Raw genomic sequence first — 69,734 nt, 5'->3', positions numbered from 1 at the left:
TGAGACACAACACAGGTAACAGTACTGCGCTCGGCAGAGCAATGGCAGTCCTACATTCTGACACTGCCTCATGACTCTGACGATGTATGACTGATGCTCCTGCCTGCCTGACTGTAAGGTATGACTGACCCTGACTTATGACTGACTCTGATGTGATGTATGATCGAAACGGTTGCCTGACTGTAATTTAAGGGCTCATGCACACGACCGTATGTATTTTGCGGTCTGCAAAAAACGGATCCGCAAAAAATACGGATGACGTTCGCGTGCATTCCGTATTTTTTGCAGAACAGCTGGCCACTAATAGAACAGTACTATCCTTGTCCGTAATGCGGACAATAATAGGAGTATCTTCTGTTTTTTTGCGGACCCATTGAAATGAATGGTTTTGCATACGGTCCGCAAAAAAACCCAGATTGAACACGGAAAGAAAATACTTTTGTGTGCATGAGCCCTAAGATGGACTCTGCCATATGACTGACAGTGTTTGATGGAAACTGCTGCATGACTCCTACTTTCACATCTGCGTTTTTAATTCAGGTTTTGACATCCGGCAGAGGATCTCAAAACCTGAATTACGCTACTTTCACACCAGCGTTTTTACTGGATCCGGCAGGGTTCAGCAAAAACGCTTCCGTTACTGATAATACAACCATCTGCATCCGTTATGAACGGATCCAGTTGTATTATCCGTAACATTGCCAAGACGGATCCGTCATGAACTCCACTTGAATGGGGTCCACGATCCGTCGGTTCCGCAAAAAGATAGAACAAGTTCTATATTTTTGGGGAACGGAAGCACGAAATACCATGGAAGCACTCCGTCGTGCCTCTGTGGGGTTCCGTTCCGCACCGCACCTCCGGATTTGCGGACCCATTCAAGTGAATGCACACGGCCGGTGCTGCATGTATTGCGGGACCGCCATATACGGCCCGCAATACAGCCACGGGAGCACTACGGCCGTGTGAAAGAGGCCTAAGTCTAATGTATAAATGACACTGACATTTGACTGACATTGCTTTATGACTGAATCTGATGTTTGAATGGCACTGCCTTGCAGCTGACTCTGACTTATATTATTGTATGACTGACATTGCTATAATACTGCCCCTGCTGTTGACTGACATTGCTATAATACTGCCCCTGCTGTTGACTGACATTGCTATAATACTGCCCCTGCTGTTGACTGACATTGCTATAATACTGCCCCTGCTGTTGACTGACATTGCTATAATACTGCCCCTGCTGTTGACTGACATTGCTATAATACTGCCCCTGCTGTTGACTGACATTGCTATAATACTGCCCCTGCTGTTGACTGACATTCTTATAATACTGCCCCTGCTGTTGACCGTTATTCCTATAATACTGCCCCTGCTGTTGACTGACATTCTTATAATACTGCCCCTGCTGTTGACTGATATTCCTGTAATACTGTCCCTGGTGTTGACTGACATTCCTGTAATACTGCCCCTGCTGTTGACTGACATTCTTATAATACTGCCCCTGCTGTTGACCGATATTCCTATAATACTGCCCCTGCTGTTGACTGACATTCTTATAATACTGCCCCTGCTGTTGACCGACAATCCTATAATACTGCCCCTGCTGTTGACCGATATTCCTATAATACTGCCCCTGCTGTTGACCGATATTCCTATAATACTGCCCCTGCTGTTGACCGATATTCCTATAATACTGCCCCTGCTGTTGACTGATATTCCTATAATACTGCCCCTGCTGTTGACTGACATTCCTATAATACTGCCCCTGCTGTTGACTGACATTCCTATAATACTGCCCCTGCTGTTGACTGACAATCCTATAATACTGCCCCTGCTGTTGACTGACATTGCTATAATACTGCCCCTGCTGTTGACCGATATTCCTATAATACTGCCCCTGCTGTTGACTGACATTGCTATAATACTGCCCCTGCTGTTGACTGACATTGCTATAATACTGCCCCTGCTGTTGACTGACATTGCTATAATACTGCCCCTGCTGTTGACTGACATTGCTATAATACTGCCCCTGCTGTTGACTGACATTGCTATAATACTGCCCCTGCTGTTGACTGACATTCTTATAATACTGCCCCTGCTGTTGACCGATATTCCTATAATACTGCCCCTGCTGTTGACTGACATTCCTATAATACTGCCCCTGCTGTTGACTGACATTCCTATAATACTGCCCCTGCTGTTGACTGACAATCCTATAATACTGCCCCTGCTGTTGACCGATATTCCTATAATACTGCCCCTGCTGTTGACTGACATTGCTATAATACTGCCCCTGCTGTTGACCGATATTCCTATAATACTGCCCCTGCTGTTGACTGACATTCCTATAATACTGCCCCTGCTGTTGACCGATATTCCTATAATACTGCCCCTGCTGTTGACTGACATTCCTATAATACTGCCCCTGCTGTTGACTGACATTCCTATAATACTGCCCCTGCTGTTGACTGACAATCCTATAATACTGCCCCTGCTGTTGACTGACATTGCTATAATACTGCCCCTGCTGTTGACCGATATTCCTATAATACTGCCCCTGCTGTTGACTGACATTGCTATAATACTGCCCCTGCTGTTGACTGACATTGCTATAATACTGCCCCTGCTGTTGACCGATATTCCTATAATACTGCCCCTGCTGTTGACTGACATTCTTATAATACTGCCCCTGCTGTTGACTGACATTCTTATAATACTGCCCCTGCTGTTGACTGACATTGCTGTAATACTGCCCCTGCTGTTGACTAACATTCTTATAATACTGCCCCTGCTGTTGACTGACATTCCTATAATACTGCCCCTGCTGTTGACTAACATTCTTATAATACTGCCCCTGCTGTTGACTTATATTCCTATAATACTGCCCCTGCTGTTGACTGACATTCCTATAATACTGCCCCTGCTGTTGACTGACATTCCTATAATACTGCCCCTGCTGTTGACCGATATTCCTATAATACTGTCCCTGCTGTTGACGGACATTCCTATAATACTGCCCCTGCTGTTGACTGACATTCCTATAATACTGCCCCTGCTGTTGACTGACATTCCTATAATACTGTCCCTGCTGTTGACTGACCGTGCTTTGGTATACTGCTTTGCCCTTTAGTAACAATGCACATCATCATTTTAGTTTATTTCCCATTCTCACAGAAATTGTTCTGCAGCCTCCTTCTATCGGTTGCAACAGTGACTGGTGCAGTATGGCGTCTGCCCTGCTCGCCCTCCTAGGAACCTGTGAGTACAGCCATGTGGTGGTGGGGTAGAGGGATTCTGTATGGCACTATAAATAAAGTTAATTAAAGAGAACAGATTGCCCTCAGGAACCAATCAGAGTTCAGCTGTCATTTGTTCAACTGCTCTGAAAAAATGGAAACCGCTCTGTGATTGGTTACTATGGGCAACAGGGCCTGGCTTGATTAAAGGAGGACATCACAACCCGAAAAGGAGGAAATCGTACCGGGGACAGTGGCGCACAATAGTTCAATACTACATTATACAGATACTATTGTGAACAGAATGTAAACATTCTACCAGCATGCTCTATATCACTATATACAAGAAGATGTATAACTTATACCAGCTGTACATATATAATTAGATACAGGAGATACACAGGTTATACCAGCATGGTCCATATCACTATATACAAGAAGATGTATAACTTATACCAGCTGTACATATATAAGTATATACAGGAGATACCCAGGTTATACCAGCATGCTCCATATTACTATATACAAGATGATGTATAACTTATACCAGCTGTACATATATAATTATATACAGGAGATGCCCAGGTTATACCGGCATGCTCCATATTACTATATACAAGAAGATGTATAACTTATACCAGCTGTACATATATAATTATATACAGGAGATGCCCAGGTTATACCAGCATGGTCCATATATCACTATATACAAGAAGATGTATAACTTATACCAGCTGTACATATATAATTATATACAGGAGATACCCAGGTTATACCAGCATGCTCCATATTACTATATACAAGAAGATGTATAACTTATACCAGCTGTACATATATAATTATATACAGGAGATGCCCAGGTTATACCAGCATGGTCCATATATCACTATATACAAGAAGATGTATAACTTATACCAGCTGTACATATATAATTATATACAGGAGATACCCAGGTTATACCAGCATGCTCTATATCACTATATACAAGAAGATGTATAACTTATACCAGCTGTACATATATAATTAGATACAGGAGATACACAGGTTATACCAGCATGGTCCATATCACTATATACAAGAAGATGTATAACTTATACCAGCTGTACATATATAAGTATATACAGGAGATACCCAGGTTATACCAGCATGCTCCATATTACTATATACAAGATGATGTATAACTTATACCAGCTGTACATATATAATTATATACAGGAGATGCCCAGGTTATACCGGCATGCTCCATATTACTATATACAAGAAGATGTATAACTTATACCAGCTGTACATATATAATTATATACAGGAGATGCCCAGGTTATACCAGCATGGTCCATATATCACTATATACAAGAAGATGTATAACTTATACCAGCTGTACATATATAATTATATACAGGAGATACCCAGGTTATACCAGCATGCTCCATATTACTATATACAAGAAGATGTATAACTTATACCAGCTGTACATATATAATTATATACAGGAGATGCCCAGGTTATACCAGCATGGTCCATATATCACTATATACAAGAAGATGTATAACTTATACCAGCTGTACATATATAATCATATACAGGAGATGCCCAGGTTATACCAGCATGGTCCATATCACTATATACAAGAAGATGTATAACTTATACCAGCTGTACATATATAATTATATACAGGAGATACCCAGGTTATACTAGCATGGTCCATATCTCTGTATACAAGAAGATGTATAACTTATACCAGCTGTACATATATAAGTATATACAGGAGATGCCCAGGTTATACCAGCATGCTCCATATTACTATATACAAGAAGATGTATAACTTATACCAGCTGTACATATATAATTATATACAGGAGATGCCCAGGTTATACCGGCATGCTCCATATTACTATATACAAGAAGATGTATAACTTATACCAGCTGTACATATATAATTATATACAGGAGATGCCCAGGTTATACCAGCATGGTCCATATCACTATATACAAGAAGATGTATAACTTATACCAGCTGTACATATATAATTATATACAGGAGATACCCAGGTTATACCAGCATGCTCCATATCACTATATACAATAAGATGTATAACTTATACCAGCTGCACATATATAATTATATACAGGAGATGCCCAGGTTATACCAGCATGCTCCATATCACTATACACAAGAAGATGTATAACTTATACCAGCTGTACATAGTGATATGGAGCATGCTGGTATAACCTGGGTATCTCCTGTATATAATTATATATGTACAGCTGGTATAAGTTATACATCTTCCTGTATATAGTGATATGAAGCATGCTGGTATAACCTGGGTAGAGATGGCCCGAATAGTTCGCCGGCAAATAGTTCCTGGCGAACATAGCTTGTTCGCGTTCGCCGCGGCGGGCGAACATATGCGATGTTCAGTCCGCCCCCTATACATCATCATTGAGTAAACTTTGACCCTGTACCTCACAGTCAGCAGACACATTCCAGCCAATCAGCAGCAGACCCTCCCTCCCAGACCCTCCCACCTCCTGGAGAGCATCCATTTTAGATTCATTCGGAATCTGCTTTCACAGAGAGAGGAGGGACAGTGCTGCTGCTGCTGCTGATTCAATAGGGAAAGCGTTAGCTAGGGCAGTGTTCTGTGTCCACAGACTCATCTGCTGTAAGGACAGCGTCCTGACAGCACCCCAAAAAGCCCTTTTCAGGGCTGGTACATCAGTCTGCTTTTTTTAATATATATATATTGCAGTTGCCTGCCCGTGTGTGAGAGGCTGCAGGCTCACAGACAGTACTGTGTGCACACCATTCATACAGGGTGTGACAGAAAATCCATTGCAGATAAAAAAAAATTCTATTTAATATTTTTCTGTGATCTAATCCCATTTGCAAGCCCGTGTGTGTCAGGCCCACACAGACTGTATTGTGTCCGCTGGCTAGTGGCTGGTTCTGCCTCCACTTATACCGTTACAGGGTGTCATTCACTCAAATACATTTCAGAAAAAAAAATTATATTTAAAATTTAACTGTAATCTAATCACAGTTGCAAGCCAGTGTGTGTCAGCCAGGCTTACACAGACTGTACTGTGCCCACTGCCCACCACTTATATAGGGTGGCACAGTACCTTGCACGCATAGTAACACTTATCTAATAAAAAATGACAGGCAGAGGCAGGCCACGCCGCAGGGGCCGTCCTGTTCGTGGTGCTGTGATTTCCACTGGCCCTGGAATAATGCCCAGTGTTCAGAGGCCACGTACCCTGAACCCCAAAAATTCTGAGAAAATAGTTGACTGGCTTACACAGGACACCCAAACTTCAACAGCTTCCGCTAAGAACCTTGACGCACCATCCTCCTCCAGCTCAGCTTTGGTCACCTGCTCTCAAGTTACCACTCTCCCGCCCGCCGCCACCACCACCACATCCACCACAGCCGCTTCACTTGATCCCTCAGAGGAGTTATTTACACATCAGTTGGATGAAATTAGTGATGCGCAACCATTATTGCCAGAGGATGGAGATAACAGGGATATGTCTCAGTCAGGCAGCATTACGCACATGGACGTACGGTGTGATGATGATGATGTTGTACCCGCTGCTGCTTCCTTTGCTGAGGTGTCAGATACAAGTGCAGCGGTTGATGATGACGATGTGTCCGTGGATGCCACGTGGGTGCCCGCTCGAAGAGAAGAAGAAGAGGGGGAAAGTTCAGAAGGGGAGACAGAGAGAAGGAGGAGACGAGTTGGAAGCAGGGGGAGGTTGTTGCAAGGAGCTAGTGGCACAGTCAGACAGCATGCATCGGCACCCGGGGTCAGGTGATTTATGCCCTTTATGGATTAAAATCCAACTCTGCGTCAACTACATAATTTTCCATGGGAGTTTTGCCATGGATCCCCCTCCGGCATGCCACAGTCCAGGTGTTAGTCCCCTTGAAACAACTTTTCCATCACTACTGTGGCTAGAAAGAGTCCCTGTGGGTTTTAAAATTCGCCTGCCTATTGAAGTCTATGGCGGTTCGCCCGTTCGCGAACATTTGCAGAAATTCGCGTTCGGCGTTCGCGAACGGAAAATTTTATGTTCGCGACATCACTAAACCTGGGTATCTCCTGTAGATAATTTGTACAGCTGGTATAAGTTATACATCTTCTGGTACCAGAAGAGGACAGATGTATAACTTATACCAGCTCATATACAGAAGATACTAAGGCCAGATGGTAATAACTAGTAGTAATACATGGGCCTAATTCCTAGTGGACTGGCTGTGTGGGTTGGCTGCTGTTCTGGCTCAGGCTGAATCGACTTGCTGAAAGCAGGCAGAGGGCTGGAGGCAGGCCGGGCTCAGTGTGGGCTGGAGGCAGGCCGGGCTCAGTGTGGGCTGGAGGCAGGCCGGGCTCAGTGTGGGCTGGAGGCAGGCCGGGCTCAGTGTGGGCTGGAGGCAGGCCGGGCTCAGTGTGGGCTGGAGGCAGGCCGGGCTCAGTGTGGGCTGGAGGCAGGCCGGGCTCAGTGTGGGCTGGAGGCAGGCCGGGCTCAGTGTGGGCTGGAGGCAGGCCGGGCTCAGTGTGGGCTGGAGGCAGGCCGGGCTCAGTGTGGGCTGGAGGCAGGCTGAGCTGAGTGCCTGGACCTGGCTGGCTAGCGAGGGTGGTTTCAGCAGTCGGGTGAGTGTCTGAGAGTGACTGAGTGTGTACACTGTACTGTAGTCTGTACAGACTTTGTAGATAGAGACTGGGCAAGTGGGCAGTGGCGGCACCCGCGGTCTCTCCACATCCCGCGCTCCTCTGTTCCCGCCTGTAAAAAAACTGAATTGGCCGGTGCTGCGTGCAGCAGCTGCAGCGCTGATGACGTCACGATACAACGTACTGTGATCTGGACGCACTGCCAGGCCTTGCCTCCTGTCAGGGATACTTAAAGTGACCATGTCTGAGCCGGAGGCCACTGGCTGTCAGCTTAACCACAAAAAAGGAGGACTTCTGTCCGTCTGTCCTGGCCTTGCGCCAGACAAGGTCCAGAAGTATGAAAACCGGATGTCTGGCAACCCTAGTGTATATCCATGGTGAAACAATTTTCAAGAAACTTTATTTAGAATGTTATGTTCACATTTAAAAGAAATCTGTCACCAGAAACCTCCTTATCTTACTGTTTGCATAGACACATCTCTGTGGTTCACCTGAGTTGCTCTTGTTGCACCCAAGCACCCCTCCTTTTTGTAGTCAGCTCCTCCCTCGTTGCTCTGCCACGGTCTGTCCCTGTCATTCAAAGCAGCCACGGAGGGGCTGGCGCCAGAAATAAGTGGAGCTTGGGTGCAACAAGAGCAACGGTTTAAATCAGAGCAATGGTGACACCCTCATTGCACCAAAGGTCTAATTTGTATATTAAGACTAGAGATTAGCAAAGTCTGCAAAAATTTGATTTGTTCCCTTCACCGAAGTTCACAAAGTAATTTGATTTGTGATTATTTACTTTGTCACGAATCGCATTCCATTGTATGTAGCGGGCGCAATGACAGGGAACGGAATCACGCTGCCCCCCCCCCCCCCCGTCTTTGAACCCCTTAGATGCCGCAATCAGTGTTGAATGAGGCATCTAACAATCACATTAAGGCCTTTAGGGGTTAATAAAAAAGAAAAATACATACTCACGTCATCCATTTGCTCGTGCAGAGGCCGTCGTGGCCATCTTGATTGAAGAAAACGCTCCAAATCTCACGCGCGCTGACGTGATGATGTCACTATGTCATCACTCTGGGAGGAGACGGTGACGTCATTACTGATTTGGAGCGTTTTCTTCAATCAAGATGGCTGCAACGGCCTCTCCATGAGCAAATGGATGAGGGGAGTACATATTTTTTTGTTTTTTATTGCCACATCAGGAAAAATTTATTTGTTTACCATGGAGCGCAAGGAAATTCGGCTTTGTGACAAATTAAATTTTTCCTGAAATTTGTATTGAAGTCAATTCATTTAACTTTCATTCGCTCAACACTAATTAAGACAAAGTATCATAACTCGGAAATGGAGCTTCGGATCAACAAAAGAAAAACAGTGTTTTAATCAGGTGAACCACAGCTATGAGTCTATGGAAACAGTAAGATAATGAGGTCGGGTCCGCGATATACGGGCCACGGACGTTTTTGCATCGCATCACGTGTGCGCTCATTCACTTTAGGGGCCCCGTTTAAAGATAAGTGCGAGCCCCAGAGGTGGGACCTGTACCTATCAGACTTTGGTGCCATATCCTGGCAATATGATAACAAAGTGCCAGGTAGGCTCATGCACACGACCAGGGTTGGCCCAAGAAATAAGCAGTGTGCCGACCGCAGCTTCCCTGACATCACTGCAGCATAGTTATTGATGATACAGTCCAATTGTATCTGATCGTGGTGCTATTGCATCATGACATCATCATGTGAGTACACGGCAATAGCCGCTCGATCAGTTAAAGACTGGCTGTATCGTCAATAACTATGATAGTCATTTTGGGTCCGGGAAGCCGCTTTTGGCCAAGGAGTTGCAGCCGACACACGATTCCTAAATCTAAAGATGGAGTTACATGGGACGATTACATGTTCTACCCAACAGTCGGCTGCTCATTCAATGATCTCCTTCACAGTATGAGGACGAACGGCTTGCATATGCTATTCAGGAATCTGGGGAAGTTAGTTGACAAACAATATGGCCTCTATTACTGCTCTAAAAGTGGTTGTCAGCCAGCTCTCTAGGACTTTGTTGTCTGGGTCTGACCCCGCTGTCTCTCTCTCTCTCTCTCATGTCTAGTCGTGATGATGTTGGGAACAGAAGCCGGTGTCCTAGAGTTTGCACAGATGGTGAAATACACGACCAATAGGCCTCCTCTGAAGTTCTACGCCTTCTACGGATGCTATTGTGGGCTCGGAGGGTACGGTTGGCCAGTAGACGAGATTGACTGGTGAGTTTCATCGCCGATGAGAGTTGTCAGCGACAGATCACACCTTGTATTCTCTGGCTTTAGTCATGCATCATCTTATTCTACCAGAAACTGAAAGTTTAGGAAAAGGAGCATAGGAGCTGGGTTGCCAGACAGCGCCCTGGGCCATAGCGGTGACCTACAGGCCATACAGAGTATAGCGGTGTCTATATGAGCCTTTATATCTCATACAGGATGCCTGGTAATGTCTGACAACTGAAAGGCACTGACCACAGAGACAACAGCTGCAGCCTTCCCTCTGTGTAACATATGGTATATGGGATGATCTGTACAGGCTGCTGCTGTTGGCCACGTTGTTATCAAGTTACCAAGTAAACTCCACATCCTGGAGTCTTCACAGCGCAGCCGCAGGTGGCGGCAGATCACACAGGGGTTGTTTACTTTATAAGGCAAATCAGGAGGAAATTAATCTCAGGGAGTAAAGAGGAAGGTTTATAGTGATACCCGCGTCCTGGTCAATCTGTATGATCTAATATGGTACAGCTCAGCAGACAGTATCACACATGACAGGCTGAGATACATGGCTCAGCAGATGGTATCGCACATGACAGGCTGAGATACATGGCTCAGCAGACGGTATCGCACATGACAGGCTGAGATACATGGCTCAGCAGACGGTATCGCACATGACAGGCTGAGATACATGGCTCAGCAGACGGTATCGCACATGACAGGCTGAGATACATGGCTCAGCAGACGGTATCGCACATGACAGGCTGAGATACATGGCTCAGCAGACGGTATCCCACATGACAGGCTGAGATACAACCTACTGAGCCATGTATCACACATGAATGGCTGAGATACATGGCTCAGCAGGTTGTATCACACATGACAGGCTGAGATTCATGTGTGATGCAACCTGCTGAGCCATGTATCTCAGCCTGTCATGTGTGATACAACCTGCTGAGCCATGTATCTCAGCCATTCATGTGTGATGCAACCTGCTTAGCCATGAATGGCTGAGATACATGGCTCAGCAGGTTGTATCACACATGAATGGCTGAGATGCACCGGCCAGAATAAACAACATGATAGGATTAGATAGAGCGGCTGAGCAGAGTATATCATACAAGTGAGGCTTAGATACATTGGCTAGTAGATAGTAGCAGATATAATAAGCTTAGATACAGAAGTTCAGCAGACAATATCACATGATAGTTTTAGATACACAAGCTCAGCCGATGGTTTCACACATGATGAGCTTAGATACAGCAGCTCAGCAGACAGTATCACACAAGATAGGCTTGGATACAGCAGCTCTGCAGGCAGTATCACATATTATAAGCTTAGGCTAGGGCTACACGACAAAAAGGGTCCAACTACACGGCAACTTCTGTTGTGCAACATTTACTGTAATGATAGTCAATGGTGTCGCACTGCAACTGTGACATGGATGAATTTTTTGCGACTGTCGTGTCACAGGGCAACACCATTGACTATCATTATAAAAAATGTCGCCGTGTAGCCCTAGCCTTGGATACATAGCCGAGCACAGTATCACACGACATATCGTGTGACAAGGTCTCTCGACATTTTATGTAATTTTTGTCAAAGGTGTCACAATGGGATTTTTTGCAACTACGACCAGGGGTGCACCTAACCTTTCTGCTGCTGCCTGAAGCGAAAACCGAAATGCCCCCCCTCCCTCAAATGCCAATTTCTTAACCTAACCCCCCTCTGCCACAATGAAAGTGCCGATAGCCCTTCCGCTGCCCCCACCTGGTGCTGCCTGAGGCAATCGCCTCACTGGTGGTGCACCCCTGACTACGACATGGATTTTGCGTCCTCTGTCGTGCACAGCTTTTCCTCCATTGACTTTAATGGAAATCAGACGCAACTTCCTTTTCACAGCCAAATGACAAGTTACCCTCAAAGCGCAGGGATAGTGGTGGCTGGGGCGACTCCCTGAAAAGTCAATGGCTGTCATATAGGCGCTAAACCCCAACACACACTAGGTTCAATTTTGTAGGAAGCCAATGTGCCTGCGGCCGGTTTCAGACGAGCAAGTGTCACGCTGTGGACTCGCAGCACAGCCGGGGTCACAAAGTATTATATTGATTTCTGATGCTACATAACCCTTACAGTTCTGGAATGTATTGGATAACACTGACAGCAGTATGTCAGTGTTATACAATACTATCCAGACCTCTAGGGTTTACATAGCATCATAAATCAATGTAAGAAGGCTACGCGACCCCGGTCAGTGCTGGAAGTTCAGGACGGGAGCTGTTCTGCGAGTCCGGAGTGGGACACCAGCCTATATGTATATTTCTGGAGTACCCGGAGATAACCCCACACAAACTCCATGCAGATGTTGTGCTTGGTCGGATTCAAACCTAGGCGAGATTATTTTATTTGCAGAAGCACTTCGTTCCTTTGTGTCAGTGACAGTCTTCTTCACTTGCAGGTGCTGTCAGATGCACGATTGCTGTTACAGCCGCTTGCTCAGGATGAAGTGCTATCCTCTGACTCAGCCTTATGAATTCTCCCTCTTCAATGGGACCATTACGTGTGGTAATACTGATCGCTACCCCTCTATCATATGATCTGTGCCAAAGAGCTTACAATCAGGACTATGGACAGGATGCTGAATGCTCATTACAGGGTGTAGTTCCGACTGTTCTGCCAATTTAGGCTACTTTCACACTAGCGTTCGGGGCTCCACTTGTGAGCTCTGTTTGAAGGCTCTCACAAGCGGCCCCGAACGCATCCGTCCAGCCCTAATGCATTCTGAGTGGATGCGGATCCGCTCAGAATGCATCAGTCTGGCAGCGTTCAGCCTCCGTTCAGCTCAGCAAGCGGACACCTGAACACTGCTTGCAGCGTTCGGGTGTCCGCCTGGCCGTGCGGAGGCGAGCGGATCCGTCCAGACTTACAATGCAAGTTAATGGGGACGGATCCGTTTGAAGTTGACACAAACGGATCCGTCCCCCATTGACTTTCAATGTAAAGTCTGGACGGATCCGTCTGAAGCTACTTTCACACTTAGAATTTTTTCTAAGCTATAATGCAGACAGATCCGTTCTGAACGGATCCAAACGTCTGCATTATAGGAGCGGATCCGTCTGTGCAGACACCAGACGGACCCGCTCCGAACGCAGGTGTGAAAGTAGCCTTATGTGTCGCTCTCTTCTGTAGTTCTAGAATTCTATCCATGAAGCGGAAAGCTCAGGATGAACAGGAAACTCACTGACCCATTGTTTTTGCATACCCGTCTGCCATTTAGTTACGTTACACCCCCCCCCCCCCCCCCGCTTTGTGTCAGTCTTCACTGTAGTTCTGGGGTCACCGACCTCTAGCTGTGGTGAAACTACGAATGCCAGGATGCACACTTGCTTAACTGTTCTCAGAATTCCCTTAGAAGCGAATGGAGCATGCTGGGAGGTGTAGTTTCACAACAGCTGGATTGTTGCTGGAGGTTGCTTGTTCCTGGCATTCTGTTAATGAACCAGGGAGACAAAGGCCGAACGTAGCTACAGCTAGATAGGTCCAATTATAAGGCATGGAATAACCACGATCATAAATTCATTAAAATTTAATCAGTAAGGAAATAGATTGTCAGCTCTGGAGCCCTGGGAGCAGATCCTTGTATAGTAACCACCATTATTTCTCACACAGATGATGAGGATTTTTACGGGTGCGCAAGGCAGAGCTGCGAGTGTGACCGGGCGGCCGCCGAATGCTTCGAGAACTTCAATGACCAATATTCCATAAAAAACAGCTACAACCTCCTTAGGTTAAACTGTTTGAGGATCCAGCTGCCGTGTTAGAGCTGAAGCTGCGCGGACCCCGAAAATGTACACTCTGTATAATAAACATTCGTGATACTGGATCTAATGGAGAGGGGAGATTAATGGGACCCTGCAGTACACTATCCACATGGGAGGGCTTTATTGATCAAAGAGAGTCACCAAAGTGGACAAGCCCTTTAAATGTTTCCAGATTTCTGCTTGCAGTCAGTGAATAAAAAAATAAAAAAACCTTGTTTATCATTCCTGGTCATGTGATGGGCACACGGTTTCTTCTAATGTGATGGGCACATAGTTGTCTTCTAATGTGCCCTGCACCTGTGTGAGCATCACAGAACCAGGACAAATCTCTGGGTATCTACTGGATGTGAACAAGGCTCCTACTAAATGACAGCAAGCAGAGATCTTGAAAACAGTGATGAATCGATACAGAAAGTATATTGGAAAATGGTATAACTTTTCATTAAACTGAGGGAATGTCCCCAATCTTTTTTTCTGTCAATGAGCTAATTATGGGAGGAGCCCTACTGTTACGGAACCGTTCCTCGCCCCCCCCCCCCCCCCCCCCTACATGAGGAAAAGCCGCCATACATGGCTCTATGTCCTCCAGGCACCAGCATGTGGTTAATAAGGTGCCCCTCAAATGCAACTGAGAGAATTTGCATAGTTGCTTTATTTAAAAAAAACTGTGCCTGCTGTCACTCCCAATGACTGCTTCTCCCCATGTTTTTCAGACTATGACACGCACCTAAGAGTAAGCTGAGGAAAGTAAGAAAAAAAAATTGGAATTAGACTTACCGGTAATTCTGTTTCCAGAGAGCCCCTCATGACAGCACAACAGGAGGCTGTTTCCCTTTGACCTTCTTCAGACAGGAATCAGAGATTAAAAGGTCCCTCACACCTCCACCCACCAGTGTTTTTCCAGATTACTACACCAGGATGGATGCAACAGATTTATTAAAATCATAAGAAAATCTTATATGCAATATTTAGATAGTACTTAGTAAGGGAGGGAATGTACGGGTGCTGTCATGAGGGACTCTCCGGAAACCGAATTACCGGTAAGTCTAATTCCTATTTTCCAGATCATCCCTTATGACAGCACAACATGGAGACGTACCAAAATATAATAGATCGTGAATAGGCACTTTAGGCTACTCCACTCACCAAATGGTATTAGAGTGCATAGACACTTTTATGTGTCAGGGCCACCAGCACAGAGGCAGGCGCCAGCAGGGCCACCAGCACAGAGGCAGGCACAGAAACAACAAACTAGGCACAGAAGCTATGAGGCGGCACTCCGGGCACCGAGGCCATAAGGCGGCACGTCAGGCTAGTATGAATTTCTCCTAGATAAGGGAACAAGTCAGACATACGGTAATTAAGCCAGATTCCTAAACCTGATAGATTCAATGCAGCCTGAAATTTTTAATCCAGTTCAGTCCTCATTAAAACAAAAAACAGGTGATTCTATTATCGCTGAGATCACATTCAGATCCACACACAGATTCTCAATTAAAGTAATTAGAACTGTTGAGGCAATCCAGCTGGTTAAACACAAGCCTGGTTTACTTACCTGACAAATAGTTTGCATGGTTTACTTACCAATCTGGAGTATGTGCTGCCAAAGCAAGCACCAATAATGTCATGCAGCTTCTGCCAACACTTGCATATGGAGCGTTGGTAAGAAGAGGAGAAAAGGCCCCCTTCTAGCTGCTGACTGTTTTAGGCGAACTGAGACGCGATCCTGCTGAACTCCATTAAAGAACAGCAGATCTAAGCTTCCCCCCAGCAGCCTTTTAGGACAGGTCGCACATTTCCCAGTTTTCTTTTGTGTATCCTGGGGGGAAAGGGAGATTCCTATAGTCCGCACTATCTTGCTGGACAAACAGGGCAGGGAGTGTAACTTACATAACCCTGGACGGGGAAATCTGTACCGGCCTCCTGCTTTCCAGATACCTGGACCTCCATGATGTACAACTGACCACCTCAGCCAACATCATATAAATGGACTTACCCCATTTGGTCCACCCCCGCACTGCTCCTGCTCCTCTTCCTGGGGGACTCATTCCAAGGAAGAGTCGACCCCCATGTGAGGCCTCCGAATACCAAGGCCTACAGTATGCGATGATGTGCGCCAGAAGATCTTCTTCCGGCTCACACATCAGGATGCGCGTCTAGAGGAGCGTAGGAGCTGCAGCCGAGCCCAGAGCTCCCACAGGAGAAGCGGCATCGGCTTCCCCGATACCGCAGCGATGCATGCTGTACCAGCGCTTTCACAGAAGGGGCTCCAGCCCTCTAAGGTACTGGGGAAGAGCTAGGGGACCCCTTCCCAGAGAGGTGCTAGCCTGGGCTACCGGAGGCTGAGAGAAGAGGCATAACCCCCCCGACCCAGCCTCAGCCCTTCCTAATCTTTCTTCAAGCTTCATCCCTGAGCAGGGACTCTCTCTGCTCCCTATCCCCATAGGAAAAGGAAGAACACTGGTGGGTGGAGGTGGAAGGGACCTTTTAACCTCTCGGCTTCCTGTCCCAAGAAGGTCAAAGGGGAACGTCCTCCATGTTGTGCTGTCATGAGGGATGAACTGGAAATATATTTTTTCATCAGATCCCAGATCAGACGTCCAAGCTCAATCAGCCTCACATCAGTCCCCTTCCTTCTCCAGCCTCAGATCAGCATCCCCCCCACCAGACATAAAAAGAATAAATAAACTTACCTCGCTTGCCACGGACAGCGCTGCCACTCTGCAGATTCAGAGCTCACCGCTCCCTGGTCTTCCTCCAGCCATAGGGCACTACGTCCGGACACTGTACAGAGCAGTGCCCGGAAGAAGAACAGGGAGGGCGAGTACAGTCGGGGCAGCGTTCCCTCACCTCCAGCATAGTGGAAGCAGTCATTAGCATTCAGACTGTAAAATTCACTGCCATTTTTCCCCTCACTTTTGGAAGAAAAAAGTGCGTCTTAGAAAAATACAGTATATTGAGTAAATTTGAATGACTGGAATCAAAAAAAATATCAAATGAAACCGTTATATTCCTCATTTACTCGTCTGTTAGCGGGTTAAACGTCTTTATGGAAATGTGTTTCAAATAAAGAAATCCAGAATATAAATTTACAAAGAAAACATAATAATAATAATAATTAATTGCATATGGGGGACGCATCTCTGGGGGTGTCTGGAGCATAACATCAGTCACTCAGCATTGTAAGTGGACTAAACTGATGTTTTGAACAGAAAGTACAACTTGACATTGACATTACACTGCATTCTACAGCAGACAGACTGTGGTGTACTGTCCCTTTAAGAAGGTTTTGCATAGATCAGTAAACCTGGGAGAAATCCTTCAATTCTCATAGATTTAAAAACAGAATCACTTACTCACTCCCTGGCTCCCCCTACAGTCAGTCGAGTAGTCCAGCACCTGGCACCACATGCTGGGACTCTTAGTTTCCTCACGTCGTCTAACCAATGCTCTAGATAACCGGATTTGGTGCCAGCTCCCATTACGCACCACAAACACTGCCCATCGCCCGGAGAGCAGAGACAAGGCACCGCCGGGGGAGGGGGTGAGAGGTCTCTTTGGGTGTGGATGCAACTGGTATGATAAGCAGGAGGGAAGAGCATCAGATGTTGAGAGTGGAGAGCGTCTTCACAATGGTCACGCTGGAGGCATCCTCCTGCCGGTTATTATCTGTGGTATTGCTCCGCTGCTCCTGCACCTTCTGCCGGTGTCTGTCCTCCTGCCGTTTCTTCTTCTCCAGCCGCTGCTGCTCTTTCCTCTGCTTATTGCTGACCTGGAAAATTCCAGCAAAAAAATAAAACATAATGGTGCATAAAAAGAAGACTTCCCCTTTAAGATAAAATTATAATTTTACATTTTCTATAAAGTTTCTGCAGTATCACTCAGCTTTCCCAGACCTCTGAATATCCAATCTGCACAGTTACACAGTCATCCCAGGGCCGGGTATCCCTGCATGACTAGGGAGCTTTTCTGTTCAGGATTCTTAGAAACCCAAGTGATGACCCCCCTAAGGAAACTGTAAGGATGGCAGCAGATATGACCACCATTTCAGCCCCCAAGAGGGTCATCAGCATGCGGGGGTTGAAAATAAAAATTAGAAGGGACGTTCAGCTATCACTAGCAGCTGCATACAGAATAAAAGGAGGAACTGGACCCCTGTTCTGGGGATTGATGGGGGTCCCAGGGGTTGGACCCCCACTAATCGGGTTAGGGCTCATTCAGAAGGCCGTATGCGGTCTGCAAAAATGTGGATCCTTTTTTTTGCGTACAGTTCAGCATGTCCGCAAAAAAACTGATTGCATTCCGTTTTTTTGCTGATCCATAGACTTCAATAGGGCCATGTCCTGATTTTCACTGACAAGTATAGGACATGTTTCATTTTTTTGCTGAGCCGTGCAATGGAAGAAAAGGGCCCCATAGAAGTGAATGGGAGAGCATCTAATCCGCAAAAAAAAGGATCCGCATGTTTGCGGACAGCATACGGCCGTCTGAATGAGCCCTTATCCTGTAGTAACAGGAATAGCCCTTCAAATGGCCGTGCAGGGATACATTCCTGGCTCATATAGGACCGCAGGTTTGTTATTCAGAAATCAATCCAGCTTTCCACAATCTCAGAATGTCAAGTACATGTGTGTTCCAGCTTTGCCTGTGCGAGTGTCGCTGCGCTTTTCCTGGATCAGATGCCTTGGCTGCCGGATTGTGGCGTGCTGTGGATTCTACAGCAGTTTTAACCCCATCAATCACCTATATTGACAAGCTGTGGATTTTAAATCCTCACCACAGGTCGAGTTCTACGCAAATTCGGCTGCAAAAACTTTCTGCAACGTGTAGTTTAAAAAAAAAAAAAAAGGTCACTCTTCACTTCTAGAAATATCCTGCAGATTTTCCACATGAAAAAAAAAAAAAAAAACAACTGACGTCCATTTTTGAGACCAGTGGCCACAAATGGCTTCTTTGTGAATGGGGCTATATCCACATCAGCGACACGTACAAATGCAAAGGCTCAGACTCGGATTTCTTCCATGCAGTCCTGCAGAGTACCGGCCTGCTGTACAGTATATAGCCGGAAAACCCCTTTACCTTCTGGCTGCTGTTTTTCTTATTCTGCTCCTGTGTGTCCTCCTTGGGCCTGAGCGGTCGGCTCTGCTTCCTGTGCTCAGTGGATTCTTGCTGCGGGGTCTGGGTTTTTTTTTGAGGGTCTACTCCTTCGCAGTCACTTGGCTCCCAGGTTGCTGATGAGTACGAGCAGTCGCTTCCCTCTGCATAGTCGGCATCACCGTCACCTAAAGACATGAAGAGGAACGTGACAGGGCTCTCGGACCCAAAAGTCCATGTTCTCCCTTGTGGAGGGGCCCATGCTAAGTCTTTACCTGCACTGATACACTGTAACAACCTACCAAGTCTGCCCAATCATCTGAGCGCCTGTGACCGGCTTTACTTTTAGTCCTTCTTTGAGTCATGTTTGATCTTTAGGGTTTGTCGTAGGGGCGTACTCACCGATATGCTTCAGCTCCTCGATCTGAAGAACGACTTGAATCGTTGACTCGATGTCGTAGTTCTCAGCTTCTAAACTCTGCAGGATGAGGCGGACGTCCGAAAAAAGGAACAGTGTGAGGTAGGACATGAGAAAGAACAGGAAAGCATGGGGAGGGGGGGGTTCACTAATTAAAGGCCCAGTATCATTTAAATAGGACACGCCTAGTGTCCTTCAACTTCCATTTCCAGTATAAAAAGCCACGATACTTTGGGGGCAATTCATCAATCACCCTTTGGCTTATTTTGTTTTCGGGTCCTCTCAGACATTGGCAGTATATCGCGAGGCTATGCCACCAATGTCAGATAGGTGCAGGTCCCACATCTATCTCTAGAACAGGGCCCCCAAAGTGAACGAGAGCACACCACACTCCATTCACTTTGGGGGCCTGTTCTAGAGACAGGTGTAGGACCCAGAGGTGGGATTCACACCTGTCTGACATTGGTGCCAAATCTAGCAACATGCCAGCATTGTGTGATGAGCCAACTTCTTCTTCTTCTTGCAACTGGCATTTTACATCGCCCTCGCCAGGAGTACGAATAAGGGGTGTGGTGCGGGCGGGCCTTTTGGCCCTGTCACATTCATTATTTAAGCCAAAAACTGGCATTAATAATAACTGAAATCTACAGCGGTTCTGAGCTGCTGTAAAGTTTATTTTGGCACATGGACTGTCGGAGGAGACCTGCGCCTTCACAAATTACATGCCTCCTCAAGCATCGCAGGCCCTATCGAGACCGCCGGCTCAGCGCCATTCATGACGCTCATACTGTATAACCTTACCGCACAGCCGGTGGCATTCCGGACTTTCTGCACCGCGTCCCCTTGCTGCTCTGCCTGCTCGTCGGATACCTTAGACTTCAATTTACCCGTCCGGTTGGAGACGTCTTTGGAAAGCATCTGCACACAGATCACAAGCAGGGATCAGAGGACAGCAGAATGCTCCCAGATTGCTGCCATGGATTATTAATCTGGTCTCTAGGGTCTACAAATGTAAAGTGCAGCATCTGGGAAGTGTAGAGAGAAGGATTTGTTGGTGTCCGGAAACCATGAGCAAGTAGGTCAAGCAATGCTGACTTTGAACTTCTGTAATCCTTTAAGGGGTTGTCCTAATTACACAACCTCTTTTTGAACGCCACACTATGTCATATGGAGTCCAGCTTGTGACCTTTTATCAGGAAAGGAGAGGTGCGAGTGCGCCGTTTATGCCCCAAAATTTAAAGGGCCTGCTCCGATGACCGATCCTACAAAATGTATATAGGTATATTAATATATTATACATAGCCTGCATATAAAGCTGCACTGCTTCTAACTTTCTCATATGGATTTGTTTGTGAAATGTCAGTCTTGACTGTCATTCTGGCATTCAATTCATGAACCAAGTGCGCAGGATGAGGGGGATGCAGTGCAGGTAAAGGGCATGATGTGTGTTTTGAGGGGAGGGGGGGGTAACATTTAGGATGAGATTTGGATACACTTCATACAATGTTATTAGTTACTGTCTCTGATGATACATTGTTCTCCTTGGGCCGGTCACCTCTGTCTGCAGTTGGGCCGGAGCCTCCGTGTTGTCGTGGATGGAGCGGACGCTGTCGTAGTGTTCTCCATAGCGGTAGGCAATGTGCAGCTCTCGGGCATTGGCCTTGTCGGAGCCTCGGATCTGTGTGGAGAGGAGAACCCTCAGCGCCGCGCACTTGGCACTTCCCCTGTAATCCCTGTGTTTGCTTGCTTTGGCAGAACATTCAAAGCCAAGAGGGCAAAGAGTTGCGCAGTGCGCCAAACGGGAGACACAAACCGCTCTGGTCAATTATTAACCTGGCACCATTAGCAGCTTCTGTCTGAGCATCATCTGCCGAAACGTCACCTTCATATATAAAAGTCGTTCTGTCAGGTGATCACTAAGCTGGGTAACAACAAACATGGCCGCCATTGCAAGTCTCATAGGGGTGGTCACTCAGCTTTCTTATAGCTCTGAAAAGCAAATTAAACACACTTGCCATGCAGTAAAGCTGCGTGACAACCACTCTGTGTCAGCTGTAAACAAAGTTATATTGGTTGTCACCCCGCTTTTCCAGAACAAATACACACAGATGATGGGTTATCTATTTTTGTTAAAGCGGTTCGACCATCTCGGACATTGATAGCATATCATAGATTAAGCCATCATCGTCAGACAGGTGGGTCCCACCTCTAGGACCTACTCTAATCTACAGAATGGGCCCCCGAAGTGAAGGAGAGTGCACCATGCCTAAGCAGCATGGTCTTCATGCAACACTATGGGAGCTCCGAAAATAGCTGAGCGAGTCCACTCCAGCTATTTTTGGGAGTTCCAAAGCAGTGAATGAAGAGCGCAGCCAGCCACCTCTCTATTCAGCCCTATGGGACTCCCAAAAACGGCCGGGTGCACTCGCTCAGCTATTTTTGGAGAACATGCCGCTTATGCCTGGTGTGCGCTCCTACACTTCAGGAGTCCTGTTCTGTAGATTAGAGCAGGTCCCAGTTGTGGGACCCACACCTATCTGACATATCCTAGTCATATGCCATCAATATCCAAGATGGGAATATCCCTTTAATCCAGCACGACAATCATTACAGGGAAGCTGTCGCACAGCTTTCCCGCAATCCTGAATGGCAAATCTGCCGACCAGCAGAGGTAAATGTGGCAGTTGGGTCTCTAAGAAAGTTGACTCACAAGCCCCGAGGAATAGCCATAATGGTCGTCACCCAGCCGTCCACAAACAGATGTTATTGTAGTTATTCGTGTATTTTTAGCAACGCTCCTGGATAGACCGTATATTCTATTCTGAGCAGAGTAGACATTCGTTACCTGCCAGAGAGGATTGTTCAGCTGGTGAATCACTACATCCACTTGGTTGTTGCGCGCAAATGACACGATCGCATCGTTACCGGCAAAGGTTCCCGGTTGTGCCAGGTTCTCAACTAGAGGAACAGAAACAAGATTTTATTGCCAGAGCAACCAACAATGAGGAGGAGACGGGTCAACGGGAAAGACGACGGGAGGGAGGAGACGGGTCAACGGGAAAGACGACGGGAGGGAGGAGACGGGTCAACGGGAAAGACGACGGGAGGGAGGAGACGGGTCAACGGGAAAGACGACGGGAGGGAGGAGACGGGTCAACGGGAAAGACGACGGGAGGGAGGAGACGGGTCAACGGGAAAGACGACGGGAGGGAGGAGACGGGTCAACGGGAAAGACGACGGGAGGGAGGAGACGGGTCAACGGGAAAGACGACGGGAGGGAGGAGACGGGTCAACGGGAAAGACGACGGGAGGGAGGAGACGGGTCAACGGGAAAGACGACGGGAGGGAGGAGACGGGTCAACGGGAAAGACGACGGGAGGGAGGAGACGGGTCAACGGGAAAGACGACGGGAGGGAGGAGACGGGTCAACGGGAAAGACGACGGGAGGGAGGAGACGGGTCAACGGGAAAGACGACGGGAGGGAGGAGACGGGTCAACGGGAAAGACGACGGGAGGGAGGAGACGGGTCAACGGGAAAGACGACGGGAGGGAGGAGACGGGTCAACGAGAAAACGATGATGAGGAGGAAGAGGTACAATGAGAAAGAAGAGGAGGAGGCAGTGCAATGAGAAAGGAAATGAAAAGGATGCAAAGAGAAAGAAGATAAGAAAAACAGACGAGGAGAAGGAGGCAACAAGACAGAAGACAAGAAAAGATGACAAGAAGGAGGCCTGAAAACAAAAAAGACAAAGGGGAGACAGAGCAACTATAATGAAGACAAAGTAGGAGGTGGAGCAATTAAAAAAAAAAAAAAAGGCAAAGAGGCGGAATCTGCGTAACAAAGAAGATGAATAGGAAGAGGTGGAGCAATAATGCCAAGAGAGAAATGAAACAGTGGATGGCACTCCAAGGCACATACATGGCGACATGTACGAGGACGAGGCTCCTACCATGTCTGTCAAACGGAATGTCATCCTCTACAAAGGGCTCAAAATCGTTGCGGTGCTTCACCATGTAGTCCACGGTCTCCTGCCGATGCTTCAGGTGATTCCGGGAATGTCCTTCTAGCTGATCCCCCAGAGCACGGAACAGACAATTACTACAGGGAGCAGGAGAAAAGAATGTGAGAACCAAGACAGTATCGGGGCTGATGTTCTAAATCAGGGGTGCGCAACCTTCGGCCCATGGGCTGCACGCAGCTCCAGTCCTACTGGACAGAAACACAGCAGATTGTCTGCCTGTACAGTCAGCTGTGTTTCTCAGCGCAGCACCACTGGGCACTGGATTCAGACTCCGGCAGGTCGGGTCCCTGGCTGTCTTCAGTGCTTAGCACTAGGCTGTCTCGGGGGCAGAGCAGAAGGCTCTTAGTAGACCCTGATCAGCTCTGCCTGTGTACAATGCCCCCATACGGAGCTGTTTTTTCCTGTAATTGGTTCTTTTTGGATGCCCCAGTTTCAGGCCTCATGCACACGGCCGTTGGGTGGCCATTCCGTGCATTGGGGACCGCAATTATCCGTGCGGCGGCCTGGACGGATCAAGACTTATTCAACTTGAATGGTTCCGTGATCTGTCCGCACCGCAAAAAAAATAGAACATGTTCTATTTTTTTTGCAGTGCGGAGGCACGGACAGAAACACTCCATAGCGCTTCCGTGGGGTTCCGTGCTCCAGATTGCAGACCCATTCAAGTGATACGGCCACGGCCGGGCAACGGTCGTGTGCATGAGGCCTCAGTGGAAAAGTGCAGACTAAAAAAAAAAAAAAAAAAAAAAGTGTCAGTAACCTCCAGAGGTTTTTATAATGACCTCTTGAAGGACATGTAATGCACCAAAAATTCTAAAATAAGTAAAATAATACAAAAAAAACAAAAACTAAAAACAAACATTCCTTAAAGGGGTATTCCCATCTCAGACAATGGGGGCATATCTCTAGGATATTCCCCCATTGTCTGATAGGTGCGGGACCCGCACCTACAACTAGAACTGAACAGGGAGAGCTGTGGCTCCACCACCAGGCGCAGCTGCCCGCCTCGCCCATTGAAGTGAACGGGAGCGCACCGCGCATGCGCGACCACTGCTCCCATTCATTTCTATGGGGCAGACGGAAATAGTCGAGCCAGCGCACGGCTATTTTTGGCAGCCCCATAGAAATGAATGGAGGGCGGCTGCGCATGCGCAGTGCGCCCTCCATTCATTTCCCCGCTCCGTTCTCATTGTAGGTGCAGGTCCCGCACCTATCAGACAATGGGGGCATATGCCCCCACTGCCTGAGATGGGAAAACTCCTTTAACCCCTTCCAGACATCCGCCGTACAAAGATGGCAACCGCTTCGGAGTGAAGCGAGCGCTATAGCTGCCTGTCATTTCATACAGTAAAAACCCGCAGCTATTGTCTGCGATTGGGGGTAATGCTGGCATCGAACATTTAACCCCCAAGATGCGGTGGTCACATTTGAGAAGGCTAAAACCTGGAAGCTTGCTTACGGTTAAGGTACATTTTCCCCCAGCAGAGATCGGGGAAAGTGCCCTGTTTTTATAACAAGCCAGAGCCTGTACTAGGCTTCCATGCTCATTATTAGTATATCACAGTTCAGGCCACTAGATGGCAGCACTGAACTGTGATATAGTGAGCCACCACAAGTCTCCATATTCATAACGATCAAAAAGTTATGGGGGTCAGAATATTTTGATAAGAAGAATATATATATATTTCCAGTTTTTTCCCCCAGCATTAAAACGCAATAAAAACTATACATGTGCCATTGCCGTATTCGTACTGAGCTGGAAAATGAAGAGCACAAGTCAGTTTTACCGCATAGTGGCTGTTGTAAAACTTTTTCAATTCCACCCCATTTGTAATGTTTCCTGCTTCTCATTATATCATATGCAATATTAAATGGTGGCATTAGAAAGTGCAAAAAACAAGCCCTCATATGGCTATGTGAACAGAAAAATAAAAAAGTTATGGCTCTGGGAAGGCAGGGAGCAAAACATGTTAAACCACCACGTGTGCTAAATCACCGAAACAAGTGTCTGGTCATTAAAGGGGTTGTCTCACTTCTCACGTAGAGAAAGTTAATACCAGGCACTTACTAATGTATTGGAATGGTCCACGTTGCCTCCTTTGCTGGCTGGATTCATTTTTCCATCACATTATACACGGCTCGTATGGAGGGGTTACGACCACTGCTGCAGAGCAGATACAAGGTGGCCGGGAGCTGCAGCGCATGCGTACCTAAGTGCGCCCCCCCACCCCCCGGTACCAGCCACCAGAGAGGCTGACGCTTTTTCCTATAGTGTGCAAGCAGGACCACCAGTGATGGATCGCAGGGTGCTCGTAACCATGGAAACGAGCAGTGTAGAATGTGATGGAAAAATGAATCCAGCCAAAGGAGGCAATATGGATAATAACAATACATTAGTAAGTGCCTTGCATTAACTTTCTCTACATGATCACTGTAGGACAGGAGGCGGTAATACCCAACCCAGTGAGCGCCGCCCTCTGCTGTGAAGGAAAGGATGGGGAGAAAGGTCACCTACTACACCAATTACTGGGAACAAGTCTTCATAACAGCGCTTGTCCTATCTCCTCATAGATTGTAAGCTCTTGCGTGCAGGGCCCTCATGCCTATTGTTTTACTTGACGCGTTTGCTGCTGTTATTTAGGACTCTGTACTTGAGCCCTCTGACTGTAAAGCGCTGTGGAATAGGTTGGCACTATATGAAGATTATTATTACGATCGCCTAGCTTGGTTGTCGGCTGATTGGCATGTGCCATCAGGATGAAAGCCGCACCGTTACCAGCAGCACATCCCCCTGTGTAATCAGCAGAACTGAATGAGGGGGGGAGCCGCTGCGGGGGTCTCATTCCTCCCACACTCACCTTACGTCAGCCTCTGAAATAGGCCGATGCAAACGAGCACCAATAAAATTAAAAAAAAATTGTGGCTCCTTGAACTAGAACAGCATGTCAATGTGGTCCCCAGACCAAAAGAGACTGTGCAATCCTGTTCTAGAGGTCACTGCTAATTTATCAACACAGTTCTAGTTGTTGCCTGGATAGTCTGGAGCACCAACATGGTGGTATCCAGACCTCAGGTTCTAGGTGCTGTTACCATCCCTGTGGGTATCTAGATTATTTTTGACATTTTCAAGTTGAAAAGACAGGGACCGTTACTTCATGTTCTAGGTGTTTCTAGTATTGGCTGCCATCAATGCTTCATGTTCTAGGTGTTTCTAGTATTGGACGCCATCATTTCATGTTCTATGTGTTTCTAGTATTGGACGCCATCATTGCTTCATGTTCTAGGTGTTTCTAGTATTGGACGCCATCATTGCTTCATGTTCTAGGTGTTTCTAGTATTGGACGCCATCATTGCTTCATGTTCTAGGTGTTTCTAGTATTGGACGCCATCATTGCTTCATGTTCTAGGTGTTTCTAGTATTGGACGCCATCATTGCTTCATGTTCTAGGTGTTTCTAGTATTGGACGCCATCATTGCTTCATGTTCTAGGTGTTTCTAGTATTGGATGCCATCATTGCTTCATGTTCTAGGTGTTTCTAGTATTGGACGCCATCATTGCTTCATGTTCTAGGTGTTTCTAGTATTGGACGCCATCATTGCTTCATGTTCTAGGTGTTTCTAGTATTGGACGCCATCATTGCTTCATGTTCTAGGTGTTTCTAGTATTGGACGCCATCATTGCTTCATGTTCTAGGTGTTTCTAGTATTGGACGCCATCATTGCTTCATGTTCTAGGTGTTTCTAGTATTGGACGCCATCATTGCTTCATGTTCTAGGTGTTTCTAGTATTGGACGCCATCATTGCTTCATGTTCTAGGTGTTTCTAGTATTGGACGCCATCATTGCTTCATGTTCTAGGTGTTTCTAGTATTGGACAATGTCATTAAAGGGGTTTTCTGAGATTTTTATACCCTGGATAGGTCATCAGTATCTGATTGGTGAGGGTCTGACACCTGTGACCCCACCGATCAGCTGTTTGAGAAAGCACCAATGCCGTGAGTGCCGATGCTTTCACTAGACCCAGTGACGACAAGTTCATCATTTAGGTGGCATAGGAGCAGCTGAGCCTCATAGAAGTGAATGGGGCTGAGCTGCAATACCAAGCACGGCCACTATACAATGTAAGGCGCTGTGCTTGGTGAGCAGGGAGAAGACATCAGTTATAAAATCTTGGAAAACCTTTTTAACCCCTTAGTGACCACCCATACGCCTTTTTACGGCGGTCACTAAGAGGTATTAAGCTGGGCCACCGTCTTTTCACAGCGGTCTGTGCAGTGGAGAGCGGGGACTTGACTCACATGAGAGCAGCAGTCCTGCTCTAGCAGCCCAGGCCAGCAGAAGTGTTTAACCCCTTACATGCCACTGGCAATGGTGGCTGCCGCATGTAAACAGTGACAGAGGGAGTCTCCCTGCAAATGCGATCGCAGGGTGCTGACGTGTGTAAATGCTGGCTGGGGCCTGATATAGGCCCCAAGTCTGCCTTGAGTGTACTCCAGCAGACTGTACCCTCTCTGGCGCAGCCTGCTGGTCAATGTCAGTAATGCACTGACATTAAAATGCAATGCACTATAGGGATGGTGCATTGTATTTTAAAAGCAATCAAAATGTTGTCCGTTCTAGTCCCCTTGACTATTAAGTGGTTAAAAAAAAAAATGTAATTAAACATTACATTTAAAAAAATTGCAATAAAAATAAAATCTCCCCCATGTTTGGCATTGCCGCGTCTGAAATGACCCGCACTACACAATATGTTTCTAGTATCAGACGCCATCATCACTTTACGTTCTAGGTGTTTCTAGTATCGGACACCATCATTGCTTTACGTTCTAGGTTTTTCTACTATCTGACACGTCATTGCTTTACGTTCTAGGTTTTTCTACTATCTGACACGTCATTGCTTTACGTTCTAGGTTTTTCTACTATCTGACTCATCATTACTTTACGTTCTAGGCGTTTCTACCATTGGATGCCATAATTAAATTTGTTCTGGGTGTTTCTAGTATTGGATGCCATCATTACTTTACGTTTTAGGTTTTTTTACTATCTGACACATCATTACTTTACGTTCTAGGCGTTTCTACCATTGGATGCCATCATTACTTTAGTTCTAGGTGTTTCTAGTATTGGACTATTTTAGTTCTAGGCACTGGTAATGTAAGCTGCAGCTCCTGTAGGAATAACATGGCTGTCACTGGGACTGGGTCAGGTTCTGAGAGCCGCTCAGGTTCTTGGCAGTTCTGACAGGGTGAGAGTACCAAGATGGCGCCGGGAGCAGTAACATGTCAGGCCCTCCAGTGCTCACCCGTCTCCCGGCACTTCCCGCAGCCGCAGTCCCAACACTTGAAGTTGATTTGCGAAACTAAGGAACTCCTCCTGGTCCCCGGCCTCTCCGGCCCGGTTCCGACGTTCTTTAGCTAGGGCTCTCCGCGCGGCCCTTTCGTCCCTCTTCCGCTCCAAATCGGCCTTCTTCCCGGGCCGGGAGCGGACACCCTGCTTCCTGGACATGACGCCAACGTGCCAACCTCAGAGAAACCGGAGCCCAACGGCAGACAAGACACTTCCGGCATTCAAAGGGCACGTGATAGGCGAGTGACCATAGAGTGGCGAGGAGACGGGCCAGACACGCCCACCCGTCTCGTCGCTCAGTCCTCCTTGCTGGTCTGAAAGGGACAAAAACTGAGGTACATGAGAATTTATAGAGTTAAAGATGTGATAATCCGGAGGTTTCTCTTAGTCACTCGATAAATACATTACTTTTGAACAGTTTGGCCCCATTTTTACACTCTGTTCCAGAGCATTCACAGTTCTAGTGGTTGTTCTTGGAAACAGTCAGCAAGTAGGTAGGACACACGGATACAGCCGAGCTCATCTACAGTGGGAATGATCTAATCTTTATTTCTTAAAACACACCACAAACACAGGCACTGAAAAAGCAGAGAATCCTGGGAAATGTCAGCTCTGGAGTATAATACAGGGTTAGTAATGTCTGTACACAGTGACTGCACCAGCAGAATAGTGAGTGCAGCTCTGGAGTATAATACAGAATGTAACTCAGGATCAGGACAAGATAAGTAATGTAATGTATGTACACAGTGACTGCACCAGCAGAATAGTGAGTGCAGCTCTGGAGTATAATACAGAATGTAACTCAGGATCAGGACAAGATAAGTAATGTAATGTATGTACACAGTGACTGCACCAGCAGAATAGTGAGTGCAGCTCTGGAGTATAATACAGGATGTAACTCAGGATCAGTACAGGATAAGTAATGTATATACACAGTGACTGCACCAGCAGAATAGTGAGTGCAGCTCTGGAGTATAATACAGGATGTAACTCAGGATCAGTACAGGATAAGTAATGTAATGTATGTACACAGTGACTGCACCAGCAGAATAGTGAGTGCAGCTCCGGAGTATAATACAGGATGTAACTCAGGATCAGTACAGGATAAGTAATGTAATGTATGTACACAGTGACTCCACCAGCAGAATAGTGAGTGCAGCTCTGGAGTATAATACAGGATGTAACTCAGTATCAGTACAGGATAAGTAATGTATGTATACAGTGACTGCACCAGCAGAATAGTGAGTGCAGCTCTGGAGTATAATACAGGATGTAACTCAGGATCAGTACAGGATAAGTAATGTAATGTATGTACACAGTGACTGCACCAGCAGAATAATGAGTGCAGCTCTGGAGTATAATACAGGATGTAACTCAGGATCAGTACAGGATAAATAATGTCTGTACACAGTGACTCCACCAGCAGAATAGGGAGTACAGCTCTGGAGTACAATACAGGATGTAACTCAGGATCAGTACAGGATAAGTAATGTAATGTCTGTACACAGTGACTGCACCAGCAGAATAGTGAGTGCAGCTCTGGAGTATAATACAGGATGTAACTCAGGATCAGTACAGGATAAGTAATGTATGTACACAGTGACTGCACCAGCAGAACAGTGAGTGCAGCTCTGGAGTATAATACAGGATGTAACTCAGGATCAGTACAGTATAAGTAATGTAATGTATGTACACAGTGACTGCACCAGCAGAATAGTGAGTGCAGCTCTGCAGTATAATACAGGATGTAACTCAGGATCAGTACAGGATAAGTAATGTATGTACACAGTTACTCCACCAGCAGAATAGTGAGTGCAGCTCTGGAGTATAATACAGGATGTAACTCAGGATCAGTACAGGATAAGTAATGTAATGTATGTACACAGTGACTGCACCAGCAGAATAGTGAGTGCAGCTCTGGAGTATAATACAGGATGTAATGCAGGATCAGTACAGGATAAGTAATGTAATGTATGTACACAGTGACTGCACCAGCAGAATAGTGAGTGCAGCTCTGTAGTATAATACAGGATGTTACTCAGGATCAATACAGGATAAGTAATGTAACGTATGTACACAGTGACTCCACCAGCAGAATAGTGAGTGCAGCTCTCGAGTATAATACAGGATGTAACTCAGGATCAGTACAGGATAAGTAATGTATGTACACAGTGACTGCACCAGCAGAATAGTGAGTGCAGCTCTGGAGTATAATACAGGATGTAACTCAGGATCAGTACAGGATAAGTAATGTAATGTATGTACACAGTGACTGCACCAGCAGAATAGTGAGTGCAGCTCTGGAGTATAATACAGGATGTAACTCAGGATTAATACAGGATAAGTAATGTAATTTATGTACACAGTGACTGCACCAGCAGAATAGTGAGTGCAGCTCTGGAGTATAATACCAGATGTAACTCAGGATCAGTACAGGATAAGTAATGTATGTACACAGTGACTCCACCAGCAGAATAGTGAGTGCAGCTCTGGAGTATAATACAGGATGTAACTCAGGATCAGTACAGGATAAGTAATGTATGTACACAGTGAGTCCACCAGCAGAATAGTGAGTGCAGCTCTGGAGTATAATACAGGATGTAACTCAGGACCAGTACAGGATAAGTAATGTATGTGCACAGTGACTGCACCAGCAGAATAGTGAGTGCAGCTCTGGAGTATAATACAGGATGTAACTCAGGACCAGTACAGGATAACTAATGTATGTACACAGTGACTGCACCACAGAATAGTGACTGCAGCTCTGGAGTATAATACAGGATGGGGGGGGGGGGGGGGGCAGAGATTGTTTTTATTGCAAGTATACAAAGGGCCAGAAGAGAACCAGGGAAATGAGGAAATATATATAATTTTTTTGGCTAAAACTTGCTTAGCTTAGTTATATATCGCTGACCATCAGATTTACAGGGCTATATATATTTTTTTCCATAACTCGGACAACCCCTTTAAGGAATGCTTCTCTTCTGCCACTATATTAGTGCAGCCGGATGTATCACAACCTTACATTGTGGAAGTGGACGCGTCCGAGGTGGGAGCAGTTTTATCGCAGGGCCCGTCACCTGGTAAATGGCGCCCATGCGCATTTTTCTCTAAAAAACTCTCTGCCGCAAAGAGAAATTATGATGTGGGTAACAGAGAGTTACTGGCCATTAAAGGGAGTCTGTCACCAGCATTTCACTTTTTTAACCCTTCCCACAGCTCCCTAGCATGCTTACAGTTAATAAAAACGTTACCTCTGGCATCAATCCTGGACTTATAGAACCCTCAAAAACGATCTTTATAAGATATGCAAATGAGGGCTCGCAAGTGCCCAGGGCGGCGTTACTCTCTTAGGTGCCCTGCTTGCTCAGCCTTCTCATTGCGTCCCCCCGCCCCTTCCTACCCTCTGCCCGCCCATCCTTTCCCTCTGCCCGCCCATCCTTTCCCTCTGACCGCCTTTGTACTAACTTGTTATTCTGCCGATATCCCGCGCCTGCGCACTCATTCCTTTGGCCGGCGCATGCGCACTGCGATGCCCATTCCTTCTATGGCATCACAGTAATTATTGCGCATGCGCCGGCTAACGACGCCGATGGACCGCCTCCTTTGTTGTGTTTTCGCGTCGTTAGCCGGCGCATGCGCAATAGTTACTGTGATGCCATACAAGGAATGGGCATCGCAGTGCGCATGCGCCGGCCAAAGGAATGAGTGCGCAGGCGCGGGTTCTATAAGTCCAGGATTGATGCCAGAGGTAACGTTTTTATTAACTGTAAGCATGCTAGGGAGCTATGGGAAGGGTTAAAAAAGTTAAATGCTGGTGACAGACTCCCTTTAAGTTGGCTTTCGAGGAGTGACGTCATTGGTTGGAAGGAGCGATTCATCCGATCACAAAAATCTGGCTTACCTGGAGTCGGCCAAACGACTGAACCTGATTCAGGCCAAGTGGTCTTTGTTTTTCACCAGATTCAATTTCACTGTCACCTATCGTCCTGGGGTTAAAGGGCTTCTGTCACCCCACTAAAGTGATTTTTTTTTTTGGGCTAGTTAAATTAGTTATATAGCGATATATGAAAATATAATAGTCTTACTTACATTGATCCAGCAGTTTCTTCCAAAAACGAAGTTTTTTATGTAAATCCGGTCTCTACCAGCAAGTAGGGCGTCTACTTGCTGGTAGCAGCTGCAGAAATCCGCCCCCTCGTCGTGTTGATTGACAGGGCCAGCCGGGATCTCCTCCTCCGGCCGGCCCTGTCGGCATTTCAAAAATCGCGCGCCTGTGTTGATTCGGCGCAGGCGCTCTGAGATGAGGAGGCTCGTCTCCTCAGAACTCCCTCAGTGCGCCTGCGCCGATGACGTCTTCTATTTCTGTCAATCAACAAGAGGAGGGGGCGGATTTCTGCAGCAGCTACCAGCAAGTAGCCGCCCTACTTGCTGGTAGAGACCTCATTTACATATTATAAAACTTCGTTTTTGGAAGAAACTGCTGGATCAAAGTAAGTAAGACTATTATATTTTCATATATCGCAATATAACAAATTTAACTAGCCCAAAAAAAAAATATCACTTTAGTGGGGTGACAGAAGCCCTTTAACCCCTTAAGGACCGGGCTCATTTTCACCTTAAGGACCAGGCCATTTTTTGCAAATCTGACCAGTGTCACTTTAAGTGCTGATAACTTTAAAACGCTTTGACTTATCCAGGCCATTCTGAGATTGTTTTTTCGTCACATATTGTACTTCATGACACTGGTAAAATGAAGTCAAAAAAATTATTTTTTTTGCACAAAAAAATACCTAATTTACCAAAAATTTGAAAAAAATTAGCAAATTTCAAAGTTTCAGTTTCTCTACTTCTGTAATACATAGTAATACCCCAAAAAATTGTGATGACTTTACATTCCCCATATGTCTACTTCATGTTTGAATTGTTTTGGGAATGATATTTTATTTTTTGGGGATGTTATAAGGCTTAGAAGTTTAGAAGCAAATCTTGAAATTTTTCAGAAATTTACAAAAACTCAATTTTTAGCGACCAGTTCAGGTCTGAAGTCACTTTGCAAGGCTTACATAATAGAAACCACCCAAAAATGACCCCATCTAAGAAACTACACCCCTCAAGGTATTCAAACCTGATTTTGCATACATTGTTAACCCTTTAGGTGTTGCACAAGAGTTATTGGCAAATGGGGAGGAAATTTGAGAATTTCATATTTTTGTCAAATTTTTCATTTTAACCCATTTTTTCCACTAACAAACCAAGGGTTAACAGCCAAACAAGACTGTATCTTTATTGCCCTGACTCTTCCATTTACAGAAACACCCAATATGTGGCCGTAAACTACTGTACGGGCACACAGCGGGGCGTAGAGTGAAAGGTGCACCATATGGTTTTTGGAAGGCTGATTTTTATGGACTGGTTTTTTGACACCATGTCCCATTTGAAGCCCCCTGATGCACCCCAAGAGGAGAAACTCCCTAAAAGTGACCCCATCTAAGAAACTACACCCCTCAAGGTATTCAAAACTGATTTTACATACGTCGTTAACCCTTTAGGTGTTGCACAAGAGTTATTGGCAAATGGGGATGAAATTTGAGAATTTCATTTTTTTGCCTAATTTTCAATTTTAACCCATTTTTTCCACTAACAAAGCAAGGGTTAACAGCCAAACAAGATTGTATCTTTATTGCCCTGACTCTGCCGTTTACAGAAACACCCCATATGTGGCCGTAAACTACTGTACGGGCACACAGTAGGGCGTAGAGTGAAAGGTGCGCGGTTTGGTTTTTGGAAGCCAGATTTTGCTGGACTGGTTTTTTGACACCATGTCCCATTTGAAGCCCCCCTGATGCACCCCTAGATTAGAAATTCCATAAAAGTGACCCCATCTAAGAAACTACACCCCTCAAGCTATTCAAAACTGATTTTACAAACTTTGTTAACCCTTTAGGTGTTGCACAAGATTTAATGGAAAATAGAGACACAATTTCAAAATTTCACATTTTTGGCAGATTTTCCATTTTAATATTTTTTTTCCAGTTACAAAGCAAGGGTTAACAGCCAAACAAAACTCAATATTTATGGCCCTTATTCTGTAGTTTACAGAAACACCCCATATGTGGTCGTAAACCGCTGTACGGGCACACGGCAGGGCGCAGAAGGAAAGGAATTCCATACGGTTTTTGGAAGGCAGGTTTTGCTGGACTGTTTTTTTTGACACCATGTCCCATTTGAAGCCCCCCTGATGCACCCCTAGAGTAGAAACTCCAAAAAAGTGACTCCATTTTAGAAACTACGGGATAGGGTGGCAGTTTTGTTGGTACTAGTTTAGGGTACATATGATTTTTGGTTGCTCTATATTACACTTTTTGTGCAGCAAGGTAACAAGAAATAGCTTTTTTGGCACGTTTTTTTTTTTTTGTTATTTACAACATTCATCTGACAGGTTAGATCATGTGGTATTTTTATAGAGCAGGTTGTCGCGGACGCGGCGATACCTAATATGTATACATTTTTTTTTATTTATGTAAGTTTTATACAATAACTTCATTTTTAAAACCCAAAAAATGTTTTAGTGTCTCCATATTCTAAGAGCCATGGGGTGCATATGACTTTTTGATTGCTTGCTATTACACTTTTTGTGACGTAAGATGGCAAAAAATGGCTTTTTTTACACTGTTTTTATTTTTATTTTTTTACGGTGGTCATCTGAGGGGTTAGGTCATGTGATATTTTTATAGAGCCGGTCGATACGGACGCGGCGATACCTAATATGTATACTTTTTTTTTATTTATGTAAGTTTTACATAATGATTTCATTTTTGAAAAAAAAAAAATCATGTTTTAGTGTCTCCATAGTCTAAGAGCCATAGTTTTTTCAGCTTTTGGGCGATTATCTTGAGTAGGGTCTCATTTTTTGCGGGATGAGATGACGGTTTGATTGGTACTATTTTGGCGTACATGCGACTTTTTTGATCACTTTTATTACCTTTTTTGGGAAGTAAGGTGGGCAAAATTTCAATTTCCTCATAGTTTTTATTTTTTTATTTTTATGGCGTTCACCGTGCGGGGAAAGTAACATGACCATTTTATAGATCAGGTCGTTACGGACGCGGCGATACCTAATATGTGTAGTTTATTTTATTTTTTTAATTTTTATTCAGTGATAAATGTTTTTTTTTTTATCTTAACTTTTTTCACTTTTTTTTACATTTTTGTGACCCAGACCCACTTGGTTCTTGAAGATCCAGTGGGTCTGGTGTCTGTATAATACAGTACAGAACAATATATTTTGTTCTGTACTGTATTTTACTTACACTGAACAGATCTGTGCTTTTAGCATAGATCTGTTCAGCACCATGGACAGCAGGACGCCTGAGCAGGCGTCCTGTTGCCATGGGAACCCTCCCCGTCTGCTCAGAACTTCGCAGACGGGGAAGGGTAAGCACGGGGCTGAGGGGGGCTCTCTGGGGGCTCTCTCCCTCTCCATCGGGGGGCTGCAAAGCCACAGCAGCCCCCCGATGGAGAGGGAGGGAGCTCCCTGACCGATGACAGTTAACTTTTTCCATACAGCGGTCCGTACGGACCGCGGTATGGAAAGGGTTAAACGGCTGACATCTTCACAGATGTCAGCCGTTTATACCAGGGTGCCAGCAATGTGCTGGCACCCTGGTATACCCACTAGAAGCCAACGATCGTTCATGGGGAGGCGGGCGGGGGATCGCGATCCCGCCTGCCGCACCGCCCGCCTCCCGCAACACCCCCACCGCCTGCGACACCCCCCCCGCACCACCCTCCGGCATAAAATCGTGCAGGGGTGCAGGGGGGGGTGAAAAATAATGATTTTAGCCACTCTAAAGTTTCTGATCCCCGCGGTCAGGGACCGCGGCGATCAGAAACTGCAAAAAGCGCAGCAAACCGCAGGTCTGAATTGACCTGCGGTTTGCTGCGATCGCCGATACGGGGGGGTCAAATGACCCCCCCCTGCATTGTTACGGGATGCCGGCTGAATGATTTCAGCCGAAATCCCGTTCCAATTAACCCCTGGGGCGCCGGAATACAGATTTTAAGTCAGGACGTACCGGTACGTCCTGGGTCCTTAAGGACTCGGGAAATAGGGCGTACCGGTACGTCCTAGGTCCTTAAGGGGTTAAGAACCTCAAGGCAGATGCCTTGTCACGTAGTTGGTGATTTTGAAAATCCAAGTCCTAATCTATCAGAAGAGGTGGTGATATCTGCTCTTTACCCTGACCTAGAGGTGAAGGTGTGAGAGGCTCAGGGAGACGCACCGAGGTCTTGCCCCTCTGGAAATTCTTTGTTCCATCAGAATTGCGTCACAAGGTGTTTGAGGAACATCACTGTAAGGTTCTTGCAGGACACCCTGGGAGCAGATCCACTGCCGACCTCATCTCTCGTAGATTCTGGTGGCCGGAGTTGTGTAAGTGTGTTGAGGATTATGTGTCGGCCTTTAGTATCTGTGCACGCGCTAAGGTGACACATACTTGATCTTCTGGATCTCTACTTCGGTTGCCCATCCCGTCCAGACCGTGGACTCAGTTATCCATGGATTTTTATCACTGATCTGCCTAATTTTTTAGGAAAGACAGTTATTCTGGTGGTAGTTTATCATTTTAGTAAAAGGGAGCACTTTATAGCGTTGCCGGCTCTACTTAAAGGGGTTGGAGTTATGAAAAAAAATAATATATCTGATATATAACTGAGCTAAGCAAGTTTTATGCAAAAAAAAAAATATATATTTCTTCATTTCCCTGGTTCTGCCCCTGCTCTGCTAAGAGAGTGGCTACAAGAGCTGCCCTGAGTGACATGTCTGCCTGCTGGGAGACTCTGCAGCATGTTGTCTGTGTAGAACTACAAGTCCCAGCTGTATAATGACACTGCTAATACACACAGGATCTCCCACCCTACCTTCTTGTGCAATGCTCTCTCTAGTCCTTCAGCTCCTGTGCCCAGAATTGTCTCCTCACTGCCTGCTGCAGCTAGCCAGTATGTGCAGCTGAAGGGGTTAAGAATCCTAGCAGAGAGCAGACGGCAGTGAAGGGGGGGCGTGGCCAGCACAGTGACGTCTCGTTTACAGGCTTGTAAACGACCTTTATCAGAGCAGGGAGAGAAGCTGACATCACAGGTCATGTGACCCTCAGTGAAATCTGAGAAACCAGCCACTGGAGATAAAGTGAGTTAAAGGGGTTGTCCCACTTCATTAAATAGGGTTACATTAAATGATTGCCCCCCACTGAACATTTCTTCCAATACATGTAATTAAAAAAAACTTAGCATTCAGCCTAAAAACGCTCCTTTCTCTCTCCTTTGTTTGTGCTGTTATATTTGCCCGGTTAGGAACATAGAAAGAACAAAAAAATAACTCGGACAACCCCTTTAATGCTAAAACACTTGCTCAAGTGTTTGTTGACAACTTTGTGAAACTTCATGGCATTCCCTCTGACGTGGTCTCGGATCGTGGGACTCAGTTTGTGTCCAGATTAGGGCTGCAGCTAACGATTATTTGAATAATCGATTAGTTGTCGATGATTTCATCGATTAATCGGGGAAAAAACACCAAAATGACAAAAAAGGGGGTTTATATGATTTTACTTGAAAAATTATGTTCAAAGGCCATATTAAAACAAATTGTGAATGGCACTGTTATTGAGGGGTTCTGTGGATGGCACTGTTATGGAGGGGTTCTGTGGATGGCACTTATGGAGGGGATCTGTGGATGGCACTGTTATGGAGGGGTTCTGTGGATGGCACTTATGGAGGGGATCTGTGGATGGCACTGTTATGGAGGGGATCTGTGGATGGCACTTATGGAGAGGATCTGTGGATAGCACTTATGGAGGGGATCTGTGGATGGCACTGTTATTGGGGATCTGTGGATGGCACTGTTATTGGGAATCTGTGGATGGCACTGTTATTGGGGATCGGTGGATGGCGCTGTTATGGGTGGATCTGTGGATGACACTGTTATGGGGGATCTGTGGATGACACTGTTATGGGGGATCTGTGGATGGCACTATTATGGGGGGATCTGTAGCATCTTATGCTATATGTGTCACCCACAGATCTCCCCCATAGCAGTGTCATCCACAGATCCCCTCCATAACAGTGCCATACACAGATCCCCTCCATAACAGTGCCATACACAGATCCCCTCCATAACAGTGCCATACACAATCTCCCCCATAGCAGTGCCATACACAGATCCCCTCCATAACAGTGCCATACACAGATCCCCTCCATAACAGTGCCATACACAATCTCCCCCATAGCAGTGCCATACACAGATCCCCTCCATAACAGTGCCATCCACAGATCCACCTCCATAACAGTGCCATACACAATCTCCCCCATAGCAGTGCCATACACAGATCCCCTCCATAACAGTGCCATACACAATCTCCCCCATAGCAGTGCCATACACAGATCCCCTCCATAACAGTGCCATACACAGATCTCCCCCATAACAGTGCCATACACAGATCCCCCTCCATAACAGTGCCATACACAGATCCCCCTCCCCATAACAGCCCTGGCCCCACCGCTCACAGCAGTATTCCTTAACCAGCAGTAACTTTTACTTTAAATCACTGCATCTTCTTTTACCTTACAATGAAGCTCCAGTAACAGGCAGTGCGGGTGGCGGCGTAACGTCACTTAGTCACGTGACGCGGCTGCTCCGCCTACTTTATGAATGAAGCAGGCGGAGCATGCGCGTCACGTGAGTAAGTGACGTTACGCCGCCGCCCGCTCTGCCTGTTACTGGAGCTTCATTGTAAGGTAATAAAGGTGCGGTGATCTAAAGTTCAAGGACTCGCAGGCATAGCGCCTGACCGCCCGCTCCAGCCCGTATAGCAACGAATCGGCCGATTATTCGATAACGGGATTCGTTGACAACGAATCCCGTTACCGAATATTATCGATAACGTCGATTAATCGTTGCAGCCCTAGTCCAGATTCTGGAAGGCATTCTGTACTCGACTGCAGGTACAACTGTCTTTTCTGTCCTCGAACGGACAGACGGAGCGCACTAATCAGAGTCTGGAGACTCACTTGAGATGTTTTGTCTCTGAGAACCAGGAGGAATGTCCTAGTTTTTGTCTTTGGCAGAGTTTGCCATAACTAATCATAGACAGGAGTCCACTGGTAGGTCGCTGTTTTATGGGGCATATGGGTTTCACCCGCAGTTTGGCACATTTTCTGGTTCAGATTCTTCTGGTATTCGTGAGGAGGAACGTTTTTCATCATCATTATTATCTATATGGCGGAAAATTCAAAATACAGTAACTTGATGAATATGGGTAACAAGTATAAACGTGTGGCTGACAGGAAACGTATGAATGGTCTGGATCTAAGAGTGGGTGATCTGGTGTGGCTGTCCACAAGGAATATAAAGTTGAAGGTACCTTCTTAAAGTTGGGTCCAAGGTTTATTGGTCCATATAAGATCACTGCCATTATTAATCCTGTAGCTTTTCGTCTTGAACTTCCTCAGGCTCTCTTTGTTGAAGTGATATGTTGAGTCGTCCCCCTTGCCACCCGCTCCTGTAATGGTGGACTGCAGTTTGGAATTTCAGTTTGCCAAGATAATTGACTCTCAAGTTCTCAGTAGATCTCTTCAGTATCTGGTTCACTGGAAGGGGTATGGACCTGAGGAGAGGATGTGGGTACCGGCATCTGACGTGAATACCAGTCGTTTGATGAAAGCTGTTCACAGGTCTCACCTGCTGGATGATGGCCATGCTGGCATCAGGAGCGACGCGGGTGTCGGGGAGTGAGGTAAGTACATTGTGTTTGTGAGGGGCCTGGGCATATTGGGGGCATTATAAGTCTTTTGAAGCACACCTGTCATCAGCGGGTTACAACAGAGATACAGAGAGACTGGAAGAGTCACAGAAAGGCAGAGAAGTGGACGTCCTTTGGCCACTTCCCACACTGATGACCGCTTCATTGTGTACAATGCTCTGTGGAAACGGATGATGAATGCCACAAAACTCCAGGCACATTTAAGGAAGGTGAGAGGCACCCAAGTGTCATGTCAGACCATTCAAAACCGTTTACATCAGCGTGGTCTGTGTGCTAAACAAACTGCAAGGAAACCTGACCACACCACCAGGCACAGGTTTCATCGTCTTGCATGGGCCAGGGAGCATCTACACTGGACGAGGCAGCAGTGGGCCTCAGTGCTGTTCAATGATGAAAGTCGATTCACGCTGAGCAGAAATGATGGCCGCCAACGATATTGGAGACGTCAAGGAGAGCGCTCTGCATCAGCCACTGTTGTCACCAAACGAGCCTTTGGTGGTGGTGGAGTTACAGTGTGGGCAGGTGTGTCTCGTCAGTACAGAACTGCCCTACACTTTGTGAATGGTCCAGTGACAAGCCCATACTACTTAAATAACATCATTAATCCAGTCATTGTGCCTCTGCAGGAACAACACAGGCCTAATGTCATCTTCATGGATGACAATGCGCCAGCTCATCGAGATCGTATCATTAGGGAACGGCTGCTGGAGACTGGGGGACCTCAAATGGAGGTTGTCTGCACTTCTCCAGACCTGAATCCCATTGAAAACCTATGGGATCAGCTGAGTTGCCATGTAGAGGCTCGTAACTCTGTACCCCAGAACCTCAATGACCTGAGGGCCGCCCTTCAAGAAGAGCGGGATGCCGTGGAGATGTCGTTGTCAAGCTGTAACTGATGCTCAAGGCCACGTGACAAGTTATAGAGACAATGACATTTTTGTGGCGGTATACCCACCACTGGTGTTGGGTTTTGTGTCAATAAATAGTTTGAGATGAGGACATCACCATTGCTGCTTCTACTTAACTGCCCGACTTTCATAATATAATATCACTGGAGCGGGAACTTTTTACATTTTCCATAAATTTCACCCGAAAGCCAAATATCCCTAACTTTTTGTGTGTAGTTGTATGTATACAATATATAGAAAAAAATTAAACTGTATTTGAATGTGTTGTGTGGTCCTTCTATGTTGGTGCTTTCATTACAGTCAATAAGGCTAGGGCCACACCACGACATTTTGTCGCACCAATGTCGCGTGACAATTTTTATAATGATAGTCTATGGTGTCGCACGACAGGCGCAAAAAAAACATTTTCGTTAGATTTTGTGTTGCATGTCGCTTGCGACATTTCTCCCATAGGCTTTAATACAAGTCGTGTGCGACTGCGACTTCACTGCGACAAAACTTTGTTTGGGTGTCTGGTTTTTGACCCAGACAAAGTTATAAAAAGCCCTAATGTGCTCAACTTTCTGCAGATGCCATTTTTGGAGTATGATGTTCATGCCAGGCTTCTTCCCTGAGGAATTTTCCAATTCAACTGTGCTAGGCATTTATTGTGCTCCTTATTTAAATTTTTAAATACCATGATTCTTCAAAAATGGGTATATTACATGAATTGCACATTAGTTGTTATTTCTGTAAGTGATATTTTAATGTTGAGCCACTATGTGTGTGTAGTTGAGCAGTATATGCAGTGGTGCTGGATGTGTGTAGTTGAGCAGATTATGCAGTGGTGCTGGATGTGTGTAGTTGAGCAGATTATGCAGTGGTGCTGTGTGTGTGTAGTTGAGCAGTGGTGCTGGGTGTGTAGTTGAGCAGTGGTGCTGTGTGTGTGTGTGTAGTTGAGCAGTGTACGCAGTGGTGCTGGATGCATGTAGTTGAGCAGATTATGCAGTGGTGCTATGTGTGTGTAGTTGAGCAGTGGTGCTGTGTGTGTGTGTGTGTAGTTGAGCAGATTATGCAGTGGTGCTATGTGTGTGTAGTTGAGCAGTGGTGCTGTGTGTGTGTGTGTAGTTGAGCAGTGTATGCAGTGGTGCTGGGTGTGTGTAGTGGTGTTTAAATGTTGTGATTGGAATTGCCATAGTGTCTTATGTTCATTCCTTCTAAAATGTGGCTTGTCATTAAGTTCCAGAATGGCTGCCTCCCGCTTAGATGTGGACGAGGAAATTCTAATTGGTGCCGTCCAGCAGAGGTCATGCATATGGGACAGCAGGGATGTTGCTTATGCAGATCGTGGCCAAAAAAATAAAGCTTGGGACGAAGTTGTTACTGCTGTGTTATCGGAATGGCCCTCACTGTCATCCAGCCAACAAATTATAAAAAGTAAGATTTCAAGTAACATTTTATCTTGTAATTACCGTGTTTGCAGAGATGTTGTGTGTTTTACTCCCAGGGTTTACTTTAAAATTAAAGAGGACCTCTCCCCTCTCCTGACATGTCTGTTTTAATAGCTTCATGCGTTCCCCATGTAATAACAATTCTGGGGCATCTATTCTCATGTCTGTATGTTCCCATTCCTCTGTTATTTCTACTAGAAGTTATGAATGAATTACTAGCAGTCTGCAGTAAGGGTACAGAGGGGCGGTAACCAGTTAGGGGCGTGTACCTGCACAGACTCACTCTATCCAATCAGTGCTGCCATTTTCAGACTGTGCAGATACACGCCCCCAACTGGTTACCTCCCCTCTATACCCTTACTGCAGACTGCTAGTAATTCATTCATTACTTCTAGCAGGAATAATAGAGGAATGGCACAACATAGAGCCATAAGAATAGATGCTCCAGAATTGTTATCACATGGGGAATGCATGAAGCTAATAAAACAGGCATGTCAGGAGTGGTGAAAGGTCCTGGCCCCCCTAAACTTTACATGACCCCATGTAGCTTGTCCAAATTGACATACGTTAGGGCCAACTTTAGTCAGGGCCATAAATAACATACTGCTGCACAAAATAACACCCCAGCAGAGCAAAATACCTCAGTGCTACGCCATAAGCTTTCCAAACCACAGTGCAACACCAAATAATGTCACTACAAGCACAAATTACCAACTCAGAAGCTGCTCCTCTGTGGTGTTCAGCGCCATCTTCAACATTCTGTCCTCCTACTCCTGGTGTCTAAATATGGCAAAACTGTGTCATTTAGGAATTTGGAGTTCATCTATGGTAGCTGGCCAGTTATATAACTACTTCACAAAACTAATATGGGACCAGTGGTGTATCTTGGTTTTGTGCTGCCCTAGGCGAAACTAAACTCGGGCACCCCCCTAATATAAATTTGACCCACCCCTTCCTGTCAAGGCCAAACCCCTTTCTCTCTAAACCCCACCCCTTCCTCTCAAGGCCAAACCTCTTTCTCTCTAAACCCCACCCCTTCCTATGTGCCATCCACAGACCCCCCCCCCCCCCTAAACAGTGCCATCCACAGATCCCCCTCCCCTAAACAGTGCCATCCACAGATCCCCCTCCCTTAAATAGTGCCATCCACAGATCTCCCCCCTAAATAGTGCCATCCACAGATCCCCCCTAAATAGTGCCATCCACAGATCTCCCCCCTAAATAGTGCCATCCACAGATCTCCCCCCTAAATAGTGCCATCCACAGATCCCCCCTAAATAGTGCCATCCACAGATCTCCCCCCTAAATAGTGCCATCCACAGATCTCCCCCCTAAATAGTGCCATCCACAGATCCCCCCTAAATAGTGCCATCCACAGATCGCCCCTAAATAGTGCCATCCACAGATCCCCCCTAAATAGTGCCATCCACAGATCCCCCTCCCCTAAATAGTGCCATCCACAGTTCTCCCCCCTAAACAGTGCCACCCACAGATCTCCCCCTAAATAGTGCCATCAACAGATCCCCCTCCCCTAAATAGTGCCATCCACAGTTCTCCCCCCTAAATAGTGCCATCCACAGTTCTCCCCCCTAAATAGTGCCACCCACAGATCTCCCCCTAAATAGTGCCATCCACAGATCCCCCTCCCCGACGCTCACAGGAGAACATATATAAACGAATCATGAACTTTAATCATCGCTAATCTCTTTACTGGATATCTTACTCTGTCTTGACTCTTAGCTCTGGTAACAGCAGGCAGTGCGGGCGGCGCTCACTCACTGACGTCACGCGCCTGCTCCTCCCACTAGGCGGCGCAGGCGCGTGACGTCAGTGAGTGAGCGCCGTCCCCCGCACTGCCTGCTATTACCGGAGCTAAGAGTCAAGACAGAGTAAGATATCCAGTAAAGAGATTAGCGATGATTAAAGTTAAAGTTAATGATTCGTTTATATATGTTGTCCTGTGAGCGGCGTGGCCCTGTATATTCTAACCCCCAGGCAAGCGTCCCTGTCACCATGGGAACGCCTGGGTGTTAGAATATACCATCGGATTTGAGTTTTTACGATCTCACTGAGATTGTGAAAACACAGATCCATTGGTATATTCTAACACCCAGGCAAGCGTCCCCGTCACCATGGGAACGCCTGGGGGTTAGAATATACCATCGGATCTTCTGAGTATACCGGCGGCAACATATAAGACGGATGGGACAGGGGCAAACAAGGCATTTTGCCGCCCCATTGGCAAGTGCCGCCCTAGGCAAATGCCTTGTTTGCCTCGTGATAGATACGCCACTGCATGGGACCAACACATTGTTACTTATCTGCCTGACGGCTGTGAGGAGTCCTCTACCCTCTGGCCATCTGGAGTCTCTGCAATTTGCCGGTGTAGTCTATGGTCAATCTGCCCCTGTGTATAGGTAGGACCACATTATCGGCTTAAGCCCCTACTCCAATAGCATTTGCTCGCTAAAATCATCGCTTCAAAGTGTTTGTATGAACGCTCTTTAGCCATGATTTTGCGGGCTAAGGGTACTTTCACACTTGCGTTATTGTTTTCTGGCACTGAGTTCCGTCCTAGCGGCTCAATACCGGAAAAGAACTGATCAGTTTTATCCCAATGCGTTCTGAATGGAGAGCAATCCGTTCAGGATGCATCAGGACGTCTTCAGTTCAGTCTTTTTGCCTTTTCAGGATGGAGATAATACGGCAGCATGCTGCGGTTTTATCTCCTTCCAAAATACCGGAACACTTGCCGGAATGCCGGATCCGGCATTTTTTCCCATTGAAATGCATTAATGCCGAGTGTTCCAGCAAAACAGGTCCAGCATTGCGGTCTGCCGTCTGACAAATGCCATCAGTTTGCATACGTTTTGACGGATCCGGCAGGCAGTTCCGGCGACGTTCCCGTAAGGGCCCTTCCTTTGATGCGTTATTGTTTTAATACCACGGTTCCAATTAGAATTCAAACAAGCTGCAGGAGCGGGTGTTTGGGCAGGGCCAACTTGAAACTCAAAAAAGTGCATTTTCAGAGTAGGTGAAAGTTTAACTTATTTGCAAAAAAAAAAACTTGGCAAAAACCTCCTAAGCACTAAAATAAGGTACTGGATGCTGCACTATGTCCAAGGCCACGTGTTCCCTTTTTTGTGTAGAAATTAAACATTGGCCTTCCAAACAATAAGTACACTCTGTTCATAATTTTACATTTGTCGAAATACAGGGAAGGCAGTGCAAACACGTTGGCGATCTCTAAAGGACTGCTACACCTGGGAGTTGCGCCAAATAAGAGACGAAAGTGGAAGTTCGTCGTCTAAACGCAAACAATACATTTATTTTGATCAACTTGATTTTTTGAGACCAGTACTGGAAACAAGAAGGTGAATGATTATATTATATTGTTTATTGGATCTGTTTTTGTCTCCTAATTCACATGTGATGGATTTTGGTCAGTGATCGGCGTGGAGGAAAAGATCTGCACCTGTTCTGTGTTTAGAGCCTCACCTTGTTTGGGCTCACAATCACTGACCGAACACTGACGTGTGAATGAGGCATTTATTTTGAGAAAATATCTATTTTGCAGTACCAGCGGGAATCTGCAAAGATCGAGTGGTCCAGAAGCTGACCATGGCAGCTCAGATGAACCACCAGAGTCAACAGCTGAGGCCCCTTCTGCTATTTCTCTTCGAAGACGAAGGAGACGACCCAATGAGCCCAACATTTCACTATCAGGCCGGTTAAGCTCACTTCTGGGTGAGCACAGGGGACTAATGGATGATCCCAACTACCATTTCTCAATGTTTGCCTTCACTGTCCTTAAAAAGCTAGGAAAAGATAAAATGGATGCATGTCGCAAAGAGTTATGGGAGATTCTAAATAAATATATTTCAATGTCTGAACAAACACAGGGAAACCCTAATAATCCAACACGAACAACTACCTTACCACAAACCCAATTTCCAATTTCTGCACCACCAAACACCCACCAAACAACAAACCCACACAGCCAATATAACCCACCACCTGCTGATTTTCAAACTATGCAGCAAACCCCATATGCTCCAGACCTCCAAACTAACCCATATCCAAGCCAATATCAAACACACCGTGCACAGTACTCGGCACCATTACCAAACACAATGCCACAAACATCCGCCACTGTTCCACCACCCAGCATTCAACCGTTTCTGCCACAACAGCAATTTGAGCCCATCCAGCCAAACCCAACACAACAAACATCAGTGCAATCAAGCCAGCCTTGGAGCCAAGCCTCAGCTCAAGAGACCCGTCCTTCCTCCGGACACTCCACAGCTGCTGGGTCACATTCCACGTCATCTGTTGGCCAATCGCGGACATCATCCACACATAGCACTCCTTTTTCAGATTGAAGTAACCCACAATATTACATAATATGCAATTGGCATGTACTAACACTTCAGGTTTGGAAATGTCTGGGCCCGTGTAGTAACTAATGGCTGTATTTTACAATTGTCTGGAGGGACGTGTTCCCTCATGGCAAATGCCTGCTAGCTAGCGTATTAAAATCTGGCACTTACACGTAGTGATTTCAAACTTCACATGGGGAGGAGTGATCGCTACGCCACTGCTGGTCTTCATGCTGTCCAGCGTTCACATGGAACGTAAGGGCTCCGCACTTGTGCTGTGGACCGCAAATTGCGGCCCTCAATGCACGGGCACCGACCATGGGCCAGCCGCATGCGGATCGCGGACCCATTCACTTGAATGGGGTCCGCGGTGCGGAGGCACGGAACCCCACGGAAGCACTCTGTAGTGCTTCCGTGGGGTTCCGTTCCGTGCTTCCGTTCCGCACCGCATCTCCGGATTTGTGGACCCATTAAAGTGAATGGGTCCGCATCCGTGATGCGGAAGGCAGACAGCCGGTGACCCGTGTATTGCGGACCCGCCGCATGCGGAGGGGCAACGGCCGTGTGTCACCAAAAAAAGATACTATTGTACAGAAATGGCTACCAAAAGTTTAAATAGAATACAATTTTTATTCAATGAGTAGATATAATCTAACATGATTAACAGAGATAGAAAAAGTGTGGTCCCCCGGAGGGGTGGTATGGCAGTGTAATAATAATCTATATAATGGAATAGTAACAATGAGAGGCCGTTGTAAGAGGTAACAGGTAATTTGTCCTGTATGTCATAAGCAAATAATTGGTAAGTACTAGTAAAGTGCAAGTACCAGGACATATTGGCATCAAACTCATATTAACTGAGCCAAAATAAACTCCTACATAACCAGAGGAAGGCTTGACTGAAACCTGCGTTGGGCCGTGTGGTTCGCCCGAGGGTACTGTGCTCTGATGGGTATGTAGTTACTGTGTTACCTGTGATCTCTTGTTTATTTATCTTGTTTTTTTGGTTATGTAGGAGTTTATTTTGGCTAAATTAATATGAGTTTGATGCCAACATGTCCTGGTACTTGCACTTTACTAGTACTCACCAATTATTTGCTTATGACATACAGGACAAATTACCTGTTACCTCTTACAACGGCCTCCTATTGTTCCTATTACATTATATAGATTATTATTACACTGCCATACCACCCCTCCGGGGGACCACACTTTTTCTATGGTGGTTTCAACATCTCTGTTAATCATGTTAGATCATATCTACTCAATTAAAGGGTTTCTACCACCACATTTTGACCTAATTAGCTGTCAGACACTAGTGTCTGCTCTACCTAACCATGCTATTGTAATTCCTTTCTCTGCAGCGGTTACCCTAAAAAACAAACTTTTATTGCTATGCAAATGAGCCTCTAGGTGCTATGGGGGCGTCTTTTCAGCACCTAGAGGCTCCGTCCACTCACCATGTCTGCCGCCCAGCTCGTCCCTCCAGCCCGCCCTATCTCCTCTAGATTGACAGCCTCCATCGCAGACGAATTCTCGCGCCTGCGCCGTGTGCTTCTGTATTCGGTGCAGACGCAGTGACTGTCGGACCGCTCCCTGCGGCGTAATCGGCGCAGGCGCAGTGGAGATGCCGGCGCAGGGAGCGGTCCAACAGTCACTGTGCCTGCGCCGAATACAGACGCACACGGTGCAGGCGCGAGAATTCGGCCGCAATGGATGCGATGAGGCTGTCAATCTAGAGGAGATAGGGCGGGCTGGAGGGACGAGCTGGGCGGCAGACATGGTGAGTGGACGGAGCCTCTAGGTGCTGAAAAGACGCCCCCATAGCACCTAGAGGCTCATTTGCATAGCAATAAAAGTTTGTTTTTTAGGGTAACCGCTGCAGAGAAAGGAATTACAATAGCATGGTTAGGTAGAGCAGACACTAGCGTCAGACAGCTAATTAGGTCAAAATGTGGTGGTAGAAACCCTTTAATATACATTTTATTCTATTTGAGCTGTCAAGACTCTGGTGTCTTTTGGTAGCTATTTGGATTGGTCTAGAGTTGGCTCTATTTGAGTTTTTTTTTTGGAGTTCCTTTTAGATTAATACTTCTGTGTAGAATCTTCTTGTAATAATATTGTAGAGAAATGTTGACATTTTCACCTAAACATAACTGTGGAATGTAGTACAATTCACCAAAGACTAATTGGGTCATTTATCAAAAAGGGTGTACAGTAGAACCGCCTTAGTTGCCCATAGCAAACAATCTGATTCCACCCAAAGGAGCTGTCCAAAATGAAGGGTGGAATTTGATTGGTTGCTTTGGGCAACTGAGCCAGTTCTACTTTACATTAGTTTGATTAAGGCCCCTTGCAGACGAACGTTCCTCCCGCAGCGAGTCCGCATCGCAGCTCCCGGCCTGACCTCCCAGCGCTGCCGGGGGGGGGGTCTCATAGCATGATATTGATTTATGATGCTATGTAACCCTTACAGTTCTGGAATGTATTGGATAACACTGGCATAATGCTTCCAGTGTTATCCAATACATTCCAGAACTGTAAGGGAACTTACATAGCATCATAAATCAGTATAATGCTATGTGAATCCCGTCAGCGCTGGGAGGTCAGGCCGGGAGCTGCGACGCGGACTCGCTGCGGGAGGAACGCTCGTCTGCCAGGGGACTTAATGAACTCAGAAGTGTGGTTTCACACCAGTGTGGGACATGCAGAAATCACACTCGGTGTGTAAAAGGGATCATGCATTGTGTACTTAATAATGCACTGGCCATTTACATAATTGATAAGAGTATTTGCCTCTGAAAAACCTTTATGCCCAAGATTCACACTGACAGCTTGCTGTCAGTACCAATCTTGCGAGAATATGGTCCTGGAGAGGCACATAGCACACCGGCAAATCCTGTACACACGATCCCAATCTCACACATAGAGTACTTAAAGAGGACCTCTGCCCTCTCCTGACTTGCCTGTTTTAATAGCTTCATGGATACCCCATGTAATAACAATTCTGGAGCATCTATTCTTATGTCTGTATGTTGTGCCATTCCTTTATTATTTCTACTAGATTTTATGAATGAATTGCTAGCAGCCTGCAGTAAGGGTACAGAGGGGCGGTAACCAGTTGGGGGTGTGTCCGTGCAGACACTCACTCCATCCAATCAATGCTGCCATTGACAGACTGTGCAGGTACACGCCCCCAACTGGTTACCTCCCCACTGTACCCTTACTGCAGACTGCTAGCCATTATTCATAACTTCTAGTAGGAATGGCACAACACAAAGCCATAAGAATAGTTATCACACGGGGAATGCATGAAGCTATGAAAGCAGGCAAGTCAGGAGCGGCGAGAGGTAAAAGGCTGTGTTGAAAGAGCCATTTGGCCAGATATAATGTTGAACAGGTTCAATACCTAAAGTTACAAAGTATGCAAAACAGACAACACCAAAGAAGGGTATATATATATTTTTTTTCATTAAATGAAAAGAGAGCTTACAGCACATAAAGCGCTTTGTTGACACGCTGACTACATAATGTATAACTGTCAAAATCATTTTGTTTATTTGATGTTAAAAGGAAATTGGTGAAAAGTGACCGCTCCTATACCTTCGGAATAAATGTGTTTGCACATCCAAAAAGTGTATGAGCATTATTGTTGCTAAAAAGACACATTGGTCCAGTACAGCACAAGATCAAATAAATGTCAATCACATCTTAAATAGAATCAAGCTGCCAGGGTGCAGAGCCTTCTGGCGACATAACATAGGCAGCAAATTCATCACAAAGCAACGTGGAACATCGTGTAGAATGGTAAGGGTGATGTAATCCTGGGAAGGGAATAGTTAGGCTGCGTTCACACGGGCGAGATTTCCGCGCGGGTGCAATGCGGTAGGTGAACATATTGCACCCGCACTGAATCCCGACCCATTCATTTCAATGGGGCTGTTCAGAGGAGCGGTGATTTTCGCGTGAAAATCGCAGCATGTTCTATATTCTGCGTTTTTCATGCAACGCAGGCCCCATAGAAGTGAATGGGGTTGCGTGAAAATCGCAAGCATCCGCAAGCAAGTGTGGATGCGGTGCGATTTTCACGCACGGTTGCTAGGAGACGATCGGGATGGAGACCCAATCATTATTATTTCCCCTTATAACATGGTTATAAGGGAAAATAATAGCATTCTGAATACAGAATGCATAGTAAACTAGCGCTGGAGGGGTTAAAAAAATATAAAAAATAATTTAACTCACCTTAGTCCACTTGATCGCGCAGCCGGCATCTCCTTCTGTCTCCTTTGCTGAACAGGACCTGTGGTGAGCATTAATTACAGGTAAAGGACCTTTGGTGACATCACTCCGGTCATCACATGGTACGTCACATGATCTTTTACCATGGTGATGGATCATGTGATGACCGGAGTGATGTCACCAAAGGTCCTTTACCTGTAATTAATGCTCACCACAGGTCCTGTTCAGTAAAGGAGACAGAAGGAGATGCCGGCAGCGCGATCAAGTGGACTAAGGTGAGTTAAATTATTTTTTATATTTTTTTAACCCCTCCAGCGCTAGTTTACTATGCATTCTGTATTCAGAATGCTATTATTTTCCCTTATAACCATGTTATAAGGGGAAATAATACAATCTACAGAACACCGATCCCAAGCCCGAAGTTCTGTGAAGAAGTTCGGGTTTGGGTACCAAACATGCGCGATTTTTCTCACGCGAGTGCAAAACACATTACAATGTTTTGCACTCGCGCGGAAAAATCGCGTGTGTTCCCGCAACGCACCCGCACATTTTCCCGCAACGCCCGTGTGAACCCAGCCTTAAAGTGTCTGAATCCTGGACTTCATCATGAAGGCGCAACAAATTGTGCAAAACACAAGCACATTTCACAATCATTTCAGCAGTAACAACCAAAACATTCATGGCAGTGTGAAAAAATCCGCCATTTAGCGGCTAATATCCCAAATGCACATTCGACAACCTTACGCGCACGACATAACCTATAGATAAATACACGCTTTACCGCAGAGAGGGGAGCATTAGATGTTCGGATAATGCAAACATCCCAGCAAAAATAAAAGGCATTGGTGGCCCCAAAGTCCCTGGTAGAGCAGCATTTGGCGGAATGTTAAGGGACCCTTCCTGGAGGCGACTTCCAAAGGCAGATAGACTCAGAAGATTAGAGTCGCTACTACTGCCATATCCCCCAACTTCAATCACTGTAAGGGGCTCATGCACACGACAGTATGTATTTTGCAGTCCGCAAAAAATACGGATGACATCCGTGTGCATTCCGTATTTCGCTGAACAGAACAGCCGGCCCCTAATAGAACAGTCCTATCCTTGTGCGTAATGCGGACAATAATAGGACATGTTCTATTTTTTTGCGGAACAGAAATACGGACATAAGGAAACGGAATGCACACAGAGTTATTTCTGTGTTTTTTTTTTGGCGAACCCATTGAAGAGAATGGTTCTGCATACGGTCCGTAAAAAAAAATTGAACGGACACGGAAAGAAAATACGTTTGTGTGCATAAGCCCTAAAACAGTAGTTGCTGTCCACCAGGGCCAGAAGAACTATTGAAATTTTTTTTTTACATTTATAGAATCGAGAACCACTTAAAGGCGGTTTTTGAAGTCTAATGTGTTTCCCATCGAAGGCCCCCAGACAATTTGGAAAATGCACCTTTCTCCAACCACATTGCTTCAGTGGGCTCAGGCACAGCAACATCTTTCACGTTCCGCCATATAGCCTCACGCGTTTCCTTTACAATAACACGAATTGTGGATTTGCCACAGAGATACGTAACATGTAATGACGAGAGACTCATTCCAGCAGCTAAATACCTGTTGGTTGAAAAAAAAACACTATCGGATTTCAGAATCGGAATGCATAAATAAACTAAAATAATAAAAAAAAAAGTTACCTCAAAGTAAGGGCCCATTCACACGAACGTAAGGGCTCCGTGCCTGTGCTGCGGCCCGCAAATTATGGTCCGCAATGCGCGGGCACCGGCCGTGGGGCAGCCGCATGCGGATCGCAGACCCATTCACTTGAATGGGATCCGTGATCTGTCCGTTCCGCAAAAAGATACAACTTGTTCTATCTTTTTGCGGAACGGAACACCACAGAAGTGCTCCGTGGGGTTCCGTTCTGTGCTTCCGTTCCGCACCGCATCTCCGGATTTGCAGACCAATTCAAGTGAATGGGTCCGCATCCGTGATGCGGGGTGCACACAGCTGGTGACCCGTGTATTGCGGAACCGCCGTATGCAGCCCGCAGCACGGGCACAGAGCCCTTACGTTTATGTGAATGAGCCCTAATACTGATTCTTTCCTGAGGAGAAATAGGCGGCCTCATATTAGTCTCTTGCCGTGTCAAATGCACACGGAGAAAATCTAGCAAATAGTCAAAGAGTGTAATGTGCATACGATAATAATTTGGAAATTTCTGTGGATAACGGCGTAAATCACTAAATAGCAACTGAAAGTGCCCTTTAGTTAAAGGTTGATAGTTTAGAGCAGGCATGCTCGACCTGCGGCCCTCCAGCTGTTGCAAAACTACAACTCCCAGCATGCCCACAGCTATCAGCCTACAGCAGGGCATTGTGGGAGTTGTACAGGGTGGGCCATTTATATAGATACACCTTAATAAAATGGGAATGGTTGGTGATATTAACTTCCTGTTTGTGGCACATTAGTATATGTGAGGGGGGAAACTATTCAACATGGGTGGTGACCATGGCGGCCATTTTGAAGTCGGCCATTTTGAATCCAACTTTTGTTTTTTCAATAGGAAGAGGGTCATGGGACACATCAAACTTATTGGGAATTTCACGAGAAAAACAATGGTGTGCTTGGTTTTAACGTAACTTTATTCTTTCATGAGTTATTTACAAGTTTCTGACCACTTATAAAATGTGTTCAATGTGCTGCCCATTGTGTTGGATTGTCAATGCAACCCTCTTCTCCCACTCTTCACACACTGATAGCAACACCGCAGGAGAAATGCTAGCACAGGCTTCCAGTATCCGTAGTTTCAGGTGCTGCACATCTCGTATCTTCACAGCATAGACGATTGCCTTCAGGTGACCCCAAAGATAAAAGTCTAAGGGGGTCAGATCGGGAGACCTTGGGGGCCATTCAACTGGCCCACGACGACCAATCCACTTTCCAGGAAACTGTTCATCTAGGAATGCTCGGACCTGACACCCATAATGTGGTGGTGCACCATCTTGCTGGAAAAACTCAGGGAACGTGCCAGCTTCAGTGCATAAAGAGGGAAACACATCATCATGTAGCAATTTCGCATATCCAGTGGCCTTGAGGTTTCCATTGATGAAGAATGGCCCCACTATCTTTGTACCCCATATACCACACCATACCAGTCTTGGAGGGATCTATCCAATGTGGGTTAGTGTCAGACCAGTAGCGCTGGTTTTGTTTGTTAACTTCACCATTCACATAAAAGTTTGCCTCATCACTGAACAAAATCTTCTGCGTAAACTGAGGGTCCTGTTCCAAGTTTTGTTTTGCCCATTCTGCAAATTCAGTGCGCGGATCTGGGTCATCCTCGTTGAGATGCTGCAGTAGCTGGAGTTTGTTGGGTGCCATTTGTGAGTAGCTAATATCCGCCCAAGGGATGTTCGACTAATGCCACTCTCCAGTGACACGCGACGAGTGCTACGCTGTGGGCTCTTGCTGAATGAAGCACAGCCACTGATGTTTCTTCATTAGAGACAGATTTCATGCGTCCACATTTTGTCAAATCCAACACTGAACCAGTTTCACGAAACTTAGCAAGCAGTTTGCTAACTGTAGCATGGGAGATGGGTGGTCTCGTAGGGTGTCTTGCATTGAAATCTGCTGCAATGACCCGGTTACTGCGTTCACCAGACATCAACACCATTTCTATCCGCTCCTCACGTGTTAACCTCGGCGACATGTCAATGGCTGTAAACAAAGAGAAACTTGTAAATAACTCATGAAAGAATAAAATAAACCAAGCACACCATTGTTTTTCATGTGAAATTCCCAATAAGTTTGATGTGTCACATGACCCTCTTCCTATTGAAAAAACAAAAGTTGGATTCAAAATGGCCGACTTCAAAATGGCCGCCATGGTCACCACCCATCTTGAAAAGTTTCCCCCCCCCCCCCCCTCACATATACAAATGTGCCACAAACAGGAAGTTAATATCACCAACCATTCCCATTTTATTAAGGTGTATCCATATAAATGGCCCACCCTGTACAACTCCCACAATGCCCTGCTGTAGGCTGATAGCTGTAGGCTGTCAGGGAATGATGGGAGTTGTAGTTTTGCAACAGCTGGAGGGCCGCAGGTTGAGCATGCCTGGTTTAGAGGATGTACCCAAGTGTGCCCCTTCAAAGCTCGCCTCCTTCCACTTGCAAGGTAGTCAGGCACTAGACAGGCATCATTTTTTAACTGAGCAAAGTGGTTTGTCGCGCGACAAAAAAAAGGAAAAAATATTGTGCGACATACATGCGACTGCGCGTCGTACGCAAGTCGTGCAACATTGGTGCAAGAAATGTCGTCGTGTAGCCCTAGCCTAACGTGTCTTCAGCCTCATGACTGCATCTAGTTGCCCACTAGGTGGCAGCACTGGTCCACACTGGTGAAAGACACCATAACTGCCTCCAGAGCAGACAATCCCGGGACTTAGTCTGATACGTTTTCCCTGCACTGATACATTGTAACAACTAGAGATGTGTACTGCTGTTATGTTTAGCAATGGGAACGGGCGTGACAAATTTACGATAGCCTAAACCAGAAGATGGTGTAAGGTAAACCTGAAACCTGCACCAGCGGACAAGCCTTTTACTAGTAATGGAATGAATAAATATTATTCAGTAGATATGGCAGATACGCATATGGCCAAGCTCCGCCCACTCGCATCAGCCACCGCAGGGAGGTTCTGCCGTACTGTATGGTGTTGGTCTGTCATTATAGGCAACTAGGCTCTATGGTGACCTAAGTTGGATTTAGGCCCCGTGCACACGACCGTGTCTGTATTGCGGTCCTCAAACCTCGGATCTGCAAACTACGAATGCCTTCCGTGTGCGATCGGCATTTTTCTCACTCCCATCACTAGAAATGACTATTCTTGTCTGCAAAATGGACAAGAATGGGACATGTTCTATACGGATGCTGATGGAACATGGTTGGTGTCCGTGTGCTGTCGTTTTTTTTTTTTGCGGACCCGTGGAAATGAATGGGTCCGTGTGCGATCCGCAAGACAATGTGGATCGGACATGGATGCTAAATACGGCCATGTGCAAGAAGACTTGGTTGAGTTTAAGGAGGCTGCATGCTGCCGCTCTAATGTAGACATTAAGGGTACAGCTACATGGCAATGGATGGGGTCGCAGCGCAACTCGCACGTTTGCTACGACCACAACACGTGAATTTTTTTTATTTTTGCGATTCATGTGTCGCAGCAAAAATGCAAGTAGCACTGCGACCATTTTAATTCATTCGGCAGTCCCACGGCCAAAATCGCAGTGTAGCCGAAACCTAAAACAAGCATAGCGGCAGTGTAAAGCAGGATGGAAAGATCAGCAGTCTGATTTCGGACTGCCAACACAGCTTAGGGCCCTTTTACACTGGCCAAGGAGCGTGCCAATTGTCGGGAATGGATATGCACTCTTGATAATTGTCCCACGTAAATTTGCCACCGATTACACCTTTCGTCCACCTCCTAAAATCATTTTATGTCAGCAGCACTCCATTCGTAGACAGGAGATGTGCTGCTGACAACATGCAAACAGAAATGGGGATGAACAATCGTAATAACGATCGTTCATACCCCATTCATTTCGCATTGGCCGAGTGAAAGACCCTTTAACCCCTCAGTGACCACCCATACGCCTTTTTCGGTGGTCACTAAGGGGCCTTAGGCTGGACTGCCACTTTTTTGCAGCGCTCCTGCTCTAAGAGCCCGGATCGGCGCTCCTGTTCAACGCTTTACATGGAGCAACGGTGCCCCAGCATGTAAAGCGCTGACAGAAGGCGCGGACTCCCTCTGTCTTCCATCGGCACCCCACAAATGTGATCGCGGGGTGCAGATGTGTGTAAAGACTGGCTGGGGTCTGATATAGGCCCCAAGCCAGCCTTGAGTATTTTCCAGCAGGCTGTACCTCTCATTGCATTGTATTTTGAAAGCAATCAGAATGTTGCCTGTTAGGCCTCTTTCAGACGGGCGTTGCGGGAAAATGTGCGGGTGCGTTACGGGAACACCCGCGATTTTTCCGCGCGAGTGCAAAACATTGTAATGCGTTTTGCACTCGCGTGAGAAAAATCACGCATGTTTGGTACCCAAACCTGAACTTCTTCACAGAAGTTCGGGCTTGGGATCGGTGTTCTGTAGATTGTATTATTTCCCCTTATAACATGGTTATAAGGGGAAATAATAGCATTCTGAATACAGAATGCTTAGTAAAACATCGCTGGAGGGGTTAAAAAAAAAAATATATATTTTAACTCACCTTAGTCCACTTGCTCGCGCAGCCCGGCATCTCCTTCTGTCTCCTTTGCTGAACAGGACCTGTGGTGACATCACTCCGGTCATCACATGATCCATCACCATGGTAAAAGATCATGTGATGGATCATGTGATGACCGGAGTGACGTCACCACAGGTCCTGTTCAGCAAAGGAGACAGAAGGAGATGCCGGCTGCGTGAGCAAGTGGACTAAGGTGAGTTAAAATATATATATATATTTTTTTTAACCCCTCCAGCCCTATTGTACTATGCATTCTGTATTCAGAATGCTATTATTTTCCCTTATAACCATGTTATAAGGGGAAATAATAATAATGATCGGGTCTCCATCCCGATCGTCTCCTAGCAACCGTGCGTGAAAATCGCACCGCATCCGCACTTGCTTGCGATTTTCATGCAGCCCCATTCACTTCTATGAGGCCTGCGTTGCGTGAAAAACACAGAATATAGAACATGCTGCGATTTTCACGCAACGCACAAGTGATGCGTGAAAATCACCGCTCATGTGCACAGCCCCATAGAAATGAATGGGTTCGGATTCAGTGCGGGTGCAATGCGTTCACATCCCGCATTGCACCCGCGCGGAATACTCGCCCGTGTGAAAGGAGCCTTATAGTCCCCTTGTGGGACTATTAAGTGGTAAAAAAAAAATTTAAAACACATTTATTAAATAACAAAATTCTAGTAAAAAAATGTGTTTTTTTTTCATTGAAAATACGCTTTTTAATGAAAAAAATTGCAAAAACCCTCCCCCATGTGTTTGGTATCGCCACGTCAGTAACGACCCACACTAAATAAAAAAAAAAAAGACAGAATTGCTATTGTATTCTTAATTGCCACGGAAAAAACTTAATAACATGCGATCAAAAAGCGTAATTTACTCCAAAATGATACGAATGAAAACTACAAGTAGTCCCGCAAAAATCTCCATAGAAGGAAAAATAAAGAAGTTGTGGGTTTTGGGAAGAGGCGATGCAAAAAGATTTTCTTCCTTTTAAAAAAAAAGGGTTTTATTGCACTAAAGTAGTAAAACAAAACTATATGAATTTGGTATTGCTGTAATCGTACTGACCCAGAGAATAAAGATATTATGTTATTTATACCGAAAAATTAACGCTGTAAAATTTATAGCATAATAACTCTGCTGTTTTTCCCATCTCACTCCCAGAAAGAGTTAATAAACGTTAATCAGAAAGTTATGTGTACCCCAACATGGCGCCATTAAAACTACAACTTGTCCCGCAAAAACAAGCCCCCATACAGCTATATAGACTGAAAAATAAAAAAGTTCTAGCTCTTGGAAGGCGATGAAAAAAGGAAGAAAAACACTTGGTCAGTAAGGCCGAAAACCGGCTGGTCACTAAGGGGTTAAAACCAGCACCCATTAACTTGCATATCATCAATCAGTGCTCATTATTAGCTCGTCATCTGGCCGTGTAAGAAGACCCAGAGCTGGAATTACTGATCACAGCACAGTACCGTCCTGATAGAGCAGTGCTGCAGTGTAAAGTACTGAGGGAGGACCAGAGCAGCAGTGTGAGCCCCTATTTAGGCAGATTTCAGACTGGAATGGCTGATCGTCGCTGTGCCTTCATAGATCAGAACTAAAGAGAAGCCGAGGCAGAGGTAATAAATGGCAGGTTATCGGGGGCTCCGACCGGACACCCAAATCACTGGGCCAATCAGTGTCGCGGGGCCCCTACACTAATACGTGAGTGCATTCGTGGGGCGCTGGGCGAGATCTGCGGCTGCACAATGCTCCACACTATTATTAATAGACTTTGGCCGTTATTTATTGCCCTGTTTTCCCATTAATATATTGCTTTCTCAGCAAAATACCCGAGCTTACCGCCCCTTCACAGACCTCCAACGCTCTGCTTGCTGTCAGTGAAATACAGCACTCATTACATAACTCTTGTCACATGGACAGAAGTTGTCTGCAGCAAGTCCTTTAAAAGCAATGGTAGCTGTGCAGGTTTGACTTCCTCATATCAGCAGCAGAAGTCAGTCTGAACAAGCAGAGCTGCAGTGTAAAGCACGATGGAGGGACAGTGCAGCAGCCTGAATATCTGATGAGACGAGTCAGATTTCAGAGCACGTGAGACTTCAGAGGCAAGTCTAAGCCCTGGGTTTGGCGTATGTGCGGGGAAAAGCCCCTGACTTATAGACGCTAAACATATATATGGAGCTCCATTCATCCGACAAAGAGATCATAGCTGTGCCCTAAAGGAGAGAAGCTGCAGTGTAAAGCATTAGGAACAGATAGAGCAGCAGCCTATAGATGTACTGATAACAGTACAAGCCTACACCTAGTGCAGCCGGATGAACGGCTGTGGGATTCCCAAAACGTGTTACCATCTTGTACTTACACGTCCTGCAGAGAGAGGAGGGGGCCCCTCCTGGTGCTGGCTTCTGCGTCACCAATCCTTTCACCAATCTGACATTTTCTCTCCTCTATTTACTAAGAAACATCATTTCCCATGGACCGTCAGCAGGGGGCGATGATGAGCCCAGGAGAAAGCTCCGCCCAGAGAAGCTGCAATATGAAAACTGCAACGCAAAGCATGATGGGAGAGACCTTCAGACTGAAATCACCGTAAATGATTTAGAGGAGCGGTGGCGAGATTTAATGGTACCGGTTATTTATATACTATTTTATTCCATGCCCTGATTCTAAGCAAATTTCACAAAATCATGCACACAAAATACATATGACGTCCGTGTGCGTTCCGTATTTTGCAGAACGGAACAGCCGGCCCCTAATAGAACAGCCCTATCGTTGTCCGTAATGCAGACAATAATAGGACGTGTTCTATTTTTTTGCAGAATGTGCAGCGACCGGGTCCGCAGGGGCAACACTTGAGGCACGGTGGGCCGATGGGGGTAGCAGTTAATTCACTCACTGTTAGTGGAGCATCCCTGGGCCGGTGTGCAGTGATGGGAAGGACGGCACCAGTTCCTTCGGGGCACTCTCTGTTTGTCCAGGGAATCCCGCCAGATGGTGTTCAAGGTGCCCTGAGTGGAATGGGTTTTTGTTAAGGTGCCTTAGCGGCAGGGTCCCTGGGGTTCGTGACACCAGCACCATTAGGTGCAAAAGAAAAGTAATGAACTGAGTCCAGACCTTGGGTGAAGTTCAACAGCAGCTTTACATTGGTAAACGTTTCTCCAACAGTTTACAGACTTTATCTTGGTTCCAGCAGGCGTTAGCATTAACTCTGGCAGGCAAACTCGTCTCTGCTACATCTGTTGCTCTCTGGCTCTGCTGTGCTGACAGTCTCAAATGGAATCTTTGCTTTAGCTGTATGCTGCAACTTCTCTCTCTGTAGTCTGACTCTAGCTAGGGAACTTTTCCTCCTGGATTCAGATGCTTCGGTCTTTGACCTCTGTGTCTAGCAGATCGGCAGGTGCTCTAGCTGGCTTAGGCAGGACACGTCCAGCAGGGACGTAGACCTGCTTCCTTCCCCTAGCAGGGGGTACTCTCCACTGACTTCTCACTAACTAAGACCCTTCCCTCCTTAGAGGGAGAATTAGAATAGAAAGAAGGCTCCATCCTTTCTAAAGTAGCACTGCCATGTTTGCTGCCACCTCTGGTGAACCAGGTACATTACATCTGAACATAACCGTTACAAGAAATAGATAGGGACATTGTGACGGGCCTGAAATAAATACACAGATGACATGGAATTAGCCTATAGGAGACAGGGGTGCGGAAGTGGTAATGGCACTCTGGTTCATTACATACCCCCTAACTTAAAGAGGACCTTTCATTGGTTTGCAGTAAGTGAGATAAATATCTGTACCTGCAGGGTACCCCCCGCTGTGCTGCCACCCTGCCTGGTTTTTAAAAATAGCGCTCCTGCTCCCCGTTATGGCCCCCCGCAAATTCCACGCTCAGTATGCTAATACTGAGCATTGGAGCAATGGGTAGGAGACCTGCCCAGGGTAAATAAAAACTGTGAGTACCAAGAGCAACCCTCGTTTTGCCTATTAACCGTGACCTCACATTCGCTCACCCTGCAGGGCTGCGTACTGCATATTTTGGCGTCACAAACAGGATACAAAATATTCCTACGCCATAGTGGAATCTGAACTGTGTGCCATTATTGCCTATAAAGTGATAAATGCCCTATCCGTTTATTTGAAAAAGTTGGGCCAAAGAACTGTGGACAATCGTGGTGTGAAAACTGTATATTGAGGACTGTTTGCTGCTTTTTGAGTCACCGCTTGCTGTCAGTGAATTGACAGCCTTATGCTTAAAGATAGCCGCCTAAGCTGACTGGAATTATTGCTGCGCCATCGCTGTATTTTGTTGGCGGGAAGAATTTGGCGCCTTCTGCTGAAAGAGCGGGAAGGACTGTATGTTCGCGCCACCTCCTTATCATCTAATTTGCATGTCTGCCAAGATGGACTCCACCTTTTGGGTTCATCAAGGACTTCTCCAAAGGCCGAGACCTTTATGTGAATCGGAGGTCTGTGAAGCGCAGCTACTTACCCGAACATTTGCATAACCTCCGTGAAGGAGAAAAGGTGGAATTTACCCCGCTGAGGGCCTGAGGGGCCATAACCCGTCCCAAGCCGGGACCAGAGGATTGAGAAGAGCCTGAAGAGCCCACCGGTCCAGAATGCGAGCCAGAGAGTCCGGTGGAGCCTGCTCACAATACTTACCAGGAGAGGGGTTCCTTCTCCCCCCCCCCAATATCTTCTGGCAGCCTACTGTGCTAGAGAAACGGGTGAGTCCCTATCCCTCACCTGAGTTGCCCCGCAGGGAGAAGACACAAGCGGAGATGGAAAATATGCAGAAATTCCATGAGACCCTTGATGCCCTGCGGCGAGGGAAGAGTTCTAACTCCGCATCTGAACCTGCTGCGACAGTACCGGATCCCTGCAGCGGAGCATCACCTGAGAGACTGGAGGATCAGATCGCCAGGCTAGAAATCCATCTTCATGGCCAGCGCCATATTGCTGCCTGCGTCCAGAGTGGCACCAATACCATCGGACAATAGCGTTTTACCCAAGAACTCTGATGTCCCCAGGCCTGCAGTGAAAGATCCCGTCGCCACCAGCTCGGCGACTACCACTACTGTGCCCGAGAAACTTTGTTATACCAGGAGTCGGGTCCGTTGCATAGAGCTGGCGACACCCATACCTATGGAGCCTCCTGCAACCTTCACCCGCAGGCTTGCGGAGCCTATACCAGTGACAGGCCCATTTATTCTTCAGTTGCCTGTTAATACTATTTTGTGGGCCCAGCCAAGTGTGGATTCCCGTTCCAGGCCAAGACTCAGAGCGGAACCAGGATGCACCACGTCTGACGACCAGTATGAACTGGACACGTACCTGTGAGTAGGCCTGCTAGGCCAAGATTGCTGAGGGACCCTTCCAGTAAATTTAACTGTTTCAGGACAGGAGTCCTATGTTTTGGCCCCATGAGCTGCTGCCAGTTACCCACGGCCCAGTGGTAGTTGAAAGGCCACTGAGAATACCAATAGCTCTACTGCCATACTGTTTACCAAGACATCCTGCCTGCTTTAAAGTGCTAACCCAATTTGTGCCTGTTGTTTTGCACTTTACCCTTTTAAACCCCCTTTTCAGGTTGAATAGGGATATTTCAGCACTACTTTTATCTACCAGGACTTGCCAGGGGAAAGTATCCCTGAGATGTAGAGTTTTGTGCTGTGACTTTTATATGCAATCTTAAATTCAAGAACTGTGCCCAGAGATGACCACAATGCATGTGGGCCTCTGAGATGCTGTTTTATGGGACTATTGTATTTTATTATTATGGACTATCCTGGTTATTCCTGATATGCTGTACCAGGTCAGCGCCCCTGTTCCCTGTACTATCCTGTGTGAAGAGAACGACGCCCCTTTTCACCGCACTTGTTCCTTTGCCAGCGGAGCTGCCTGATATTTTTCTTGCAAATGTAGTAATTGTTATATATGCCTGCTTTGCATCTTTGTCTTTCAGGTCACAGTGTCCAGCTGGGCGGGCCCCCTATGTTGCGCCGAGGTCGGGCAACCTCAAAGTAGCGGGGTATGTAGTGTCCCAATACGTAAGGATGGGCACTACTCAAGGGTCAATTGGGTCACGTTGTTCTCCACCTCCTGTGGAACATGGTTATGGCATTTTACATTGCATTGTAATGTGTATTTTCATATTATCTCCTGTGTACCAGGCCTGTTAGGGGTGTAGTTCCTCCTCCTAGGCAGTAGAGGGAGCTAGAGAACCCCCTAGTATATATAGTCAGGTCCAGACCAGAGAGAGGGTGTGTAGTCAGAAGCCAGTGTGCACTTTAATCAGAAGTTAGCTGGGAAGCAGCTTCTGACATGCAGCTAGATAGCCCAGGCTCCTAGCTTGCTTCCAGGGGAAGTAGTTACCTCCTGAGGATATATAGCACTTTACCAAGTACAGAGCAGAGCCATTTTTATCCAGCCAAATAGAAAGCTGAAGGGCAGAAGGATATTTACAGCAAGAGGATTTATACCTGAGGAAGTTTTCCCTACCCAAGGATAAAGCCAGCAATAGGGCATACGGGCCTTGGTGAAAGCCAGACAGGATCTGAGGAAAGTACAGCCTGATCTGTAAGTGTTATACCCTCTGAGTATCTTGCAAAGACTTTGCCTGCCATTTGTATGAAGCCTGCCTGTATTCAACATTATACCTATGGAACTAACTGAAGACTGTATATAGTTGGACTGTTCAGTAAAAAGAAGTTCTGGTTCACTGCAGCTTTGTGTACCTCAATTATTCCTACAACAAATCGGTGTGCCACCGTTACCGGCACTGGCGTCACGAACTATAAGGGATCTTGCCACCGTCACATTAAACTTCCAACACCCAGGGCACCTCACCTACCACCTGGCCTGGTCCCTATACACAGAGAGTGCCCCAGAGGATTCATGTGCCAGCCTCTCCATCACTGCTGTATGCCTGCCCAGGGTAAATAAAAACTGTGAGTACCAAGAGCAACCCTCGTTTTGCCTATTAACCGTGACCTCACATTCGCTCACCCTGCAGGGCTGCGTACTGCAGACGCAATTTTTCTCTGTGGGCGTCTCCTTCTCCCCTGGCTGTAGCGCTGTCCAATCGCAGCGCAGAGCGTCACAGCCAGGGAGTATTTTTGGTTTATTTTTTACACTTGATGACTAAACAGGTAGCTACAAAATTTCCTTTAGGTGGTGCACAAGGCCTTAGGACTAGAGATGGCCTTGCGGTTCGCCCGGCGGTCGTTTCGCGGCGAACTTTGCTCGTTCGCTGTTCGTCGAACAGGCGAACATATGGCGATATTCGCGCCCGCCATATTCTTTTACATTGTGAAGAACTTTGACCCCTGACACATCCATCAGGTGGGACAGGACAGCCAATTGAGACGTTTCAGCACAGGGACATACCCCTTACCTTATAAATAAACCTGATCTGGCCTCCATTTTATATTCATTTTTTTGCCAGTGTAGGGAGAGGTTGCTGTGTGGAGCAGGGACAGGCTGTTAGGGACACAAAAAGCTAGCTAATAGGGCCACAAAAGTCCTTTTAGGGACTGGTATAGGTGTGCTATCGATAGGTGTGATACACAGAGGGGTGTAATATACTTATAATATACTTTCTAACATAGAAAGTATATTATAGTGCATTTGTATTGTGCAGCAGTTGTGTGCGGTTATGCTGCGATACCGCAGCTACACAGAGGGACAAACGCTATTGGAACAAATAATTTCTACTGGTGTGATTTACCAGTTGCCCCCCCAAAAAACTGATTGAAGCAGGGGTGTTATATACCAATAATTTACTCTCTATATAGTGCATTCAGGTAGTGCAGCATTTGTTTGTGGTTTTGCTGCGTTACCGCATCTACACAGAGTGAAAAACACCATTTGAAGAAATAATTTCTACTGGTGTGATTTACCAGTTGCCCCCCCAAAAAAACTGATTGAAGCAGGGGTGTGATATACCTTCTTCCACAAATACTGCTCTTCTATAGGGACTTTTGTTACAGGGTCATTTTAGAGATGACAGGCAGACCATTCCGCAGGGATGGTGGGGGTCGGGCAGGTGCACCAGGCCGGAGCCTAAGTGGGAAGTTGCAGAAGGTGCGTGCGATTACATCAAAGGATGCACCAGAGTTGGTTGAGTGGCCCACTCCTCTCTATCTGCACCCTCCTCACTCTCTGCTGTGTGCACCCCCAAAGACACCACCACCACCACCATATCCCCTCCGCTCGAGTCAGAGGAATTATTTCCCATCCATTACAAGACCTTACCGATGCGCAGCCATTATTGTCATCGGATCAGGAAGAGGAGGTATCAACGGACGCCACCCAGCAGTCTGACGACAGCACCCAGATCAGCCCAAGGAGGGTGGTCACCGCTGTTGCTGCCTACTCCGAGATCTCTAATGTCAGTGGTGGTGAAGGTGACGATGATGACGATGGACGTCATGTGGGTGCCCACAAGAGAGGAACAGTAGGGGAGTTCAGAGGGAGAGACGGAGCAGCAGATAGGGAGGAGAAGCAGGCACAGGAGGCAAAAGCAGACTGCAAATGTATCTGGAGCGAGCCATCCACTATGCACGGTTACATCTGGTGCTCCCAGGACGCCGGCACATGGCTCTGCAGTGTGGGCTTTTTTTTAACGTATCAGCTGCTGATAATAGTGTTGCCATCTGCAGCCTGTGCTGTCAACGCATAATTCGCGGTAAGCCAAACACTCACCTAGGGACGACTGCCTTAAGAAGGCACCTGGCCTCACATCACCGAGCCCAGTGGGAGCAACGCCGTCAGAACCCACAAAGCCACACTCCAGGCTCTCACCGTCCAGCCTCTTCTCCTTCTCTTCTCTCCTCCCAGTTGTCCTCCACCTTCCACCGTGCCATCCTCGCGTTCATCTGGCAAAAGGCAGGCTTCCTTGCCCCAAATGTTCGAGCGAAAAAAGATGACACTGGATAACCCTCTTGTCCAACGGAACTGCTAGCCCGCCAACTACTGCCATATAAACTGGTGGACTTCCCAGGGGGCCTACTCCATCTGAGACAAGTCAGCAGGAGTCTGAAGAGGAGTCAGAGGAGGATGGTGGCTGGGGGGAGAAGGAGAATGAGCAAGAAGAGCATGCTTTAAACCTTTCTGGGATCCCTGGTGTTGTCCGTGGATGGGGGGAGGAGAACGAGGACGACATTATCCTGGATGATGAACAGGAGCCAGGCCACTCCACCGCTTCCATTTTGGTGCAAATGGGGGCCTTCATGCTCCAGTGTTTGAAGAGGGACCCCCGTATAAAAAGCATAAAGGGCAAGGACCAGTACTAGGTGGCAACGTACTTAGACCCCCGGTACAAGCACAAAATGACGGAAATGTTACCAGCATCACAGAGGGCTGGCAGAATGCAGCACTTTCAGGCTTTGCTTCGAGAAATGCTGCATTCTGCTTTTGCGGGCGCTGGCAGAGGAATTTCCACTCACAGAGAAACAGTTGCGGGTACCAATCCTACCGCGCCTACAAGAAGAGGGCGGTTTGAAGATGTGTTGGTGACTTCGGATATGAAATCATTCTTGCAGCCGACCCATCGACAGCCGTCCTCCAGATCCAGCCTCAGGGAACACCTAGTCCGACAGGTGTCCGACTACATCGGGTTAACGGCCGATGTGGACGCTCTGAGAAGTGATGAACCCCTGGACACTGGGTGTGCGGGCTTGTCCTGTGGCCAGAGCTTGCACAATTTGCCATGGAACTGTTGGCTTGCCCTTCATCGAGTGTCCTGTCCGAAAGGACGTTCAGCGCAGCAGAGGGGATCGTGACTGATAAGCGCACTCGCCTAGCTCACGACAGTGTGGACTACCTCACATTTCTAAAAATGAATGAGGCATGGATCTCGGAGGAATTCAACACATGTGACGAGTCGACCACGTTTGATTGAATTTCCTCATGACAGCCCACAAATATCCGCCACCACCCAGAACAAATCCTGGTCCCTGTCGTAGGTAAATACAGCGGCATAAAAGGCCTTTTATGTCCGTTGAATGCCTAATTTTTGGGGGCCTGTACTGGCCGACAGTTATATATTTATCCTGTGAACGGCTAATGTACCTCCAGCCACAGAATCCAAAGTTCTTTGCTGTCAGGTGAATGCTTATTGCCTAATTTTTGGGGCCTGTACTGGCTGACAGTTACATTTTTTATCTCTAGCCACATAATCACACCCTTGTCTCACTCCTCTGCCTTTCATTATTGTGGCGTATTAACCGCATTCACCATAAGGACCTTCTAATATCATAGGGTCATGTGACTGTGCCCCCCACCCTGTACTGTGCTCCTCACCCCGTACTGTGCCCCCTTATGCCCTGCATTGTGCCCTCTTACCACACCCTGTGCAGTGCCCTTAGTCATTCCCTGTACTGTGCCCTCTTATACCCTTTTATCCGGTCACTGTATGGCGGTGTTATCCGGTCACTGTACAGATGTGTTATCCGGTCAATGTATGGCGGTGGTATCCAATAACTGGATGGCCATAACTGTATCCCTTTCCCTGCCCACGCCATCCTTTCTTAGACCTGGCATGAGCGGAAAAAATATGCAGATTGCGGTGCTAAGGACCTTTGCGCCACAATCTGTGTCAGAAATACGCCTAACATAGACATATTTCTATATAATAAATGACCCCCTAATCGTATGATTATTCGGGGGGTAGGGCTAATATCTTTATATCATATAGATTCTAGTGTATTATACTGTGCCCTGTATTTCCCAGTAGAAAATGATCCTTGGGAAACACAGTCCTCATCCCTGACCACCAGGACCAGGTAGCGCTCTGTCAGTACATGGCGGCCTCCCCTCTCCGCCACGCTGCTCCGCTGTGTACTGGTGCTTATTCTGACACTAGGGCTGGGTTCACATCCTATTTTTGCCATCCATTTAATGTATAACAAAAATGTCTGCGTTAACAGATGCCTCAGACTGATGCCGTACAGTGGCGTCCGTTCACCATACACTTCCATGGTAGAAATAAAATTGACGTTAACGTATGCATTTTTTTTTTTAAAGACTCTGCAGGATACAAAAACGTGGAGTGCTGCACATTTGTATACATCAGACCGATAGGAAATAACATTTTTCTATGCTCCAGCAGGACCCATTTTTGAGAGTTTCCCTTTAACACGCATAAAAATGGCCCCTGATTAAAATACATATTTTTTTGTGGGAATTTTTGCCAATGATCCCCCTCTGGTATCACTGTCCATGTTGTGGGACTATTTGTGTACTTCTAGTAAGTGTTTGCTGGCTGCAAATATGAGCTGAAGGTTTTTCAGGTTCGCCTGCCATTAAAGTGAATGGGGCCCGCCGTGAACTTGCGGTTCGCGAATATTTGATCGCGTTCGCGAACCGTCCTGGCCGATGTTCGTCCATCACTACTTAGGACACACTAAATTAGGAGGCGGAGGCAAAGCACCTCATACCTCTAGGAGGACGAATCCCTCCAGACACATATTAGCAGCGGGTTAGATCTGTTTGTGACTTACCACTTGGTTCCCCTTGTGCAGCAAAAATACAATACAGTATACCTAGGCTATCTAGCTAACACAAGGTCAAAATGAGAACCATTAGTATTAGGCTACTTTCACACTCGCGTTTTGGCTTTCCGTTTCTGAGATCCGTTCAGGGCTCTCACAAGCGGTCCAAAACGGATCAGTTTTGCCCTAATGCATTCTGAATGGAAAATAATCCGCTCAGAATGCATGAGTTTGCCTCCGATCAGTCTCCATTCCGCTCTGGAGGCGGACAACAAAACGCTGCCTGCAGCTTTTTGCTGTCCGCTTGACGAAACTGAGCCAAA

The 69,734-nt window shown here is 46.4% G+C and overlaps 2 protein-coding genes and 1 long non-coding RNA gene across 5 annotated transcripts; 2 read left to right on the top strand and 1 right to left on the bottom strand.

Moving 5' to 3' along the window:
- The first annotated feature begins 12,550 nt into the window (after positions 1–12,550).
- LOC120994016 lies at positions 12,551–14,034 on the top strand. Its single transcript, XR_005777331.1, has 2 exons — positions 12,551–12,716; positions 13,821–14,034. It is a non-coding gene; the product is annotated as an uncharacterized LOC120994016 (long non-coding RNA).
- Positions 14,035–16,964: 2,930 nt separating this feature from the next.
- OTUD3 (OTU deubiquitinase 3) lies at positions 16,965–29,089 on the bottom strand. The gene is made up of 8 exons (XM_040422471.1): positions 28,809–29,089; positions 23,435–23,583; positions 22,330–22,442; positions 21,040–21,162; positions 20,288–20,402; positions 19,469–19,567; positions 19,052–19,254; positions 16,965–17,744 (listed from the first exon to the last, which is right to left on the bottom strand). The coding sequence occupies exons 1-8, from the start codon at positions 29,009–29,011 to the stop codon at positions 17,574–17,576; spliced, it is 1,176 nt and encodes a 391-aa protein (XP_040278405.1). The 5' UTR covers positions 29,012–29,089; the 3' UTR covers positions 16,965–17,573.
- Positions 29,090–29,117: 28 nt separating this feature from the next.
- LOC120993984 lies at positions 29,118–47,673 on the top strand. Of its 3 annotated transcripts, none has more exons than XM_040422454.1 (4): positions 29,118–29,187; positions 42,795–42,992; positions 46,224–46,380; positions 46,584–47,673. In XM_040422454.1, exons 2-4 carry the CDS (start codon positions 42,803–42,805, stop codon positions 47,386–47,388), a joined length of 1,152 nt encoding a protein of 383 aa, XP_040278388.1. In that variant the 5' UTR covers positions 29,118–29,187; positions 42,795–42,802; the 3' UTR covers positions 47,389–47,673. The 3 variants fall into 3 exon arrangements, with proteins under 3 accessions (XP_040278388.1, XP_040278396.1, XP_040278382.1); XM_040422462.1 differs by having other exon boundaries at positions 29,133–29,206; positions 42,796–42,992; XM_040422448.1 differs by lacking the exon at positions 29,118–29,187 and having other exon boundaries at positions 42,673–42,992.
- Positions 47,674–69,734: the final 22,061 nt, after the last annotated feature.

This window comes from Bufo bufo, chromosome 1 (assembly GCF_905171765.1).
Source record: "Bufo bufo chromosome 1, aBufBuf1.1, whole genome shotgun sequence".
Classification (NCBI taxonomy): Eukaryota; Metazoa; Chordata; class Amphibia; order Anura; family Bufonidae; genus Bufo; species Bufo bufo.
This window is presented reverse-complemented; position numbering and strand designations above follow the sequence as displayed.

What these genes read in the sequence shown, in the direction of transcription:
- OTUD3 (XM_040422471.1), bottom strand. Translation starts at nt 29,011, where the DNA reads ATGTCCAGGAAGCAGGGTGTCCGCTCCCGGCCCGGGAAGAAGGCCGAT. An exon ending in TGAACAATCCTCTCTGGCAG is followed by an intron (nt 21,163 to 22,329) that starts GTAACGAATGTC and finishes CTCTCCACACAG; the next exon opens with ATCCGAGGCTCCGACAAGGC. An exon ending in AGAAAAACAGCAGCCAGAAG is followed by an intron (nt 17,745 to 19,051) that starts GTAAAGGGGTTT and finishes GGAATTTTCCAG; the next exon opens with GTCAGCAATAAGCAGAGGAA.
- LOC120993984 (XM_040422448.1), top strand. Translation starts at nt 42,695, where the DNA reads ATGCAGTGGTGCTGGGTGTGTGTAGTGGTGTTTAAATGTTGTGATTGG. An exon ending in CAGCCAACAAATTATAAAAA is followed by an intron (nt 42,993 to 46,223) that starts GTAAGATTTCAA and finishes GTCGAAATACAG; the next exon opens with GGAAGGCAGTGCAAACACGT. An exon ending in CCAGTACTGGAAACAAGAAG is followed by an intron (nt 46,381 to 46,583) that starts GTGAATGATTAT and finishes TCTATTTTGCAG; the next exon opens with TACCAGCGGGAATCTGCAAA.